Source organism: Hyaena hyaena, unplaced genomic scaffold (assembly GCF_003009895.1).
Source record: "Hyaena hyaena isolate Hyena2069 unplaced genomic scaffold, ASM300989v1 scaffold_876, whole genome shotgun sequence".
Classification (NCBI taxonomy): domain Eukaryota; kingdom Metazoa; phylum Chordata; class Mammalia; order Carnivora; family Hyaenidae; genus Hyaena; species Hyaena hyaena.
The window spans coordinates 655,469-727,557 of record NW_024081512.1 but is presented as its reverse complement, the minus strand read 5'-3'; the positions used below and the strand labels follow the sequence as shown (position 1 = coordinate 727,557).

At 43.4% G+C, this 72,089-nt stretch overlaps 1 protein-coding gene across 3 annotated transcripts; it reads left to right on the top strand.

The window, feature by feature from the left end:
- The first annotated feature begins 28,822 nt into the window (after positions 1-28,822).
- Positions 28,823-47,245, top strand: SDR16C5 (short chain dehydrogenase/reductase family 16C member 5). Of its 3 annotated transcripts, none has more exons than XM_039220302.1 (7): positions 28,823-28,899; positions 34,139-34,485; positions 39,561-39,692; positions 42,377-42,476; positions 44,249-44,393; positions 45,263-45,388; positions 46,932-47,245. In XM_039220302.1, exons 2-7 carry the CDS (start codon positions 34,153-34,155, stop codon positions 47,023-47,025), a joined length of 930 nt encoding a protein of 309 aa, XP_039076233.1. In that variant the 5' UTR covers positions 28,823-28,899; positions 34,139-34,152; the 3' UTR covers positions 47,026-47,245. The 3 variants fall into 3 exon arrangements, with proteins under 3 accessions (XP_039076233.1, XP_039076235.1, XP_039076234.1); XM_039220304.1 differs by lacking the exon at positions 46,932-47,245 and adding an exon at positions 46,513-46,618; XM_039220303.1 differs by lacking the exon at positions 28,823-28,899 and adding an exon at positions 30,196-30,260.
- The last annotated feature ends 24,844 nt before the right edge of the window (positions 47,246-72,089 follow it).

The following is a 72,089-nucleotide window of genomic DNA, read 5'->3' as shown; positions in this document are numbered from 1 at the left end:
ATACTTGTTCTCCTTTCTTCTTCCACGTTCTTTAAAACATAAAATTTATAAGGTAATAATTGCAACAATGTATTTTGGGGTTTATAACATATACAGACATAACATGTGTAATGATAATAGCACAAAAATGGAAGAGATAGTATAGCCATATAGGAATAAATTTGTGTATTTCACTGGAATTAAAGTAGCATAAATCTGTTAGCTTAAGACATTGTTTGTCCCAGAAAAACCTTGAAGAAAATGACTCAGGGGCGCCTGGGTGGTTCAGTCGATTAAGCGTCTGACTCTTGATTTCAGCTCAGGTCATGATCTCATGGTTAGTAAGTTCAAGTCCTGCACTGGAGCTCTGGGCAAAGAGCACAGAGCCTGCATGGGATTCCCTCTCTTCCCCTCTCAATCTGCCCCTTTCCCTGACTCACACTTGTGCTCTTTCTCTCTCTCTCAAAATAAATAAATAAACATTAAATATATGTTTAATATATAGTTTAAAAATCATTAAAGGAATCTCTTATGATTAAAAGGGCATGAAACACCAAAACACTATAAGTTGACTTAAGGGAAATAGCTGTAAATGACTAAATTTTAAAAAAAGAAGAAAAATCTTAAATGAATAATCTTTCACCCTAAGAAACTATAAAAAATAAGAGCATATTAAATTCAAAGCAAGCAGAAATGATTAAAACTGTAGCAGAAATAAGTGAAATAGAGATTAGGAAAAAAAAATCCATGAAATCAAAAGTTGGTTATTTAAAAAGATCAACAAAATAAAAGCTAGACTGACCAAGAAAAAGAGAGAGGACTCAAAGTACTAAAATCGGGAATAAGAGAAGAAACATTACTATAGACAGAAAGATGAAGGATAATAAGAAAATATTATGAACAAACACATATCAACAATTTAGATAACTTAGATGAAATAGACAAATTCTTAAACACATAAACTAACAAAACTTAAGAGGAAATAAGATAACTAAATAGACTGAAATAACATATTTAATTAGTGAGTGATCTAAAAAACTTCCCTCAAGGAAAATCCCAGGCCCAGATGGTTTCACTGCTAAGTCCTACTAAATATTTTTAGAGAGAGAGAGAGAAAGAGAATCTTAAGCAGGCTCCACACACAGTGCAGAGCCTGATGTGGGGATCGATCCCATGACCCTAGAATCATGCTGAATGCAAGAATCAGATGCATAACAGATTGAGCCATCCAGGTGCCCTGAGTTCTATTAAATATTTAAAGAGTACTTAATATCCATCTTTCAAAAAAACTCCTCCAAAAAATAAAAGAGAACTGAACACTTCCCAACTCACTTTATGAGCCTAGATTATCCTGACACCAAAACCAGACAAAGACACCACAAGAAAATAAAACTGAAGATCAATCCTTGTTATGAATCTAAACACAAAAATTCTCAATAAAATACTAGCAAGGACAAATAAATGCCCCATAATCATCTCAATAGACAGCAAAAGCATATGACAAAATCTAACATTCTTTCACAATAAAAAAAAAAAACCAAAGAACTAGGAATAGAAGGGAACTTCTAATAAGCAGCATCTATGAAAAACCTACGGCTAACTTTTCCTTTAATAGTCAAAGGTTGAATGCATTTACCCAAAGATCAAGACAAAGAAAAGGATGTCCACTGCACTGCTCTGATTCAATTTCTGTTCAACAGGACAATTATGCAAAAATATGAAACAAAGGTATTCAGATTGGCAAGGAAGAAGTAAACTTATCTTTACTCTCAGATAACATGACCTTGTATATATGGAAAACCATAAAGAATATATATACACATGTACAAATTATTAGAGTTAGGAAACAAATTAAGCAAGGTTATAGGATCAAAATACAAGATCAACATACAAAAAATTATTAGGTTTCTATACACTTGTAATGACAAGCCCTGAATTAAACAATTCCACTTACAATAGCATCAGAAATAATAAAAAATATAATACATTCAGGAATAAATTTAACAAGAGAAGGGCAAAACATACCCTGAAAGTTATAAAACATGTTTGAAAAAGAATTTTTTTAATGTTTTATTTCTTTCTAGGAGAGAGAGAGAGACAGCGTGAGCAGGGGAGGGTCAGAGAGAGAGGGAGTCACAGACTCTGAAACAGGCTCCAGGTTCTGAGCTGGCAGTCAGCACAGAGCCCGACGCGGGGCTCGAACCCACGAACCGCGAGATCATGACCTAAGCGAAAGTCGGACGCTCAACCGACTAAGCCACCCAGGCGCCCCGAAAAAGATTTTAAAAGACTTTAAATAAATGGAAAGACATTCCATGTTCATGGATTGGAAGACATACTATTGTTAAGATGCCAATACCCTCCAAACTGATCTACAGATTCAATGATATTCCTATTAGAATCCCAGTTGTGTTTTTTACATGTATTGGTGAGCTAATTATAAAATTTATATGGAAATTCCATGGATCCAGAAAACCAAAACGACCTTGAAAAAGAATAAAGTTGTAGTGAATCACACTTCCTAATATCAAAACTTACAACAAAGCTACACTAATCAAGACAGTGTGATCTTGGCAAAGACTAGACATAGAGATCACTGGAACAGAATTGAGAGTCCAGAAGTAAACCCTTAAAATTATCTTCAGGTGATGTTCAGTAGGTATTCCAAGACAATTTAATGAGGAAATAATAGTCTTTTCAACATATGGTGCTGGGGCAACTGGACCAGCCATAAGCAGAAGAATAAAGCTGGACCCTACCTCCCACCATATACAAAAATTATCTCAAAATGAATCAAAAGGGGCCTAAATGAAAAATATAAAGCCTTAAAATTCTTAGAAGAAATGATGTAAATACTTCTGACCTTGGATAAGACAAGGGTTTATTAGCTATGACCCCAAAATATAAGCAACAGTAGAAATTAAATAAATTTGACTTGTTCAATATTTAAAACTTTGTACTTCAAAGCATATGAAGAAAGCAAAAATACAACAATAAGGGACTTGTATCCATAATATATAAAGAAGTCTTTACAACTTAACAATAAGAAGATAAATAATGCAATTTAAAAATTGGCCAAAGGTCTGAGCAGACACTGTTTTAAAGAAGATGTATGAATGATCAATATGCACATAAGAATATTTGCATTAGAGGGGCGCCTGGGTGGCTTAGTCGGTTAAGCGTCCGACTTTCGCTTGGGTCATGATCTCGCGGTTCGTGGGTTCGAGCCCCGCGTCGGGCTCTGTGCTGACTGCCAGCTCAGAGCCTGGAGCCTGTTTCAGAGTCTGTGACTCCCTCTCTCTCTGACTCTCCCCCTGCTCATGCTGTCTCTCTCTCTCTCTCCTAGAAATAAATAAAACATTAAAAAAAATGTTAAAAAAAAAAAGAATATTTGCATTAGAGAAATGCAAATCAAAGCCACAATGAAAAACAACTTTATACCCACTAGAATGGCTATACTCAAATACACAGAGAAGTGCTGACGAGGATGTGGAGAAATTGGAACCCTCATACACTGTTGGTGAGATCATAAGGTGCAGCCACGTTGGAAGACAGTTTGACATTTTATTAAAAATATAGAGTTGCCGTATTTTTATCCCTAGATCTATATCCAAGAGAAATGAAACCATCTTCCACACAAAAACTTGTATACAAAAGTTCAGAGCAGCATTATTCAGAATATCAAAAAAAAAAAAAAGTGAGAACAACTCAACTGGTGAATTTCCATCAACTGATGAATAAAGAAATGTGGTATATTCATACAATGAAATATTATTCAGTCATAAAAAGGAAAGGAGTACTGATCCATGCTACCATATGTATGAACCTTGAAGACATAAACTACTTAGAAAAAACTAAACACAAAAGGCATGTGTGATATTATTCCATTTACATAAAATGTCCAGGATAGGCAAATATAGAGAGACAGAAAGTAAATCATTGGTTACCAGGGATTGGAGGAAGGATAAATGGAGGCTGGTTGCTAATATGTACAAAGTTTCTTCAGAGAAATTTCTTATTCAGGAATAAGGTAGTGATGAGTGACTTCCTGAATACACAAAAAAATCACTAAATTTTACATTTTGAAAGACTGAATTTTATGATATGAATTATATCTCAATAAAGTTATTATTAGGGATGCCTGGGTGGCTCAGTTGGTTAAGCATCCAACTCTTGCTTTTGGCTTAGGTCATGATCTCATGGTTCATGGGTTCAAGCCCCACATAAGGCTCTGCGCTGACAGTGCAATGCCTGCTTGAGATTCTTTCTCTCCCTCTTTTTCTGCCCCTCCCAGCTTGTGCGCTGGTGCACACATGCTCTCCCTGTCTTTCTCTCTCAAAATAATATAAACTTAAGAAAAATGAAGCTATGAATGGGTAGACATCTGAGTTGCCTCCATATCTTGGCTATTGTAAATAATGCTGTAAGAAACATAGGTGTGCACATATATTTTTGAATTCATGTTTAATGCTAAGTGAAATAAGTCAGAAAAAGGTAAATATCACATGCCTTCACTCATATGTGAAATTTAACAAACAAAACAAATGAGCCAAGGGAAAAAGAGACAAATAAAAAATGGGGCTCTTAAATATAGAGAACAAACCGCTGGTTGTCTGAAAGGAGGAAGGAGGGATACAGGTGAAATAGCCAAAAGGGGTTAAGAGGACATATATCTTGGTGAGCACTAAGAAATGTATAGAATTGTGGAGTCACTATATTGTACACCTGAAACTAATATAACGTTATATATTAATTGACTCCAATTAAAAATGAGATAACCCTTGACATCAACGAGGATGGCTATAATCAACAATGCAGACAATAACAAAGTTGGTGAAGATATGGAAAAATTAGAACCCTCACACATTGCTAGTGGGATTGTAAATTGGTGCTGCTGCTTTGTAAAATAGTTTGACAGTTCCTCAAAATGTTAAAATTGGAGTTGCCACATGGCCCAGCAATCTTACCGTTAGGTGTATACCCAGGAGAAATGACAACATAAATCTCCACGAAAACCACTGTATACAAATGTTCATACAGCATTATTCATGATAGCTAAAACAGTGAAAACAATCCAATATTTATAAACTAATGAGTGGATAGCCAAATGTTGCATAGCCATAGAGCAGAATATTATATGTGATACAATAATATGGGGGAAAAAAGCAATAAAAGTATTTTAGGAGAAGCAATTGACTATAGGGAATTTATAATATTTGATAAATCACATACAATACACGTTTATTATCAGTAAAATTTATAGTGAAATTTCTCTCTATATATATAAACATATACATTTCTGTGCATAGATATTTACACAGTGCAAGTTTATTTATACTTTTCTACGATCTGAGTTGTGCTAATTCCCTCATTTACGGAACTGCTGTGCCTTTGACTTAATATCTCTGTATCCACGTCTTTGACTCAGGAGGCCAATCGCTTAGAGCATTTATTGTATTATTGTTCATCCACTTCTCTCTTTTAACCATCACAATCGTTTCCAGATCTTGGCTGACTGCCTCTCCACTCAGGGTCGACATCTTTTACCATGAAACATGCAAAGCAATTAAACCTGAAGACCTGCCAGCACAGAGTCAAAGGACTTGCAGATTCGTCCGCCTCTCCAGGTCTCGCCACACAGCCTGTCTGAACTCTTCTTCATCAAGGACATTGGTGGTAACATGTGCTTGGCTCATCTTTGGCAGAGACTTAGGACTCAGACGGACACTACGACAGGCTGTCTTTTCCAGCCATCTGGAAATACACACCACTCCTCCCACCCACCTGGGATTTCCAAACTCAGTGTGTGCCCAAGTAGGTCAGAGAGTGAATTTTATGGCCCATTTTTGCACCCTCTTTTGACTAATCAGTAACATAAATACAACAAAATGACAATATTTTTCTTTTTTTTTAAGTTTTCTTTATTTATTTTGAGAGAGAGAGAGAGAGAGAGAGAGCATGCACAGGGGAGGGGCAGACAGAGGGAGAGAGAGAATCCCAAGCAGGCTCTGTGCTGTCAGCACGGAGCCCAATGCAAGGCTAGAACTCACAAACGGTGAGATCCTGTTCTGGGCCAAAATCAAGAGTCAGACTGAGCCACTCAGGTGCCCTGACAATATATTTCTCATAATTATTGAGTAGTCATGACTTCCCAGAGATTGGGCCGAGCACTTTCCAAGTGTCATCCCATTTAATTCTAAGGAGTAAGTACTAGTATCACCTCGCTTTTATGGGTGAGTGAACTGAGGCATGGAGCAATTCAGTAATTCACTCAAAGCCATATACCTTATAAGAGCTGGATTCCAGATTCTCACCCAGGCGTTCTGAATATATGGTCTGCAGACGCCTGGGTGGCTCAGTCAGTTGAGCACTGGACTCTTGATTTCAGCACATGTCATGATCCCAGGGTCGTGGGATTGAGCCTTGCCATGGGCTCCACACTGAATGTGGAGCCTGTTTACGATTCTCTCCCTCTCCCTCTGCCCCTTCCCCCATGTACACTCTTTCCCTCTCTTTAAAACTAAAAAAAATAAAAATTAAAAAAATTTTAATGAATATATAGTCTATACTCTTAAATACTGTACTAAATACATAATATGTTAAAAATAAAATGAAATAACAAATTGGAGGAAATATTTTTAATATATAGAACATAGAATTATCAGCCTTAGTATATAAAGAGATACAAAAAATAAGAAGAAGCAATTCATGACAGAATTATGAAAGCTAACAAACGTATTTAAAAACTCCATCTAAAGGAGTAAAGAGACTTTATATAAAGTGTATATACATATATATTTCTTTTTTACCAAGCATATTTGTGGATATATGTTTTTATTTCTCTCAGATCAATACCTCAGAAGGGAATTATTAGGTCATAGGGTAAGAAACAACCAGGACCTTCCCAAAGTTATTATATCATGTACATTCCCATGCTATATTCCAATTGCTCCCCAACTCTGTCAACATAGGTATTGGCAGCCTTTTAAATTTTAGTCCTTCTGATAAATGTGTACTGGTATAGAAGTAGATACTTTTAACATTTTTATACATTAAGAGACTTTTCTTATGCTGCTAAATATTGTTCAAAGGCATGATTTGTGTTGGCTACGTACTGTTACTAGTATGAATGAACTATAACTTATTTAATCACTTCCTCTCTTATCTTCTTGACAGATAAGTAGATAACCAAGTAAAACAGATAAGAAAGTATTCTGGTCTGTGATAACAGCCTTGAATGGGAGGAAGAGTTTTAAATGATGAAAGCAGAAGTAAGACTTTCACATTTGCTAAGAAATGTTTTCTGATACCGGAATATAATGTTATATATATATATATATATATATATATATATATATATATATAATATAATGCTAGCCTCTCCAGGATGGGGAAGACTAAAGCTATATTGTCAAGGTCACAGAACAAATGTGACCTGCCAAGAGAGGATTGCCTGGTAGCAAAAAAGGCAGTGATGTTAAATGCTGGCTTTGTAAACTTGGAGCGCTTATGTACATAAAAGCTGAAATCGAAGTCTCCAAGAAAAGAAAGATTAATAATCCTCCAAATGGTAGGGAAGGAAAGAAGCAATAATGAGTAGATTAATTTTTTTCCCAGCTTGATTAAAATATACTTGACATACAATTTTGTGTAAGTAATAAGATGTACCTTTTGGTACATCTGGGTGCCTCAGCCGGTTGAACGTCCGACCTTGGCTCAGGTCATGATCTTGCGGTTTGCGAGTTGGAGCCCCACGTGGGGCTCTGTGCTGACATGCCATCAGGGCAGAGCCTGCTTCGGGTGCTCTGTCCCCCCCACCCCCGCCCCTCCCTCGCTTGCGCTCTCCCAAAAATAAATTAAAAATTAAAAAATTAATTTTAAAAAAGCAATCTTTGCAAAGACTTCTTTTGACTCCTCTTCAAGGATTATGATACATTGTTTTGTCTTTGTTTCTCCAGAATGATGGCTCCAAACATGAAGACTAGCATTGCTGAGTACCTGAGAGTGGGTATATGTGTGGCTTCTTTCAGAGGGAGACAGAAGCAAATAAATTCAGCCTGAAACCTGAGACACTTACAGCTGAAGCCTCAAATGTGCTAATAAAATAAAGTGTTAATAACGACAGACTATCTAGAACTCTGCCCGACACTACAGAATTCCCCTTCCCCAACAGCTACTGAGGCTTTCCGTAGTGCCAACCGGATTCCCGGCACATGATTGCCACACTGAGGATTTTTCTAGCCATGCAAACTGCGGATGCAGCTTTTCCTATCATTGTTCCTATCACTGAGGACGTCCCAGCCATTAATTACAATGAACTCAGTGAATATGATGCATTTACAAAACCATTAATGCAAATTGACCCGAATTTAATTTTTAAATAGACAATAAAGGACACGGTTTTAAAAGGAGTGATTAGAAATAATGACCTTGTAAATCAGTGTTTTAGGCTGACAATTTTTCAACATCAGATTTAAAGAAACATATTAGTTTTGTAATGAAGAAAAATACTATTTACCTCACAAAGCAAAGATTATTTGGGTTGCCTATTAATTCCTACCAGAGTTGGATGATGATGTCAACATCCCTAGTGGGATTGAATCTGCTTATTGGATAAACTTGTAACTAAGCATGTTTGTTTGCATCTAAATGTGCTGAAAATGTTTTTTAATATTTTTTAATGTTTATTCTTGAGAGAGAATGAGAACAGGGGGAGGGGCAGAGAGAGAGAGAGGAAACACAGAATCTGAAACAGTCTCCAGGCTGTCAGCACAGAGCCTGATGCGGGGCTCGAACCCACAAACTGCGAGGTCATGACCTGAGCCCAAGCCAGACGATTAACCGACTGAGCCACCCAGACACCCCACTGTGCTGAAAAATTCTTAAGTTCTTTACTGCATAAGGGGAAAAAGGTGTACATTAGACATCTATATACTACTGGTTTGAGAAGGAAAATTATTTCATAATTAAGTCAATAAGACACTCTTAACATTGGGGCGCCTGGGTGGCTCAGTTGGTTAAGCATCTAACTTCAGCTCAGGTAATGATCTTGGGGTTTGTGAGCTTGGGCCCCATGTCAGGCTCTGTGCTGACAGCTCAGAGCCTGGAGTCTGCATCAGATTCTATGTCTACCTCTCTCTCTGTCCCTCCCCTGCCTGTGTTCTGTCTCACTCTGTCTCTCAAAAATAAATGTTAAAAAAACTTTGAATAAATTTTTTTAAAAATCATTCTTAACATTGATGTATTTGAATACATGATATAAATTCCCCTTTTAAGAAAGTCTATACGCACTTGAATGTGCAGTACCTATGCCAGCCATTTGGCCAACGTTCTTAACAATACCTTCTTGGCTTTGGAATGGTTCTTGAATCCTGATCGTTAAACATCGATCTATCTTTGCCTCTACCAAGTTCAAGAGCTAGTGAGTTATGTTAAAACCAAAACATGAACCTTCAAATAAAGTATATATTCTGTTAACCAAAGAGAGGGCATTCGGTAAAGAAGATTTATCCTATTAGAAGAGACATGATATTTCTACATTTATACAAAGAAAGCCATTTAACTTGATATGAACAAACTAGAGAAAAATTTTGGAATAAACAAAGGAAGAAAACATTCCCAAACACAATATTTTCAAGAAAATGAATTATCTTTTAACTATCTTTCAATTTATAATTATCTTTCAGTTATCTTTTAAACTCTTGACCCCTCTCTGCCTTGTTTTATTTTTTTAAATTTTTTAATGTTATTTATTTTTTGAAAGAGAGACAGAGCATGAGAGGGAGAGGATCAGAGAAAGAGGGAGACACAGAACCAAAGCAGGCTCCAGGCTCTGAGCTGTCAGCACAGAGCCCGACACGGGACTCAAACTCACGACACAAGATCATGACCTAATCTGAAGTTGGACATTTGACTGACTGAGCCACTCAGGCACCCCTATACCTCTCTGCCTTCTTAAAACAAGTATTCAAAGAATTACTTAACCTTTCCTTAATGCTTCAGGAGCATTCACATATTTTGTCTAACTAGATTGACACCCAGCAGTGGCTTTTGAAGGCCCACTTATCTCTAAGCGAATTGTCCACATCTCCTCACTCAGGTATCAGAAGGCCTGTTCTGTGTGCTTGGACTTCATTCAGCTGAGAATGAATCCTTCTAACTTGGGCCTATTCGCTTACACACTCATTCAACACATATTTCCTGTGTGTCTACATATATGATACTAGAAATAGTGGTGAATAAGATAGTCACTAAATATGACACAGGACTCTTGTGGCAGCTGTCAGCCACACAGAGGCTTTGGTTTGGTTGGGTTTTGCCTATTTCCTGGTTAATGTTGGAAGTTCACTTAGCTTCTTATCTGTTAGATTTATAATATTGAGAAGCTGTATAGTCTGCTCCTCGCTTACCTTTCATTTGTGATTATGTATCACAGGTGGAGGGTAAACAAAACCTTTGCTTTTCTACAAGAGAATTTTCTCTTAGGTTAACTTTCTAGCTCTGTTCCCCTCATAACCTGGTAAGAGTCAAATGTCAAATATGTTTTTAAGCAGCACTGCTTATGATAAAAAGAATCTCCAAATGGTAACTTGCATCGGAGCGAGAGGAGTTATAAAGGAATTATAAGTCCTTGATGGGCAAGGACGCCACACTTTTGGCTTTCTTGAACTAGGGGATTCTGGTAACTGGGTTTATGGAGCCTACGACCATGAAGTCATGGGCCCTATGGAGCATGAAGCTTTCATGCCTGGGCAGGTCCCACACTTGCCCTTTGTGTCTCCTTGTACTTGAACTTGCATCCGAGGAGAAGTTCCCTGGACAGGGGTGTTGAACGCTGTAAGGCCTACCCCCCAATCAAACCAGCACTGGGCAGGGACAGAGGAACATCTGTTCCTGACCAGTGGCTCCTGTGGCTCCTTCTCATAACTTCTGAGTAGACCCAAGGCTGTCTTCTGAGTCTGAATGTTGCCTTGAACCTAAATAGACTCCCTAGTGGGCATTGCACTTTTTCTTCCTATTTCAGTAACTTTGAACTTTCAGAACATATAATACCTGTCCACATAACTCTTCCAAATCTTGAAATCTGTCCCAGTAAAGCTACAAAACTGAACTGATCATGTCTAAAGAATTCTTTTTCTCCACCAAGTTAAAAAAAATCCTGGTTCCTATAACACTTTCTATGTGAGGTGTCACCTTGCTTAAAGCACTTCGTGGGCATGTCATTTGGGGGAAGTGAAGAGTCATTTGGGCCTGTCAGTTTTGGAAATGAAGACTGATTTTTGCAGCATAATACTATAATTGTAAGTTACCTTCCTCCTACAAAAGTGCTCCTAACCTAATGAAATAAAGAATAGTGAAAAATGTTAAACATTAGGGGCGTCTGGTTGGCTCAGTTGGTTAAGCATCTGACTTTGGCTCAGGTCATGACCTTGCAGTCTGTGGGTTCGAGCTCTGCATTGGGCTCTGTGCTGACAGCTCAGAGCCTGGAGCCTGCTTCGGATTCTGTGTCTCCCTCTCTCTCTGCCCCCTCCCTCTTTCTCACTCTGTCCCTGTCTCTCTCTGAATAAATGAATAAACATTAAAAAAAATTTTCATGTTAAACATTATAAAAATTTTGGAAAACAGTATGTAAATAATAAATTACCCATTTTTAAACCAAATGCTTGAAAAAAAATGTAAAGGCTGAGGAGATATGAGAAGTTTTTTGATGGCTCAGAAAAAGACGTCTAGAATCTTCCATGGGCTTTACAAAATAAGAGCACTTTCTCCTACAAAAGTTCATTTTCAAAAGTAAGTGTTTCCTTTCCTTGATACTGGAATAGACACAGATTTTGGCTTACTATAAGAAAGAACTTTCTAGTAGTCACAGTTTTCCTAGATCAAATGACTCCTGGTTTGACTCCTGAAAATGGACTTTCCTATTTCTGAAAATCAAATGTTAATGCCTAAATTATCTGGATTCCTTCCTATCCTTAAAATCCCCTATTTACGGTTCATTCCTGCAATAAATGTTTATTGAAAACCTAAGTGCAAAGTATAAATATTTTTAAATTAATGAATGCACTTTTTAACTCACAAACAGAGCTCAGCAAGAGAAAAAGGAAATAGGAGAGTCTGGGGTAACTTTGTAGAATTTGGAACAAAAACAATGAAGAGTAAATGGAAACACCAAGAAGAAAATGAAGAATATCTTTTCTTAGAAGAATTATACCTTCGGGTGGAACATGCTTTTTCTGGAAGGATTATTAGAAACTTCCTGGAATGAGAAATGAGAGCCGCTGAACAAAGAGGCAAGACGGAGAAAAAACAGGTTCTCTACTGGTCTTTGGGTCACTTGGGTTGCAAGTCCCAGCTGAGGCCAGAATCATCCAGGACATTGGTGTTCTTGAGAAATGATGTGGAAAAAGAAAACTATAATAAAATATTAGAGGGCAGAAGGACTTTCAGGGCGAGGACAAACTCCGGAAATGGGGAATTTTTATTGTGCTTCTCTTGTAAGTCATGTGATAACGATTATCTTTCTTGTCCATTCACACTGTTTCACTTAGCCCCCTGTGGAGCCCAATTATCTTAGGTGATGCTGCTCACATAAAATGCCTTCAAGTGCACTCAGGATGGAAGGTCAGCCCAGGAAAGGCTGGGTCTTTTTGTTGGGCCACATGAATGATAAGGAAAAAAATACAGGGGAAGAGTTAAGACCGCGGAGAAGTAGGGGGACGGGGATTTCCCTCCTCCCCCAAACACAGCTGCGCTGAGGTCAGAACGCTGGGAACAGCCAGGAACACAGGCTGCTTGGCGAGACAGACGTGCGTGTGTGCAAACTGGGAAAGGGAAAGCGGTGGGCAGCATGGACCTGGGGGGAAGGGGGCCCTTGTGTGGAGAGACAAACGGAAGAGAAAGAGAGGTGGTAGAAGTGCGGTGTTGTGTTTGGACAAGAAGAAAACATCTCCAGACCCAGGGCTGGGGAATGAAAAATAGAGTTTCTGCTTTGCAAATAGCCTTGGGAGTTGAAGGTGGGAGTTTCAGAGCTCAGCGACTTTCAACCCGGGCCACTGCCATGTGAGCGCACCTGGAGGAGGGGACCTGGCCGGGGAGCGGTAACGATCTCAGGGGTGCACTGGGAGGGCAGCCCCCTTCCTTGAGTACTCTGGGAAGAGGGTAAATGACCTCCCCAAGGACCAAAGACCCTGCAGGGCCAGTCTGAGGCCCTCTGTCGGCTGGCCAGAGTTGTGCTACCCCAGAATCCGGTCCACGCAGTGCAGGATTCTTTAAGACATCGGGATTTGGATCCCAGCCACGCACCTATGAGGCGACAAAGACTGTGGAGCAGGACAAGGTGACCGTCAGTGCTACACGGTGAGGGCTGCCTGGACAGTGCGGTTTGAGACCCCCCGGTCCCGGGAGGAGAGACTGGGGTCTCACTGTTTTCTCCCCATCACCAGCATGGTGGGGCTTCAGGGAGCGGGACAGCGGCCCCCAGTGGGGGCGGGACCCGCCAACACCAAGCCCCGCCCCTCCGGGCCTGGTCACTGCTTACCTACCGGAGTGATACTGACGCTGACGCACCAGGTGGCCTCTCCTCCAGACCAGGGCAGCCACCAGTGGTGGCACCAGCAGACACCTGTCCTGCGGTTTCCTTTGTTAGTCTATTTAGTTTTATTATTTTTGTTTTTTGCTTTTTATCCTCTATTCTTTTCTTCTCTTCTCTTTTCCCTTCTTTTTCTTTCTACCCTCTTCTTTTTTTCTTTTTTCTTTTTTTCCCTTTGGAATCAAGCTCATAGTTTCTGACTTGATTTTTGGTCAACTCTTACTAGATGTATATATTTTTTCTCTTTCTTTTCTCTGTTCTGGTTGTTTGTTTAATCAGGCATTTTTGCTCTATTCTTTTTACAACTTTTCTGTATCTCCTTCTTTTTTTCCCCTCTCTCTCTTTTTGAATTAAGGCTTATAGTTTCCTTGATTCTCTGCCTGGTCTTCTTTTTTTGCCCCTTTCATTTCTCTTTTTGTACAGGATGAGGTTCCCCTGCCCTTTCCCCCTTTTTTCCAGGGTTACTTCAAAGAACAAATCAAAGCACACCTGGTGGAAGGTCCAAACAACCCACCACTACAAGCAGGGAGATAAAGCAACCAGAGTCACAAGAGAAAGCACACAACGCACTCCAAAAACACTTCCTGAAGGGCCAGACCCTGGACAGTGTATGACCCCTTTTTAACATAATAGAACTCGGAGGTGCAGGACGCATAACAAGTTACTGAAACACATAAAAGACAGATCCTCGCCAAAATGATGAAACGGAAGAATTCTCCTCAAAAAAAGTTCCAGGAAGAAATGTCAGCCAGAGAGTTGCTCAAAACAGATACAAACAACATATCTGAACGAGAATTTAGAACAATAGTCGTAAGTCTGATAGCTGGACTTAAAAAAAGCATAGAAGACAGCAGAGAATTTATTGCCGCAGAGATAAAAGACCTAAGAAATAGTTACAACGAATTAATAAATGCTATAAATGAGGTGCAAAATAAACTAGATGCAGGAACAGTGAGGACGGAAGAGGCAGAGGAGAGAATAGGTGAAATAGAAGATAAAAATTATGAAGCTGAAGAAAAGAGGAAAAAGTAATTACTAGACCATGAGGGGAGAATTAGAGACATAAGTGATTCAATTCAATGAAATAATATTGTATCATAGGAGTTCCAGAAGAGGAAGAGAGAATGAAAGGGGAAAATGGTTTATTTGAAAAAATTATAGCTGAGAACTTGACTAATCTGGGGAAGGAAACAGATATTTGAGCCCAGAAGACACAGAGAACTTCCTTCAAAATCAACAAAAACAGGTCAACATCATGACATATAACTGTCAAAATACATAGAAAAGAATTCTGAAAGCAGCTAGGGACAAATAGGCCTTAACCTGCAAGGGTAGACACATAAGGATCATAGCAGATCTGTCCCCTGAGCTTGGCAGGCCAGAGGGGAGTGGCAGGAAATATTCAATGTGCTGAATAGGAAAAACACAAAGCCAAGAATCCTTTATCCAGCAAAGCTGTCATGCAGAATAGAAGGAGAGATAATGGCTTTCCCAGACAAACAAAAACTAAAGGAGCTCATGACCACTAAAACAGCCCTGCAAGGAAACCTAAGGGGGACTCTGTGAGTGGAAAGCAGCAAAGACTACAAAGGACCAGAGACATCACCACAAGCATGAAACCTACAGATAATACAATGCCACTAAGTCCATTATCTTTCAATAATCACTCTGAATATAAATGGACTAAATTCCCCAATCAAAAGACATAGGGTATCAGAATGGATAAAAAAAAAAAAAATGAGCCTTCTATATGCTGCCTACAAGAGACTCATTTTAGACCTGAGGACATCTGCAGATTGAAAGTGAGGGGATGGTGAACCAACTATCATGGCAGTGGATGTCAAAGGAAAGATGAACTAGCCATACTTATATCAGACAACTAGATTTTAAAACAAAGACAGTAACAAAAGATGAAGAAGGGCACTGTATCCTAATGAAGGGGTCTATCCAGCAAGAAGAGATGACAATTATAAATGTTTATGTGAAAACACAAATATATAAATCAATTAATCACAAACATAAACAAATGTATAGATCATAATACTGTAATTGTAGGGGAATTTAATATCCCACTTACAGCAATAGACAGATGGTCTAGGCAGAAAATCAATAAGGAAACAATGGCTCTGAATGACATATTGGACCAGATGGATGTAACAGATATATTCAGAACTTTTCATCGAAAAGAAGCACAATACACATTCTTCTTGAGTGCACATAGAACATTTTCCAAAATAGATCACATATTCGGTCACAAAACAGTCCTCAACAAGTATAAAAGGATGGAGATCAAACCATGCATATTTTCAGATCACAACACTATGAAACTTGAAATCAACCACAGAAAAAATTTGGAAAGCCCCCAAATACATGGAGGTTAAAGAGCATCCTACTAAAGAATGAATGGGTCAACAGGGAAATTAAAGAAGAAATTTAAAAATATATGGAAGCAAATGAAAAGGAAAACACGACAGTACCCTTTAGGATGCAGCAAAGGCAGTCCTAAGAGGAAAATACTTTGGAATCCAGGCCTATTTGAAGAAGCAAGAAAGGTCCCAAATATACAACCTAACCTTACACCTAAAGGAGGTAGAAAGACAGCAGCAAAGAAAGCCCAAAGCCAGCAGAAGAAAAGAAATAATAAAGATTAGAGCAGAAATAAACAATATAGAACTAAAAAAAAAAAAAAATAGAACAGATCAATGAATCTAAATGCTGTTTTTTTTTAAATAAACAAAATTGATAACCCCCCTAGCCAGAGGTCTCTAGCCAGAAAAGAGGACCCTAGTAGATAAAATCACAATCAACATGACGGAAATACAAACAATTATTAGAGAATACTATGCAAAATTATATGCCAACAAACTGGAGAATCTGGAAGAAATGGACAAATTCCTAGACACCCACACACTACCAAAACTCAAATCGGAAGAAATTGAAAATTTGAACAGACCCATAACTAGTGAAGAAATTGATTCACTTACAAAAAATCTCCCAACAAATAAGAGTCCTGGGCCAGATAGCTTCCCAGGAGAATTATACCGGACATTTAAAGCAGAGCTAATACCTATTCTCAAGCTGTTCCAAAAAAAACAGAAACAGAAGTAAAGCTTGTAGACAAATTCTATGAAGCCAGCATTACCTTGATTCCCAAACCACGCAAAGACCTCACTAAAAAGGAGAATTATAGGCCAATATCCTAGATAAACATGTATGCAAAACTTCTCAACAAGATACTAGTCAATTGAGTTCAACAGTATATTAAAGAATTATTCACCATGATCAAGCATGATTCATACTTGGGCTACAAGGCTGGTTCAATATTCACAAATCCATCAATATGATAGATCACATTAACGGAAGAAAGGATAACAACTATATGATCCTGTCAATAGATACAGAAAAAGCATTTGACAAAATACAGCATCATTTCTTAATAAAAACCCTCAAGAAAATGAGGATAGAAGGAATATACTTTAACAACACAAAAGTAATATATAAAGGCCCACAACTAATATCATTCTCAATGGGAAATAATTGAGAGCTTTTTCCCTGAGATCAGATACACGACAGAGATGTCCACTCTCACCACTGTTATTTAACATAGTGTTGGAAGTCCTAGCCTCAGCAATCAGACAACAAAATGAAATAAAAGTCATCCAAACCAGCAAAGTTAAGAAGTCCAATTTTCACTCTTCACAGATGACGTGATACTCTACATGGAAAACCCAAAAGACTCCACCAAAAAACTTCTAGAACTGACACATGAATTCAGCAAAGTTGCAGGACACAAAATCAATGTACAGAAATCGGTTTCATTTCTATACAATAATAATGAAGCAAAAGAAAGAGATATCAAGGAATCAGTCCCATTTACAATTGCACTAAGAACCAAAAGATACTTATGAATAAACCTAATCAAAGAGGTAAAAGAACTGTATGCTGAAAAGTATAGAAAGCTTATGAAGGAAATTGAAGAAGATGCAAAGAAATGGAAAAACATCCTCATGGATTGGAAGAACAAATATTGTTAGAATGTTGATACTACCCAAAGCAATCTACACATTCAATGCAATCCCAATCAAAATAACACCAGCATTCTTCACAGAGCTAGAACAAACAATACTAAAATTTGTATGGAACCACAAAAGACCCCAAATAACCAACGTAATGTTGAAAAAGAAAACCAAAGCAGGAGGCATCAGAGACTTGGACTCAAGCCTATATTACAAAGCTGTAATCATCATGACAGTACTGGCACAAAAAACAGACACATAGACCAATGGAGTAAAATAGAGAACCCAGAAATGGACCAACAAATATATGGCCAGCTAATCTTTAACAAAGCAGGAAAGAGTATCCAATTGAAGAAAGTACCCAATGGAAGTATCCATTTGTCTCTTCAGCAAGTAGCCCTGGGAGAACTGGACAGGAACATGCAGAAGAATGAAGCTGGACCAATTTCTCACACCTTACACAAAAATAAACTCAACATGGATGAACAATCTAAATGTGAGACAGGAAACCATCAAAATCCTACAGGAGAAAACAGGCAGCAACCTTTTTGACCTCAGTCACAGCAACTTCTTACTTGACACATCTCTAAAGGCAAGGGAAATACAAGCAAAAATGAACTCTTGGGACCTCATCAAGATAGAAAGCTTCTGCACTGCAAAGGAAACAATCAACAAAACTAAAAGTCAACCAACAGAGTGGGAGAAGACATTTGCAAATGACATATCAGATAAAGGGTCAATATCAAAAATCTATAAGGAACTTACCAAACTCAACACCTGAAAAACAAATAATTCAGTGAAGAAATGGGTGGAAGACATGAACAGACACATTCTCAAAGACATCCAGACAGCAACATGAAAAGATGCTCAACATTATTCATCATCAGGGAAATACAAATCAAAACTACATTGAGATACCACCTCACACGGGTCAGGGTGGCTAAAATTAACAACTTAGGAAACAACAGATGTTGGCAAGGATGTGGAGAAAGGGGACCCCTCTTGCACTATTGATGGGAATGCAAATTGGTGTAGCCAATCTGGAAAACAGTGTGGAGGTCCCTAAAAAAAATTAAAAATACGGGCACCGGGGGGCTCAGTCAGTTGAGCATCCAACTTCAGCTCAGATCATGATCTCCCAGTTGGTGAGCTTGAGCCTCACATTGGGCTACCTGCTGTCAGCTCAGAGCCCAGTTTAGATCCTCTGTCTCCCTCTCTTTGCCCCTGCCCCACTTGTGCTCTTTCTTTCAGAAATAAATAGATATTTTTAAAAATTAAAAATAGAACTACCCTACTACCCAGCAATTGCACTACTAGGAATTTATCCAAAGAATACAAGGGTGCTGATTCTCTGGGGCATATGTACCTCAATGTTTATAACAGTGAAAAAGAATAAATGAAACAATGAAACAATGAAATAAACAATGAAAAAGAATAAAATCTTGCCATTTGCAACAACGTGGATGGAACCAAAAGTATTATGCTAAGTGAAATAAGTCAGTCAGAGAAAGACAGAAATATGATTTCACTCATATGTAGATTTTGAGAAACTTAACCGAAGACCATAGGGGAAGGGAAGGAAAAATTAGATACAAACAGAGGGGGAGGCAAACCATAAGAGACTCTTCAATACAGAGAACATATTGAGGGTTGATGGGAGTGGGGGTTTGGGGGGATGGGGAAAATGGGCATTGAGGAAGGCACGTGTTGGGATGCGCACTGGTTGTTGTATGTAAGTGACGAGTCACGGGAATCTACTCCTGAAGCCAAGAGCACACTGTATGTTAGCCAACGTCATAGTAAATTTAAAAAATAATAAGAAAAAAAGAAAAGAAAAGCACACACATATGTATATATAAAGCGAATCAAAGAAAACAGTGAGGAAATACACAATTCTCTCTTAAAATAAAAAGATGTCCCCGGCAATTACCCCAGGCTCAGGAGTAGGAGGTAGGCTCTTGGCCGCTATGTTCCCAATAGCTTCAAGCTGCTTAATTGAAGGGGGGCCCAAGGAAGGAGGAGAACAGCCCTGTAAAACTGGAACAGAAGATGCAAGGCTCAGTGCAAAATAAAAAGGTCAGGCCCTCTATTCAAAACACGGGGGAAAATGATAATTCTGATACATGTACAAACTTACAAATTAAACAAACTTTGTTTCAGAAGGTATATAATACAATAAATAATACTTCATGAGATGAATACTTTAAAGTATGATAAATAATATTTTATCAACTATAAGATTTTCCTGGCTCACTTTGTTGCAAATTCACTTCTTCAGTCATCAAAATCCATACTTCTAGCAACATCATTGTCAATCAGTATAATTGAAAATGACATCTGTTCCTGTAGGTAAATAAAAGACTACAGATAATAATATCTTTAACTTTGAAAAGGAACTTTCTGTGGATGCAATTGGGGCTGGAGCTTTTAAGAGTATATTATAGACTATGACATGAGTGCATGGGTAGTTCAGTCAATTAAGTGTCCAGGTCAGGTCATGATCTCACGGTTCGTGAGTTTGATCCCCGAGTCAGGCTCTGTGTTGATAGCACGGAGCCTGCTTGGGATTCTTTCTCTCCGTCTCTCTCTGCCCCTCCCCTTCTCGTGCTCTAAATTAATTAATTAATTAAACATTTTTTAAGAAGTATATTAGACTATAACAATACTAGAATACATCTTTTTTGCTTTCATCAGGATACATTTCTGAAAAATTATTTCCAAACACAATTTTTAGTATATCTACAGCTCATAAACCTCCTGGAACAATTTTTCTAAAAACATTAGCTCCTGATACAATCCAGATGCACGTAGGTCTATATTTCATTTTAAGTGCAAATGTGTACAATGGCATTTTAAGGTTTTCTCTGACATTTCCAGTAACTGGTAGAGGTTGTATGAGGAACCAAAGTGTCCTTCACAATTTGTTCATAATTCAGAATGCCTGCCGATGCATTCTGTCACCATCTTCAATTACAAGGGGCAAATTAATTTTTAAGTTGTTTTCCTCACTAATAATTGTTCACATGAAACTGCAACATGGTTTTTCCATCCAGTGCAAAGATATTTCATTTTTTTTTTAAATGCTTATTTTATTTCAAGAGAGAGAGAAAATAAGAGAGAGGGAGCGCGAGAGGGACAGAGAGAGACAGACAGAGGATCCCAACCGGGCTCTGTGCTGACAGCAGAGAACCCAATGTGAGGTTCGAACTCACAAACTGCAAGATAATGACCTGAGCTGAAGTCAGACACTTCCCCAACTAAGCCACCCAGGCGCCTCCCCACCCCCGCCCTGCTATCCAGTGCAACAATCTTGAAACTTAATTTCTAGTTCTAAGCCTGTGACTGTTGGCTTTGGAACACAGCACCAACTTTCATAGTGAGAAATTCTCAGTCTTTGTGGAATTCTCAGAACTCTTTGATGTGCTTGATTGCAATGGTCATGTGCACTTTGATTTTGTAATGATTTACTGGCAAAGTTTACCGCCTGAGAAGCGGCCGTGTCTGCCAGTTGCCTCATGGCGCAGCCACTGAGTAAGACTGCCTTGCACCCCTGGTCTTGACACTGCCCATGCCTGGGACTCTCTGTCTCCTGCAGCCGCCACCGATGCCAACTCCACATCCGTTGCTGCTGTCACTAATCTGGGTGCGGCTTCAGGTCTAGCCACATCCTTGGAGCTTTGTGGGACCCCAAACGGCCCCAGGGTGTGCCCACGCGTCCAGAGCCAACTGCTCTATGCGCCCTGCCCGCTCTGGATTCGGGCAGCTGCTGGACCACAGCCGTAGGTGCACACTGACCACCAGCTCACTGGCTGTACGCGCACACATGCAATGTGCTATCAAACAGCCCACACAAGCCAATTTCAAACATAAATGGTAAGAAGTTTTAAAAGGGCCACGTCAGACACTATACTGAATACAAGGCCCCTCCTGAGTACAAGACCTTGAGCTAGCTGCCTTATATGTGGAAGGTTCTTGAAGCGGGCCGGTCGCTAAGTGTCACACACTGTGCCGGATCTCCTGCAAGAGACCACGTGACATCTGGCTCAAATTCAATTCCCGATTTACCAACGACCAGACCTTCCCCCAGCGTTGCCCAGCCATGGTTTTCTGACTTGTAAAATGAAAGTAGTAACATGCCACAAGGCAGAGAAGCGAGGACATAGATGGATGTAGGATGGGGCGGGGGGGAATTACAATAATCCATGCAAAGCTCTTAGCACAGGGCCTGCCATAGAATAAATGCTTGATGAATGATAGCTGTCGATATTTTATTGCCCATAATGAGAAGTCACAGAGTGCTGTGGTCAAGTGCATGGTGGCCGCAGTTAGAATCCAGCCCTAATGCCACCAACTGCCTGTGACTCTGGGCGAGTCAGCCTCTCTGTACTTTGGGCTTCTCATCTGTAATGAACTCATTGATTACTACAGGTAAAGGACTTAGAAAAGTACCAGGCACACTGCACACTGCAAGTACTCAGTGCTGGGTATTCATATTTTTCACTGTCTTTGTCAATTTCGCGTACCAACCAGAACAGATGTGTGTTATGATGCTTCCGTTGCGGATTAAAAAACGGAAGCTCTGGGGCACCTGGGTGGCTCAGTCGGTTGGGCATTTGACTCTCAGCTCATTTCATGATCTCACGGTCTGTGGGTTCGAGGCCCGCATCGGGCTCTGTGCTAACAGCTCAGGGCCTGGAGCCTGCTTCAGGGGATTGACTGGGAACCATCCATGTGAGCCCAGAATCCCAGGAAGTTCACCCTGCTGAGGGGGTTGGCCTGGGAAGAGAGGGGGCGCCCTAGAAACAGTGTGTTGGGGCCAGAATTTATATCATCTGTGTTACCTCCACTGTCCAATAAATCTAAGCCAAACAGTGGGTTTAAGATGCTCCTAACAGGGGCGCCTGGGTGGCTCAGTCAGTTAAGCATCTGACTTCAACTCAGGTCATGATTTCACAGTCTGTGAGTTCGAGACCTGCCGACAGCCTGGAGCCTGCTTTCTGGATTCAGATTCTGGAGACAGACCTACCGACAGCCTGGATTCTGATTCTGTGTCTCCTTCTCTCTCTCTGTCCCTCCTCTGCTCAAGCTCTGTCTCTCTCTCTCATAAATAAAATAAAAACATTTTAAAAAAAGGATGCTCCTAACAGAATACATTGGGATGATGGGATGCACCTTAATAATGCAGAACTATATAAATTTACTAAAGTTAAACTGTACACTTAAAATAAGTGAGCTTTCTTGCATGCAAACTGCACCTCAATAAAACTTTATACGACTGGCCTACCTTCTTCCTCATCCCAATCACAGACTCAGCATCAGCGACTTTTTCTAGAGCCAATTCAGGCAATTGATGCCCTTTGCTACTAGTATTCACACTGATCAAAAGGAGAATCAAAAGGGAAAAGAAATGCAAGAAGAGAAAGGCAAAATAAGAAAAGGAGAGAATTTACGTGCTCCATGAGATGCCGGCTGTGTTTGAATCGCCTTCCAATGTGCTTAAGCAACCGAGGCAGAACAAACCAGGTCAAACCTGTGTAAATTCATTACCATAAATTCATGATTGCTCAGATTTTTTTTTTTAAGCTCTTCAGAGGTGATGATGATCTTGGAATAAATAGAGGAGCGAAAATAAACCCATGACACGGCTTCTTTTTTGTGTTTTTCCAGGAAGGGCAGAATGGCTGTGTGCCGGGCCCTCCAGGGAAATGTCATACACAATGAGCAATCATGTGTACACGGTATCATATATGATGGCAATCATATACGATGGCAATCTAGCATTGTCGCTGTCTTCCCAGAGCCGGACCCTTCTGAAACTTCTCAGCTTCCTTGAAATATGGTTACTTCCCCCAAGAAGGTGGTGGTACAAATGCCCTCTGCCTCTTTCAACTCTTGGATTAATTATTCTCCCTTTTTTTTTTTGATGCCTTATTCTTGTGTGTTGCTCTTTACTCTTTCACCTGAGTCACATGTACCTGTTTCCTACTTCTGGACCGGCTTACACGGCTTCCTTCCATCATGGGAAAAACAAATCTACCTTTAAGCTAGGTCTGTGCTTTTCTGCAAATGTTATAATCTCCCTCCACCAAAATCAAGACAGCATTCTTGATTTTGGCAAAATTACTATATTCTGAATGCGTCATCGGGTGACTAGATTTCTTCCACTATTTCGCAAAGGAATCCCCAAAGACAGTATGTTCTTAGAATGAGTCCTTTTTAAACAGAAAATATGTACTTTTGTTTTTCATTTGAGAGAGAGAGAGAGAATGCAGGTGGTGGAGAGGGGCAGAGGGAGACAAAGATCTTAAACAAGCTCCAAGCTCAGTGCAGACCCCAGCATGAGGCTCAAGTTCATGATCCTGGGATCATGACTTGAGCTGAAATCAAGAGTCAGATGTTCAACCGACTGAGCCACCCAGGCATCCTGAAAGTGGGTACATTCTAACCATTATTTTGGTTTTTGATATTATAAAATAATGCATGACATTTATGAAAAGTCTAATAATACAGAAACAGATATAACATGATAAGCTTCCCTATGTGACTCTCACTCAATTCTGTTCTCCTCTGTGGTAACCACTGGGAACAGTTCCATCTATTTACACATACACATGCGTGCACACACACACACACTCACAATGTACTTCAATTGTGCAGAATGTACACAATTTAACTTCAATGCAGTAATTCTGTACTCTTTGTTCACTTACCACACCCTGGTGATCTTTTCCAGCCAGTAAAGAGAGTTCTAACTTCATTTTTTGGGTCCACTTCCCGAACTCTATAATGTGACTATACCATGATTAAGGGACTGGATGGGCATTTCAGTAGTTTCTAATTTTTTGCTATTGCAAACAAACTTCAATGACTCTTAGACTTGAAAGAGAAGCATTACAGGGCATGACTCTTACTGCCAGCTGCCTTCCCTAAAGGACGAGCCAATGCAGGAGAATGCCCGTGTTTTCACGTGAGCACCATTCCTGGATTTTAAGCTAACTTTTAAATGTCATGGCATTGAGGGATGAATAAAAACAATATTCCTATTCAATTTGCATTTTCCTGAATATCAGGAAAAGTTAGCACGTTTTCAGAAGTTTGCGGTCATTTGTGTTTATTGGTCTATGAATTGCCTGTGCATTTCTTTTTAAGCTTTTAGTGTAATTCTGGTTAGTTAACATACAGTGTTATCTGAATTTCAGGTGTACAATAGAGGGATTCAACAATTCCGTACATCACTCAGTGCTCATCACAACAAGTGCGCTCCTTAATTCCAATCCGTACTTAACCCGTGTCCCCACCCCCCTCCCCTCCAGTGGCCATCAGTTCGTGTTCTATAGTTAAGAGTCTGTTTCTTGGTTTGTCTCTCCCTCTCTTTTTATCCCCCTTGCTCATTTGTTTGGTCTCTTAAATTCCCCTTTTGAGTGAAATCATGTGGTATCTGTCTTTCTTTGACTCATTTCACTTAACACTATACTCTGCAGATCCATCCGTGTGGTTGCAAATGGCTAGATTTCATTCCTTTTTATGACTGAATAATATTCCATTGTACAGATTGCCTCTGCATTTCTCTACCCATTCTTCCTACCGCCTTACTCAAATTGGTTTGGAGAAATGCTATCAAGTAAGGCTGATTATCAACTCTGTATGTGAAAATATTTTCTCCTACTCTATTGTGTGTCATTTTACTTTGCTTATGATATTTCGTTGCTGTACAAACTTACGTTATTTATGTAGTCAAAGGAACGAATGATGGTGTTTCCTTGTCTCGCCCCAAATTACGAAATGATTGTCCTATATTTGATTTCAAGTCATTGTTTTGTTTATACATCAAGACTCTTATTCCATCTGGATGCCCCATGTCCTATTTCCATTGTCTGGGTTTGTTTACTGAATTGGAGCCACACAGGATTTCCACTGAGCAGAATGACCCCTCTGCAATGCCTTCCCCAGGTGCGTTTTAGGCTAAGGCGTCTTTTGCTGCGGTTTCCAGAAATGGAATCCATCTGCTTACCAAGCTCTAGTTAGTCCTCACCACCAGTCCCTTCCTTTTTTTAAGTACTATTATGTTCCTATTCACATTTTTATGTCTTCCCTTTCATTTCAATGGAATCTTGGAAGAAAATAGGCTGTAAGTGCATCTACTGAGTGCGCCATCTTGAGTGGAAATGCCTGTATATATATGCTCTAAGCAACATGTTTATTGGGAAACACAAATACGTTCATAATGGAAAATCTGGTAAATACAACAAGACACAAAGAAAAAATTCACTGTTTAAAATTACACTATGCTTTTTAAACTAATATTGTGCACAGTATTTTCCTATATGCTTAAAAAACATGATTTTATTTTAAAAATGGCTGTGAGTGCTCCGTTTGTGCATATTTGTTAGAAACGAAATGAGCAGTTTGCTTTTTATTGACATACTTATTTCCAGGAAGGGTAATACATGATTCAATATAGTCAAATGTCTCCTTTCCAACCCAAGACTCCCTTCCTGGAGTTAACAAATGATACTTGATTATTTTGGAAATATAAAGTCCCATTGGTGGAATTGGGTGAGAAGCTATTTACCTTTCTAGCTCTTGAAACATATTGGATCTCCAGCAATGTATAAATTATATCACCCACTTATGAAGACTGGCTCTTTTTCCTAATATTTGTTATTTTGGGGAGTTTGGGGCTTTTTTAAAGTTTATTTATGTATTTTGAGAGAGAGAGAAAGAAGGGAAGGGGCAGAGAGGGAGAGCCAGAATCACAAGCAGGCTCCATGCCATCAGCAAAGGAGCCCGATGCAGGGCTCGAACTCATGAACTGTGAGATCATGACCTGAGCCGACATCAAGAGTCAGATGCCTAACTAACTGAGCCCCCCAGGTGTCCCTGATATTTGTAATTTTGAAAGGCAAGGAACATTTTAATATTCATTTCACAAAGGATGAAATTAGAGCATGTTCTCATATATTCATCAGCCTAGTCTACATCTTTCATCATTAAACAGGCTTTTCCTAGCCTTTGCCACAAAGGACCTTTTAAAAATACTTTCTCACCTTTCAGGATGATAGTCAGTGCAGTGAGTTTCTCCCCACATCAAGTAACACTGGGGTCTTCTCCAAACACAAGGTCCTCCACTTCCTTTAATTAAGACACCATAAGTGAAACCGCCCATGGCTTTACACTCATATTTTGTTTTAATGAGATTTCTAATAATGCTCGAGATTTCTTTCCTGAGGTTTACTTGGAACTTTCACCAGAAAGAAGAGCGACAGCCCAGAATTTTGCCCGGAGAAAACATGAAGAGTACGTAGGTGGGTGTCTTCCACTGGCTGCCCATCTGATTTCCCACGGGCAGGAGTTGCGAGCTGTCGGGGTCAGAGTCCACTGCCACTTCCTGGTGTCGCTCACCTCCGCGTTCGCCCAGTCTTTCCCCGAAACCTGGAAGGCCCTTCCAGCTACCTCTCCTCTTCCAGGCTGGACCCTATTATACACACGCCAGGCACAAGGTGTGTATATCTATTGTTAGAATACAAAAAAAAAAAAAAAAAACCATCAGCCTTGAAAATTCCCTGAGCAGACAAAGCCAGTGTCATTGCACAAGCAAAATCTTATTTCAGCTTATGTTGTAAGACTAACTTGACCTGGGTTATTTCCTGCCTACACCTCTGACAAAACTGTTTCCCAAGGTTGGTGTGTGGTAACCACTGACCCATTTTCCTAACATTTAAGATTCCAGTTTTCTAATCAATCACAGGGAGGAATGAAGTCACTGCGTTCTCACTTATATAAGCTGCTTTAATAGGAGGCTCATTCCACGTTTTGGTCTGAGTGCTCCCAGTGTGCAAACTTCCCGGTGTGTGCACAATAAACTTTGACTAAGTCTTAGTTCACTGATTCGCTGGTTTTATGCCTGTTATTTCTGAACTTTTGACACTATCATCCGTACACGCATGGTTCATGAGTGAGTCTCCTCATCGCTCCCAAAAGCTCTGCCGTTCTCCAGAGCCCGACCCGGAGCCCTGCACAGCACATACCCTCCTGCAACGATTGCTGAGATGAAACCCTGCCCCACTCACTCTCAGGCAGCACAGCTATGCAAACACTTTGCACAGCTCACCACAGCCTACAGGACACAAGTAACCTCCTGAGCACTGAAATGACATTCAAGGCTTTTCCCTGCACCTGTTTTTTCAGGCTTCTACAACCTAGCGTTCCGTCTCACAGCCACGCAAGGAAAACTGTGCAGTTCTTCCCGTGCCCAATTGGCTAAACCTGCTCTCTCCTTTGAGCCTTCACCTCTTCTGTGTGTCCTGCCCAAGCCTGGGTGAACTCCAAATGCAGGCTTACCCTGACTCCCCTGTTCTCCTTCAACGCCCCATAATTTATTATTTCAGCTTTTTATGCTACCCAACAAACTCCACCCTCTACAGTAAAACAGCAGTGATTTGGGCTTAGAGCAGCTATATTTGCGCTATATTAGATACATTATCTAATGTTAACTGAACATCTTTTTTTCCTCCACGCTGGTAACATTGCTATATCTTCTAGACCTGTGTACACAGAGGCGTTCAATAAAGAATGCTTGGGCCAGAGTACACTGTCGACTGTTTTCTCAACGTCATCTCCTTAGAACAAACTTCGCCCTCTGCTAGTACCTGGCCTCTGGCCAGCGCCGCACCCACTCCTTCCAAGGGACTCTCCCACACCCATACTCCTTAGAGCCACAGGTCCGGAGAAGCTGTTGGCCCTGATGCAGGAGTCAGATTCTGGGGGAGAACTCCGCATCTGCGCCCCGTTCTGCGAGGTGCAGAGACCTTACCTGGCTCCCTGCGGGCAAACCGTCCCCCGTCCAAGGGCTGACTTCTGCACCCCCCTCCTTTCGGTTCTTTACTGCAAGGGTTCCCACCCTCGGGGCTGTTCTTTGGAAACACTTGGGGAATTTTTTCTGTGCTGATACCTGGGCCCCTTCCAACCCAGGGATTCGGACTTAATAACGCAGGCTGCAGCCTGGATATGGGAATATTTCAACAGTCAGGGATGATTCTTCGAAATCCCGGCGCGCGCGTCCAGCCCCAGCGACTAAATGGCTAAACTTGGCCGCTAGGGAGGGAAGAAGGCCGGCAGGCAGGCAGGCGCGCGGGCCCACGTGGCCTGCGGGGCCCCGGGCGGCTCCACCCAGCGCGCGGGTGGCGGACGTGGCCTTTGCCTCCCGCCAGCTGCGGGAATAAACCCCGGCGCCTCCGCGGCCACCAGCCAGTGGGGCGGCGCGCGTAGCAGAGGGCGGACGGCTTCTCGGCGCACAGCGACGGCGGCGTGTCCCGGGTGAGTTGCCCAAGTCCCGACCCGGGCCGCGCCGGACCTCCACGGGACGTGGCTCCGCGCTCGCCCGCCCACCCGCGGTGGGGGGGGGGGGGAGGGTGGTCTGGTGCGGGTGGGGGTGGGGGAAGGGCGCGTGGGCAGGTGAGCGGGGCCAGGCTGCCGGGGGTGAGCCGGAGAGGGTGTTGCTCTGTCCCCGAAGCCCAGACTCGCACTAAGTCGCGAGGTCCAGAAGGATGGGCTGCTAGCACCCCCTCCCCGTCCAGGAGCAGAGCTGCGATCCCTGCCTGGTCCCCTCTTCTGTCCCTGCTACCTGGGTGCGGCTACCTCCCCCTCCCCACCGCCCGCCCCCCATTCATCCCATACCTCCTACCCGGGCAGTTTGCTGCGCCCTGGTTGGGAAGAGGAAGACACCTGTTTACATCCTCCGAAGTCATGAAGCTGGCTTTTGTTGTTGCTGTTGTTTTTAATTTAAATAAGCTCTATATACCCAACCCGGGACTTGAACCGAGGACTCTGAGATCAAGAGTCCCGGGCTCTAACCAACCGAGCCAAACTGGCTCAGCGTTTGAACTAAGGAGTGCGGCCATAGAATGGCGACACCAACTATAACCCGGTTAAATTGAATATGCTCTGTAACTACGGAAGGCAGTCTTCACACTAAACCGGAACCTTACATTTCCTTTTGTTTGTCAGGACGCTTGCTACAACCGTCTGTTGGTGTCCTGACCAGGGATTGTCATTCACAGGCCGGCAGAAACATTGATCATAACTGCAGCCAACGCACATTGTGCTGCTGTTGGGTGCCTGGCCCTGTTCTAACAAAGCCTCCACATTCTGGGCATTAGGAGTGGAGGTGGGGATGATGAATAACCTGGCAGGTGCTGAAATGCAGCCCAATCCCTTGTCTCATCCCCACCCTCGCCCTGGGCATCCCGGAGGCCAGCTGTGTGCAGGCAATGAGGACCTTTTTTTCTTTCCAGGTTGCTCAGAAATTTCATAAGGGATCATAGTGGCCGTGTTACACACCTTATCGCTTTACCTGTCTTGCGTCTTTTAACTTCCACCGCTCCCCCATGGATGCATACCGTGGAATTCCCTTATTTAGAAGAGGAAACTGAGGCACAAGAGTTAAAGTAACTTTTACCAAGGTTGCAGAGAAGTCAGTGGCAGATCGAGAATTCCAACGCAAACTTTAATCTCTGCATCTCCCTACCTGTGCCATGCTCTTAAGGACCTAGTGGGCATCTACCGGGGCAGCAGTAAGCGGTAAGACCTCGCTCTAGGTCTTACGTCATGCCCACATTGAGACAGTACAGCGTTGAAGTCTAGAGCTGTGGCATTGAGAACCTTCCCCCAGGTCAACGGTGAGTCTTCCTCTGCCCTTCTGCATGGGTTTACACAGTGGTGTGCCTGAGGGGGCATGGATAAGCTGGCGTGAGTTTTCTCACGGACGAAGTGTTGATAGTGCTTGGGCTGCAGCCAGGGGAGGGTGCCCAGGGTGCCCCATTACCGCGGGGGAGTCTGACCCTCATCGTTGCAGGTCTCCAGGCACGCGCCCCGCGAGTGAGCTTAAAAGGAGAGTGTGGAGACCACTGTTTGCCCTTCAGGGCGCCTTCCTTTCAAATTCCGCAGGGCTCGAGAAGCCCAGTCAGTCATCCAAAAGAGACTATGTGAAAAGAAATCTGAACAAGGGTGGCAGAGAGTTTGAGGGCCATTTCATCCCAAGTAGGGGGAAACCAGTGCTCGGCAACAGAGAACTCTCTGTCCAGGACATCCATGCCCCCTCTGGGCAGCGTTCCAGATCTCTGGTCAGTGTTAGACACAGGCCCAACCTACCTCAAGCCTCAACTCTTCCTTCCCTCTGTTGGTCAAGCTACTCCCAGACCTCTATACCCCTAACCATTCATCATTTGACCACTTGCTCAGATGTCACCTTCCAGCAAATCTCTCCTGTTGCTGCTTCCACAGTACCCAGGCTAAATCAGATCCCCGGTCTACTCTCTATAATAGCAACCGGGAGTTCTTCATGTGTTTGTTCAATGTCTGTTTCTTCAACTAGTCCCTTGGCTCATGATGGCACAGATCGTGGGAGGCTGCCCACCCCCTCAGCCCCGTTGTCCAGCACAACATCAGTGCTCATTACTGAATAAAAAATGCACTCAGCTGGCCCCGTACTGACCAGCACTGGGGCCTTGGGTAAAACCACATACCTCTTCTTTCTGACCTTTAGCCCTATCTGTGCAATGAGGCAAGAAACAGCATTGTAGGTCATAACAGTTTCCTAAGGGTCTCCCCATGCTCCAGGCCCTGCTGTTGATGAATCTATCCACCCATCGTTCTGAGTCGTGACTAGTCTATCCTCCACCAAACTGCAAAGTAGGTGAAAACCTGCTGTTCATTAATGCCCTCTGTCCTCTGTGCCCCTTCTGTGCTTCTCAATTGGACACCCCATTCCGGGAATCTTCCCCCCCACACTGGGCACAGTATGCGTCTGCTAAACATGTCTTCTCATACTACAGGAGAGTTTCATAAAGCATCTTAGAAACTCATTCTCACTAAAGTGTGAGTGACTGATCACAGGATGTAAGCTGTAGCCCCGTACAAGTAAGAGGGCAGACCTTTTCTTCATTCAGCAAAACTATGGGGTGACTTCCTGGTGAAGTCTGCACTTCTGAACCTGAGAAACACGGCGACATTCTCAGAGCACATACTGTGAGCTAGCATTGCAGTCAGGCACACAATAGGCATTCTTATTTCATCGGCAAAACCACCCTGGGCCAAGGTGTTGCGGACGAAATGACACAAAGAACAAGACACACACAAAAGACAGACACAGACACAACTCCGGCTGGAGGAACAATTCTACGCAAGCGCCTCTTGAGGTTTATTTTATACCCCGGTAACTGGATACAAACTGAAATCTACAAGATGCATTCCTTTACCAATTAAGGGCAAGTAGCCAAACACATTTCAAGGACAGCGGGGAGCAAAGGGAGGAAGCGACCACAACATGTTTACTAAGAGGCCTGCCCACAACTCCAGCCTTCTCCTTACTTCTGAGGACGGCATGTTCCCTCGTTTGCGAGTGGAACATTAACCTTGGATATTGTGTGCAGGCCTCCTGGCAGAGCATCCTGTTTGCAGGCATGATCTGCCCAGGCAGGGAGCCCCGTGTGCAGGCACATCCCCGCGTCCCTAACCACGCTTTCTTGTGGTCACTGTCAGGCTCCCACACAAGGGACCTGTAGAAATGTGGAGACGGAGGCTCAATAGTCTGCACCCCGTTTCACAGGGAGGCAGGGGCAGGGCAGGGTGGGATGGCGAGCAGGTCTGCCTCTCACCTACATCCTGTAGTCCTGGCGCTGAGTGGTGAGTAAGGTGGAGGACTCGGGGTCTAGAGAAGGGGTGGCTCATGCTCCCCGTGACTCTGATAGAAAAGGTCTAGAAGAACATCAATTATTGCTTCTCAAGTATGTTCTGAAATGGGGTTTTATTTTTTTGCTTGAATCTCAGATTCTTTTTAATTCTTATACTTGAGCATAGTGGACACACAGTTACACTGTCAGGTGTGCCAGATGGGGGTGGGACGGGTCTGTATGTTAATGCTGTGCTCACCACGCCTGTAGCTACCGTGTGTCACCAGACACCGCCGTCACATTATTGTTGACTGCGTTCCCTGTGCTGTGCCTCCATGACTTCTTTATGCCATAACCGGAAGCCTGTGTCTCCCTCTCCCAGTTACTGTTTTCCCCATCCACCGACGCCCCTCCCTGCTGGCAACCACCAGGGTGTTCTCTGTATTTGTAGGTCTTCTTCTGTTTGTTCACTCTTTCCTTTTAGATCCCATGTATGTGGTGATATCACATGATATTTGTCCTTCTCCGTTTGACTCTTTTCACTTTGCATCACACCCTCTGGGTCCATCCATGTTGTCGCAAATGGCACACTCTCATACTTCGTTAAGGTTGCATCATTTTCCTCAGCGTGTGTATGCATGTGTGTGCGTGTGTGTGCGTGTGTGCGTGTGTGTGTGCCCCACATCTTCTTATCCACAGAATGTCAGATGTCATTTATTTTTTATTATAGTTTATTGTCAAGTTTGTTTCCATATAACACCCAGTGCTCATCCCCACCAGCGCCCTCCCCCATGCCCTTCACCCCCTTCCCCTCTCTCCACCCCCATCAGCCCTCAGTTTGTGCTCAGTACTTAAGAGTCTCTCATGGTTTGCCTCCCTCCCTCCCCCAGGGCCCTCTGTTAAGTTTCTCCTGTTCCACATATGAGTGAAATCATGGTATCTGTCCTCCTCTGCCTGAGAGTGTCCGACTTTACATAGTGACACAGAGTTAAAGAATTGAACCAATTAAAAAAACACAAGCCCGATTTGAACATGAAAAAAACCAACAGGGCATTTGTGATTATTACGAAGAGAGGCTAACTACCAAAATAATGACTTCTCATTCGGATTAAATGTTGATGGGGTCACAGTGCCTGCATACTGGGTATTTCTGTCCCATACTACACTCAGATGGGTGCCCGGCTTGGTGCTGTGAATGCAGGCTGGCCAAGGCAGGGGCTCCTGGGTGGCCCAGCCAGTTAAGCGTCAGACTTTGGCACAGGTCCTGATCTCACGGTTTGGGAGTTTGAGCCCCGCGTCGGGCTCTGTGCTGACAGCTCAGAGCCTGGAGCCTGTTTCAGATTCTGTGTGTGTGTCTCTCTCTCCCTGACCCCCCCCCACTTGTGATCTCTCTCTCTCTCTCTCTTTCTCTCTCTCTCTCAAAAATAAATAAACATGAAAGAAAGAAAGAAAGAAAGAAAGAAAGAAAGAAAGAAAGAAAGAAAGAAAGAGAAAGAAAGAAAGAAAAGAAAGAAAGAAAGAAAGAAAGAAAGAAAGAAAGAAAGAAAGAAAGAAAGAAAGAAAGAAAGAAAGAAAGAAAGAGAAAGAAAGAAAGAAAAGAAAGAAAGAAAGAAAGAAAGAAAGAAAGAAAGAAAGAAAGAAAGAAAGAAAGAAAGAAAGAGAAAGAAAGAAAGGAAGAAAGAAAGAAAAAGAAAGTTGGCCAAGACACAGTCCCCGTGGGCCCCCTGCCCTTTCTAAGCTCAGACTCGGGCTACCAAGAATGAAGCTTACATCACACCTCCCGGGCTCTGGCGCTGTCCCGGAAAGCTCACGCTCTGCACAGATTGCACACGAAGAGCGAATGGTCACCGAGGTCCTCATGTGGGTCTCTCTCTCTCTCTCTGTAGGTCTCAGCCACAACATGTCTTCCAACCTGAAGTTCACCAAGGAATTGGTCACTTTCATAGGCAAGTCACTGATTGCTCTTCTGGAGACCCTGATTTTCACCTTCATCCCCAGACCGCGGAAGAACGTGGCTGGGGAAATTGTGCTCATCACTGGGGCCGGGAGCGGAATCGGAAGGCTCTTGGCCCTCAGATTTGCCCGCCTGGGGTCGGTGCTGGTTCTCTGGGACATCAACAAGCAAGGGAATGAGGAGACACTCAGGATGGCTCGGGAAGCCGGAGCCGTGAGAGTCTATGCCTACACCTGCGACTGCAGCCGAAGGGAAGAAATATACAGAGTGGGCGAGCAGGTAGATCTTTGCGTCTCTCTCCTGTGGGTAGGAAGCGCTCGGCACAAATACACTCAGGCGCCTCCGTTTCTTTGTCTCTACCCCTTGCTCAGTGCAGCTTTGCCTTTAATTTAAGAAGTTTTGGGGAGTGGGAAGTAGGACTTTTGAGTGGCCGCCGCGTACGATATACCAGACTAAGCGCCCCGTCTATATTCTATAGTAATCTTACAAAGTGAGGCGCATTATCACCTTCATTTCACAAATAAGGAAACCGAGGCTGAGGGAGGTGAGTAGTTCACGGAAGAAAGTAGCAAAGATCGAGCTTGGCCTTGAGCGTGCGCACCAGGCAGTACCGGCTATGCTGGCGTCTGTTGCGGTGTAAGAGGTAGGGGCGGCCCCTTCTTGAAGGGAAGAGGGGGTGCAGATGTGTTGAAAATCTGCCCAGGGTCCCAGGGCTAGCACGTGAGTGACTGAGCCAGGACGGGAACCCGTTTCCGGTCAGGGTTTAGGTCCAGCTGTCTCCACCACACCGCAGTGCCTCCCATTTGAATGAATATTTCTCTTAAATAGTCGTGAGAAAAACAGGGTCCCAGAGACTCTGAACCACGGTTGTTCCCTTGGTGATGGAACAAACTTCTTTCTTGCCCGCGTAAAGAAGGTGGGCAGGACATCACACCTCCAACATGCGGTGGTAAGGGCTTCCTGAGCCCGTTGGGGCTCATCCTCGCGTGGTGGCTGCCTCGTCCCCCCCCACTCCGAGGATTTCTCTCCCCTCACATCGGCATGAGCACCCCACGCCTCACTCTCCTGGGCTCCTGGTGTGGCAACCTCCAGAATCCCCCACCTTAGTGAAAAGGAAGGAGCTGCCACATTGGAATGTTCTGGCACAATTTCCAGGCCCTGCGTCAAATCCCCTTGCTACTTCCCACCTCACTTCCTACTGGTAAGGTCGTCAGGTCACTGGCAGGTGAGTGTGCAGCCACTGTCGTCTGCAGTCTCCATCACAGGGGGCCCCGGGACAGTCCGCAGACCCAAACCTGATGAGCTAGCACCTCCCTCAGAGCGCCGGTGTGGCTCTGCTGCTGCTGAGCTCACGGGTTCGTCTCTGTGTGCTTAAAGCACTGAGTGCCAGCACGTTCACTCATGCTGGCCACAAACAACGCAAACAACTTCTCTCAGCAGTCTTAGTGTTTATTTCTGAGAGAGAGAGAGAGAGAGAGAGAGAGCGCAAGGGAGGAGCAGAGAGAGAGGGAGACACAGAATCCGAAGCAGGCTCCAGGCTCTGAGCTGTCAGCACAGAGCCATACGTGGGGATCAAACCCACATACCGTGAGATCATGACCTGGGCCGAAGTCGGATGCTTCACCGACTGAGCCAACCAGGCGCCCCTTCTCTCGGGACTCTTAAGCAATAATTGGTTCATATTCAAATGCTAAAGACCTTCCCATATTGAGCAAGCTAGTATGAGGCACTCCATAAATAAATAATTCCCTCTTCCCCATATCTGTGATTTAATTCTGGCCAAGATGCTTAGCTCGGAAATGGTCAGACATCGCCTATGATCAAGGTATTATTCAGCTTTTCTTACTGATGGGGCTTGAAAAGAATGAATTATATGCTCTCCTGAATTCAGGGGAAGCAAATTGCCCTCAATTCATAAACCAACTGTGTGCACTTCTTATTCTGGATGGAGGAAAGGTAGCAGAGGATTTTTTTTTTCCTAAGTATTCCAGATGGCAGTGATCAAGGTGGAAGATTCTTAGAGTGGTATGACACTGTGTCATCTCCACATACCCCAGTAACTTTGAAAGTGTGTGTCCCCAGATCATAATTTAGCCCTAGGTTCAGAAAGCCTCGCCTTGCCACTTGGCATGCTAGGTAAGTGGTTGTTTTGAATACTAAACCCAAGACCAGACCAGAGCTCGGTTGTCCCTTACCTGCGATATGTCATGTGGCAGTGTCCTGACTACATTTAACTACTGATCTCATAGACAAGCCAAATCAGAATCAGTTTGACTTGGCATACCTCCAAGGGACCGGATTGGTTCAACAGCAAAAAAAAAAAAAAAAAAAAAGACAAACAAAACAAAACAAAACAAAAAAACCCAAAAACACACACACAAAAAACAGCTTTATTTGTGGCATCTATGAGAACTCCTTAAGGCTTATTACTGACTTCTGATGTTCAAGGTCAAATGTCAGGATGATTTCATCTTTTAAATCACACGGTCACTGGGAGAAGCAGACCTTTCTCTATTGCCCACCCACACTAATAAGCAGGGGTTGGGAAGTTCAAATCAGACATCTTGTACAGTTTAAAGCCAAGGGCGCCTGGGTGGCTCAGTCAGTTAAGCGTCCAACTTCAGCTCAAGTCATGATCTCACGGTTCGTGGGTTTGAGCCCCGCGTTGGGCTCTGTGCTGACAGCTAGCTCAGAGCCTGGAGCCTGCTTCAGATTCTGTGTCTCCCTCTCCCTCTCCTCCCTCCTCATGCTATCTCTCTCTCTCTCAGAAATACATAAAAAACATTTTTTAAATAAATAAAAATAAAGTTAGCCGCCGACGTGCATGGCCTTCCTGCTTTTCTCATAGCGTGGCTGTTGGTGGAGAAATCTGGGGCAGGCAGGTGCAACTTGTGTGGGATGTCACCAGACCTGTCACCCAGGGTCTGTTGCCCCGTTCTTACCATGAGGAGCACGGTGAATCCATAAGAAAACTGGTGAAAAACTAGAGTCTGTGGCATTTCCCTTAGATGCTACCCTGTGTCGCTTGTAAAAAACAACAAGCTACTAACAAGCCCACCCTCACTCCGTGGGTGAGCATTTTATTATGCTATCATTGGTCAGTAACGGTTACATATGTTAAGTCACGTGCAGTTAAACCTGATAGCTTTTGCTCTACTGAGGCGCGTGCTAAATACCCGCGATGCCTTTCCAAGCTCAACTTAAAGGGAGAAAGCAGACTGTGGAACAAGAGAATCCTTTAAAAAAGAAAAGATAAAGATCAACCTATATGCGAAATAGATGCATCAATAGGAAAGAGTGTTCACATGGAGAATCTTATCACACATGCTTAGCCCTGTACATTTAAAGTCTGATTCATAGAGCTATCATTTTCATATACTGCAAAGATACAAGCCTAGATGCCATTTTTTTTTTAAACATTCATTTATTTTTGAGAGACAGAGCACAAGTGGGGAAGGGCAGAGAGAGAAGGAGACACACAATTTGAAACAGGCTCCAGGTTCTGAGCTGTCAGCACCGAGCCTGACGCGGGGCTCGAACTCAGGTCATGACCTGAGCCGAAGTAGGAGGCTCAAATGACTGAGCCCCTCAGGCGCCCTCAGATACCATTTTGAAATTAAAGTCTGATGTTTGTTTTGTCAGGTATTTGATAACATGCCTTATTCTCATGAGTGGCAACGGTGACTATCCACGCACCTGTTTGTTTCCCTCAGATGTCACTTCTAGCTCCGCTCTCCCCGACTCTGAGCCTCTAACGCTAGTCGCGTCTTCCGGCCCACGGCCCCGCCCCGCTTTCCCGTTTTGCAGTCCCGTCTTCCGGTCCACGGCCCCGCCCCGCTTTCCCGTTTTGCTTTGCTTTGCTTTATTTGAGCGTAGCTGACAGGCGGTGCCGCGTTGGCTCAGGCGTCGGGGCTGGTGGCCGAGTGCCGCACGCGCGATGCCGAGCCCGCCACAGGCGTGGGGCCACCGAGCCGCGCTACCACGTGCCGCGGGCCACCTTCCTCGTGCTGTGGCTCTTAGTCCTGTGGCGGGTTCGCTCCGTACCTGGAAGCCTGTACCTGCCTCGGGCTCCGGTGGGGCGACTTGTCGCTGCTCCTGCCTGCCTTCAGCTTGGATGGGACGGCGTATTGTAGCTGCTCTCCAAAGGAAACTTTTAAGTCCCACTGTTTTGAGTGCTTTTATCTGAAAAGTCTGCCACCAAGGGTGAGGTTTGCTTAGTCTGTATTTCATCTGAGGTTTTTCCCTCAGCTACCCGTCTGCTTGGCTAACAAGCAAATACCCAGCACATCAGCCTCGTTGCAAGGACCCAGGCCTTCCACAACCTCAGATGAGAGAGGTGACGGCTTCCACCTGGTGTCACTAATGTGTCCCCCGCTGTGCGATTGCACCAGCCATACAGGCAGGTGCACACACGCACAGCACACACACACACGCACGCATGCACACACACAGCTAGAGATGTAACAGACTGCACCAGCCATTCAAGCAGGTGCACACACACCCACACTCCCAGATAGAGATGTAGGGAGTCATCTCTACATCTTCCTGTTATGCAAAGGGCACCTGCAGCTGGCGGTTCTCTGTGATCTGGGGACAGAGCCCCTACTGTGTGCTACAATTACAGCAACGAACTTCAGAACACAGAAGGGGGCAGGGGGCCCCTCCATCTCCCATCGCCAGTCCTGAAAAATCCCGTGCTCACTTCTGCTGAGATGCTCAGCTCACTTGAGGTGAGATGACACGCTGACGATTTCCTGTAAGCGAAAGGTCCCAAGGTCACACCCAGAAAATTTATTTCTGAAAGAAATGTTACCGAGTACCTATTCTGGCCCGTGTTAGAGCAGCCGGTCTTAACGCCTAGAAGCCTGTGTCAGAGACAGGAAAAACCAGCCCATTCGCACAAGCAGGACGGACAGGTTCTGCACTGTGCCATGGGTGTGAAACACATTTGGGAATTTTGTACCTGCTCCAACCCGTCTCAGTGTGCACTCAGTCTTAATTTAGATGTCACGGCTGTAATGTCTTAGGTCCTCTCACAATGAGGGAAATAACCTAGCGGCCTGCAACGGAGTGACTGATCGCTAAGTATAAGAATAGCTCTAACTGCTAGCCCTGCAGTGTGGGACTGTCCTAGGAAGCGGGTGGGGGGTGAGAAATGAGAAGGAAAGCAGAGACTTGGATCGCTGGTGCTCTGCAAACACAGCAAAGGAAATAAAACCTGCTTTGTTTGCAGAGGACGTAAACCCCGTCTGTGGTAACAAGGATAAGAAGCATGTAAATAGTATGGGAAAATCAAACTCAGATCGTGTAAGTAATGACTCTGTTGGGGGTGTTGCTTTCGTTACCTGATTCAGGTTAAAAAAGAAGTTGGCGATGTCTCCATCCTTATCAACAATGCCGGAGTCGTGACAGGCAACGATTTCCTCAACTGCCCGGATGAGCTGATAGAAAAGTCTTTAGATGTGAATTTCAAAGCACACTTATGGGTAATTATTTTTTCCTCTCGTAACGGATATACAGTTACTCGGAATTTGGAAGTACTTCCTCCTGGTCTCTTACTGTTGTATTCACCTGTTCGTAAAGCACCGACTTCTCAGTTTCAGACTTGTCCGGAGTCATACTCTCCTGATCCAACTTAACTTGTACTTGCCTGAACTCAGGAGTCTGGCCAAGACACAACTTTGCCCATGGTTTTACTATCTTGATCACCAGCCTCCTAGGAGATGCTAGGTGCTCTCCTAGGCACCTCCTATGTAATCCTTGATACAGCTCAATGAAATAAGGGATCAGAGGATTTAAAAGATCTGCTCAAGGTGACACAGAAATGACAGCCCGTAGATGACCATAGTAGCCTTATCATTTGCCTATGTTGGAACTCTTTTGAAAGTGGAAGAGCTAAAAAAAAAAAAAAGTAGGTAACAATAAAAATAAGGTGGAAGAGGGCATTATTATTAAACTGGCATTAATTCGGTCTATTTTGGGCAAACCAAGATGTATCATCACCTGACTCAGTATCTAATCAGGAAAAAGAAAGTTTCTTCCTGTAGCCTCAGTGACATCTAAAGGCACAGGACAGGGGCACCTGGGTGGCATGGCCGGTTAAGCATCTGACTTCAGCCCAGGTCACCATCTCGCTGTTCCCGAGTTCAGACCCTGTGTTGGGCTCTGTGCTGACAGCTCAGAGCCTGGAGCCTGTTTCAGATTCTCCCTCTCTCTCCCTCCCTCTTTCTCTCCCTCTTTCTCCCTCTCTCTCTCTCTCCCTTGCCCCTCAAAAATAAATAGATAAACATTTAAAAAAATTAAAACAGGGCACAGGACAGGTACCATGGACATTAAGGGGCACAGCTTCTGATCTCCAAAGGTGACGTGCCTCCTTGGAGATGTTGCATTTTCCTGGCCTTCGCCGAAGCCTGTGTTGCCGTGCCTCCCCACCCCCACACTTGCCCTGGCTTGCCTCTCCCTGCTCCTGTTGCCCTGAGCAGCCTCTCTGCTGGGAGGGAGTATTTGCTGGAGACTTCTGAGCTCCCCTCCATTCTCCTCACACTTTCCCACCCGACTTGCCACCCACCTCCCACTTGGTGGCCTTCAAATGTTATTTGGACTTTGTAGGTTTCTGTCCCCTCGTTTCACCAAAAGCACCCTTGCGTGGTGGTATTTTTGGCATTCTGTATCATCTCCAGAAGAAAGGTGGAAAGATTCAGAACTAAGTGGCCGCCATGTTTCTTCAGGAGCTACTGCAAGTGATTTATGTTGTTTGGTCTCAACAAATGTCCCTCCCCTTCTTTAGAATGAAATTAGATTATTTGGCCAGAATGAAGTTACAGCCATAATCTCATGTTGGGTTCTTTTTCCTCCGTTCTGTTGTCCTTGTTCTCTTCATTCTCTCTCTCTCTTCTTCTAGTTGTCTCCAAAACGCTGGTGTTTCCCCGCCCCCCATTATCCTCTGGACACTCTTTCTGGGCAAGTCCACATATGTTCTTTGAGCCTCTGCAGGGAGTGGGCACTTAATTGCTAGAGGTCAGAGGGCTCATGTGACCATGCTCCCAAGGGATGCATCCCCAAGAAGAAGTAAAGTGACTCGCCTCAGACCATCAGAACTCGGGGGGCTTTTTATTATGCTCCACTGTTTGCTCATTTTGATTTTCCACATCTCTCTACATGTTAGTTCCTCTCTGAAGCTCACTGTGATGCATGCAAAGGTTCTTTGACTTTTATGAGAAATCCCTTTTCGCATATTTATTCCTATTATTCACATCTGAAAATAAATATGAAATATAAATCCATGTAAATATGCAATTATTCCTGCTTAATGAATCTTCTATCAAAGCTCATTTCTCTCTCCTTTACCTTCTTTTTTTCCAGGTCTCATATCAAAAGTGAAGGTGTCCTATAATACTGAGACACGGCATATGTATTCTTTTCCTAACACATTAATGACATGGAATACAAATAAGAAACTATTATTCAAAGAAGGAGAGATGAATTGCAAAGCAAAGTGATATTTTTATTTATTTTTCTAAGTTTATTTGATTTAAGAGAGAGAGCACGCATACACACACTCAGACACACCCGTGTGTGAGCAGGGAGGGGCAGAGAGAGAGGATCCCAAGCAGGCTCCATTCTATCAGCACAGAGCCTGACTTGGGGCTCGATCCCATGAGTCGTGAGATCACAACCTGAGCCAATATCACTTAACCAACTGAACCACCCAGGTGCCCCCAAGTGATATTTTTAAACCGAAGCCAACAGCAGTGTGCCTTATGAACAATGTTCAGAAACATTTAAAATTCAAACGTGACTTGAAGGGGGAAGAAAAGGTAATATCAAGCTAAAGAGTCACATCTCCAAATACTCTTACTGGTTTGTGGATTGTGCCCACCATGGTTAAGATTTTCCTGTTCTGCCTCAGTTACTGTCTAAATAGTGTGTTTTTAGAAGTCAGGAACAAAATGTAGTCTGAATCAATTAGTTTTAATAATATTAGAACTGCCGTCAAAAAAATATTGAGTTAAAGGTTAGACAAGTTGAGAAGCTTACTTTGCAGATGTTTAAAGTTTCAGATCCCAGTGCTTTCCAGTGTTTTTATGAACTTAAAAGACTTTTTTCATCATATAGAAACATCTGAAAAAAAAAGTACAAAAGGTTAACAGTTCTTCTCTTCCTTTCTCAGACTTATAAATGTTTCCTGCCTGCCATGATAGCCAATGATCATGGCCATTTGGTTTGCATTTCAAGTTCAGCTGGATTAGCTGGGATAAATAAACTGTCAGGTAAGAGAAATGTAATACTTAGCACTTGCAAACTCGTTCATGACTTTGTCTCACTTAGCTCTGAATAATCAACATTGACCTCGTGCACTAATGATAAAGGGTCATAAATCAAGAGACACATTCCACAACGTAAGTGGTGGGGAACGCTGTGCCACAGAACCACCCATCAGATATGCTTACACAAAGTTGAACTACGCACTTTGGAGTCATTGGGTCTATGCAATCCCCTGGGATGAAAAAAAGAGAGAGAAAGAGGGGCGCCTGGGTGACTCAGTCGGTGAAGCATCCGACTCTTGATTTCAACTCAGGTCATGATCTCATAGTTCATGAGACCCAGCCCTGGGTTGGGCTCTGTGCTGATAGCATTGAGCCTGCTTGAGGTTCCCTCTCCCTCTCTCTCTCTCTCTCTGCCCCCCTCCCCCCCAGCTTGTGATCTCTCTCTCTCAAAATAAACATTTAAAAAAAGAGAGACAGAAAGAGAGACAGCTGACTGGTAAACAAGTTGTTAGTGTAGTCACCGTCACCCCGAATTCCCCTGGTACTGTTATCAGGTTGGTGAGGAGGAACTCTCTGCCTTCTGAAGTTTCCATCAAGTGGTCCCCAGTTCTCAGCTCTATGAACGGGTTTTCAGAACCACTCGTCACCCCAAGCGCTCCCTGTCTAGAGTGCTCCCTGTACGCAGGACTTCCCTTCCTCCAGCCACATTTTATGATTACCTCACGGGTCTTTGAGCTTACACGGGGCTATTTGTAGCTCTGTGAATCCTTTCCCTGGCACAATATCTCTGTCTTAAGTTACAAGACACCCCCGCGCCCTGTTTGCCTTAGAAACATGTGTGAGATTTCTGTAATTGCCACCGTGTGGCAGAATCACCGGGCGTGCTGTTTAGAATGCAGAGTCCTGGGCCATTTCTGCTCATCTGAACCTCAGAGATCGAGGGGCTCAGTGAACCAACTGCATTTATACCAAATGACTCAGGATTTTGGCAGCTGCTCAGGACTCCTCCTCCACCCCTCACTCTCTCCGCCGTCTAACCCGCCACAATCTAGGGACCTGACTCTTGCTGGTCGTGATAGGGGCTGTCCCACCAGAACAAGGATGAACATGCTTGCCTCTTCTGATCTCATGAGCAAAAGGGAAGTCAGAGTCTACCGACATGACTTTTCTTCTCCAAACGTTCCCATTCCTCGAGTTCAGTATCCAGGTGTCTACTTGAAGTAAGTGTGATTATACACAGAGAGCTCAAAAGGGACATAAATTCTGCTTCCCGTTCGCCCTGCGTTTCCAAGATGCCGAAGAGATGGAGATTGATGGTCTCAAGTCTGTTTTCCTCCAGGAATGGGAGAAAGAGTCATAGTTAGGAAAAAACTTGATCTGAGTATCACGACCCACGTTGATCTCTTCAGCTTGGACTCTACACCCTTATTGTTTTATGTATTCTTTTGTGCGTCTCCCTACCCTGATGGGGTTGGAATTCTTTGGGACAGGGACTCGATGCACATGCTGTGCCCTGTGTAACAGCTCGGAAAGGGTGTGACCCCCGGCAAGGTGGAAGTGGAAGTGAAGTCCAGCAGTGGGACTCGCAGGAGGCACCCCCAAGCCCTGCTTGGGGTGTTCCTTCCCACTTGCTCCTCACTTCCTCCAGTGGGCACAGACCAAGACTGTGCAAAGTAACTCTGAAATTGTTGTCCCGTCCTCTGCTGGCATTCTTGTTATGAGGACACTTTGATGGATTGCCACTTAAAAACTCTAGTGTTGTTTGTCTTTTTCAGATTACTGCGCAAGTAAATTTGCAGCCATTGGACTTGCTGAATCTGTATATATGGAATCAATAGCCCAGAAACTAAAGGGGATCAAAATGACTATTGTGTGCCCATTTTTTATAAACACTGGGATGTTTGAAGGTTGTTCTACTAAGTAAGTATGTCCTTTGATTTTAAAAAGAAAAGAAAAGAAACCTACATTTTAGGGGCCCGTGGGTGGCTCAGTCTCTTGATCGTCTGACTTTGACTCAGGTCATGCTCTCACAGTTTGTGGGCTCGGGCCCCGCATCGGGGTCTGTGCTGACAGCTCAGAGCCTGGAGCCTGCTTTGGATGCCATGTCTCCCTCTTTCTCTCCCCCTCCCCTGTTTGTGCTCTGTCTCTCTCTCTCTCTCTCTCTCTCTCAAAAATAAACATTAAAAATTTCTTAAAAACGAAACTACGTTTTTAAAAATGATTGGCCACCTATTATATTTTATTCTATTTTTTAATGTTGTGTAAAAACGTTTTGAGATTCAATCCAATTTTTATCATTGGCTTCAGAATCTTTTCTTTCTTCAAGTGTGCTTGTGTTTAAGATCCTGAATTTAACGTGGATGATTTATCAAGGCTGGGGCCAGCACCTACCATGCCCAGAACTAGACCTGCTCCCCCCCTTACTCTCTGTCTGCCACCAAACTCCATCCTGCCCCCCTTCCCTGACTCCATGGAAAGACTGAGAATCACTGATGGGGCACAAATGCCCAAGTCTGCATCTCACGGAGCTGACAGGCAGCTGTTTCATATGGTTTCACATACACGCATATTGTGGCAGGAGTATATTTATTAAAATTCCCATTGCCATTTCAAATTAAAGTTGTTATTACCATGCTGATAATACAGGAGGACATCGAGAAATAGATCCAATCTGGAAGGGAAAGAAGCAAAAAAGTAATAATGTCTTATAATCTTTTTTATCACTACTTTCTGAGATGTATTTTTATTAATTTGTTAACGTGGGTTTATTTGTTTGTTTCATTCCCTAGCCGTCCTGTTCTGTTACCGATTCTAGAACCAGAATATGTGGTTGCAAAGATAGTAGATGCTATCTTGCAAGAGAAAGTGTACCTATATGTGCCAAGGATTATATACCTCCTAATGGTTCTTAAAAGGTAATAATATCACCTTCCTATTGCTTCTCTAATGAGCCAGTCAGCAATTTACTTCCCTACCAGGAGAAGCCACTGAAAACCTATCTGTTAAATGCACGAATGTTGAGCCCTTTATCGTGCCTGTTTCCTGACAAGACCTCAAAGTCGCATCATTACAGTACTTCCCATGAGTCTGGAAAATGGAGTCGAAATATTCCCGCCATCTTGGTATTGCAGTATTGTCAAAAAGAAGTGGATTTCCTGAATGATCTGTGGACAGACTGAAGGGATTTGTTTTCTTAAGAGAGATGGTCTTTTCCTTTTGGGCATCATAGAATAATCATGTTGGGACAGATACTGTGTCCTTGGCTCCTGAGTACAGAGTCCCAAGGTTAAGGCCGGACAGTAAGCCAAACATTTCAGGAATCCGTGGTCTGGGGGAAGCTGACAATTGGAGGATGAATTTGTAGTATAAGGTGGTTAAAAAAAAAAAATTGGGGAGGAAACCTGAGAAGGTAATGACCTCTCTCGGAAGCACAAGACAGCATCTTTGCTTTTCCTCTCTGCTCCCCATTGGGTTTCAGTGCTGAGACCCGTCAGCAGCAGTTTGTGGACAAGAGGCCCAGTTACCGGAATCGTGATGCCGTGTTGCTGCATCAACTGCCGATTCCCATTATCTCAGTTCATTTTCTGGACTGTCAGGTCGTCTAATTATACTGCCCACCCCACCCCACCCCACCCCGTCCCCGGGAAGGAAGCATATTCCATCATTGAACCACTCCCTTCTATGGCATCAAAATCCGTGTTGTTTTAATGTTCCCTGAGTCTAGCTTTGCCATCTAGCACGAAGAGTGATTTCATTCCTCCTGACAGCAGTCCTTCATTAGATGAACGTAGATATTATGGCTAGCAGCACACACTGATATCATTCCTACATCCTTTTGCTTGCCGGGCCTCACCTAGCACAAGAGTGATACTGTGCTTACGCTAGTTAGTGTCCTCCCCGAGCTCTGCGGTATGAATGTCATGGCTGACAGGGTCTGTGTTCTGTCTGCTAGGAAGGGGGAGCAGGGATGGAAAAGATGAGCAGTCCTAAGTCGGGTATTGCCAGAGTTCTGGGGACCTAGTGCATCTAATCCTCACAGGAGTCCCAGAGAGAAAGATTGGTGACTGGTGACACAGCTGGAGAAACAGCCTCAAGGGCTCAGTAACGTGCCTGAGCTGGCATTATAAGGGACAGAGCCGGGATTCAAGGCCGGCTCGTCCAACTTCAGAAGACTCTCACTGCTTCCCAGCGATCCTTACATAGTTCAGTGGAGCTTTGGAAACTGACATGAGGAGCGAGGCAAGTAAGTGTAAATAAGGCAAGAAGAGGTATAGAGACTCCGGGCAAGCGTCCCCCCACATAGGTGACAAGCCCTGGGTGACCCTGAAGCATGCACACTAATGTGTGCCTATGCCAGTGGCTTCACTGGCAACGAGTCAGTGACACTGCGTGTCAACTGAATTGGCAAAGGTGCTTTCACGGTAATAACCAACAAAACTTCTCTTGTGTTCTCTTTAGCATCTTTCCTACCAAGATGGCCATCCTTCTGGCTGACTTTATGGGCATCTTTAATTTAATGGATGGCTTCGTTTGCAAGAACAAGAAAAACTAAAGGCCGATCCACAGCTGACACCATCTGACACCCAGTGTTTCATAATGCTCATTTCAATGATGAAAAGCATTTTTGTCCAATAGCATAGATCTGGAAACTACAGGTTCCAGTCCTTTTCTGCTATCTAAACCAGTATTTTCAACTGATCCTTTGAAAATAATGTTGCTATCTGCTTTTTGGCTAGGTTTTTTTTTTTTTAATAAAAAAGAAATAGGCCATTTTTTTTCTGTCTGCTTGCAACAGATGTGTAAGAAAAAGAATCCTCTCTCTCATGAACTGCCCTCCACCTTGGCCATTGGGGGAGTTGGCTCAAATGGAGCAGGTGGCTTTGCTTGAAGCCGTGGCTGGGAACTGGAAGGAGAGGAGAGGAGCTGAGTGAATACAGCAAAAGCTTGGATTGCAAGTAACTTGCTCTGCAAGTGTTCCGCAAGATGAGCAAACACTTTTAATAAGGTTCAACCAGATAAATGAGCAATGTCTTGTGATACGAGTAGTTCGTGATGCCGAACGTCACATGATCACAACTGAGCCAATGGTTCTTGAAATTCGCTTTGATGTGCAAGTGCTTTGGATTACAAGCATGTTTCCGGAACAAATTATCCTTGCAAACCAAGGTTTTACTGTATTTTGCTAGAATGCCCACTTTATGGAGGACACGGGGCTCTGGATTCCTTATCACCACGCTCTCAGCCTTGGCCTCTCTGAACCCATGCCACCCAGTATAGGACAGGCCAGCCTCCCGTGTCCTTCCCGAAGCAGTCGCACAAATGCTTACTACTCCATGCCCTGCGTACTCACAGACTGAGTGCCAGTGCTGCTGAGTGTGCGTCAGGTGCCTCTGTGTCAGGAAGCCTTCCTGCACGTTCCCCAAATGAACTTAGTAGACAGTGATTCTAGACCAAAGTCTACACAGGAGCACATTTTCTTCCTAGAAGAGATCAAAGAATGGTGCTTCTGACTCTGAAAATGACATTTCTACTGAGCTAGATTAATACTGCCTGTTAGTCCAGAAAGCATACCCGTGTGGTTAATTTAGTACTGTGGGTTGGGATTCGTGTTGCATTTTTCCACACAATGGACAGTTTTATGCACTGGTATTCATCGATGCCGCCTTCATGTCAGATCTGTAGTATTCTTACAGCTTAATGATGTGGCCAACTGTTTTCATGATTTGGATATTAACTATAAAAGCGAGGTTAAGAAAAATGTGTTAATGACCATGTCCCTGGAACTCCTTCCCAGGCTGGGAGGGGCACCTGCCTCGGGAGAAAACGGCAGCCTTTGTCTCTTACCTTCTTTTGTGTGGGGAGCAGGAAAGGATGGGAAGAGTTTGGAAGATGCTGTGGGAGTCAAAATAAACAAGTCATGAACATCTAGGGATAAGATGCTCTTAGAAAGGCAGCAGCCTTAGGGAATGTGGGATCTAAAGTCCACTGTGGACTGATTTATCTCAAGCTGCCTGCATAATTCTGACAGCTCTGCCCCTGTATTTCTGCTTCATTCAGAAAGGCTTAAAAAAAAGAGGGGGGAGGAAAAAGCCCTTGTTTTATAATAACACAAGCAATAGCTAAGATTTTACTGTGCCTGACACAAAGCTATGCACTTTACACACGTTATTTCGCCAAACGAGCATGCCACACCGTTACTGAAAAGAATAATAAAGGTATTTGGTGTCTGCCAAAGAATTAGAGGCATTTTATTTCACAAGAGTGATATCCTACTCAACTGCAGATGTGTACGGAGAGACTCAAAAGGCCCTCTTAGCCTAACCAGCTAATGTTCCAAATCCTTGGTTAACAAGGTTAATTAAGAGAGAGGCATAATATTGCTCCTATATTACAATTCTAAAAGCGTCTATTCTAGGGGCCTGTCTATTTAGCTGAAGAATAAAGAAGAGACTCAAGGGATTTCGGGGAACAAAGGTCTGGGGTGAAGTGGACAGCCACCACATCGTAACAGCATTAACAGCAATTATTTCTAATTGGAATGCATCTTGGCTGGACCGCTACAAAGGCCTGAAATTCAACTGTGGTTTTACAGTACCCATAAAATTGTCTAAACAAATTCAGATCTACCTGAAGAGCTCCTGTGAGAAGAGAACACATGTAAATTAGAGGGTTCTAGAGGGTGGTGGACAACAAGGGGACTTGATACAGCAGGCAGCCAGTGTGCCCTTGGCCCGGGGTTTCCTACCAGATTCCGTTTGAAATGGAGTCCTAACAAATCCATGGTCAAGAGCCCGACATTAGCAAAGACTTGAGAAAAGGAAGGGCTCGAGGATAAGAGCTGTACCCCAGGACTGGGCACTGTGCCCCCCCCCCCAGGAGGGCATCCCCCACCATCCCACAGTCCCTGGGCTGCTCAAGGACTAAGAACTCTTGGTATTTGGTGTTTGGCCAGGGGTGTGACCATGTCCTTTTTATTTTTTTTTTCCCGGTCACTTGGTGACGCTGCATCAGTCAGCTCGGGCTACCACACAAAATGCCACAGATTGGGTGGCTTCGACCATGGAAATTCATTCTCTCACGCTTTTCGAGGCTGGGAAGTCCAAAGTCAGGACACCAGCTAATATTGTTTCCGGTGAGAACTGTCTTCCTCGCTTGCAGACCACCTCTTCTCACGGGGTCTTCGCACAGCCCTTCCTCCGTGTGCGGGCACAGAGAGAGAAGCCTCACTCTTCCTCTCCCTATAAGGCTACTCACTCACTACTCCTGTCACCGGGGCCCCAGTGCGCGACAGGAGCTATCCTTCATTGCCCCGCCGCCAAGGCTCCATCTCCAAACACCACCACGCTGCGGGTTTCGGGCTTCGATACATGAGTTCAGAGAGAGGAAGAAAAAAGTCCATGCAGATGCCAAGCTAGAAAAGGAAATCCAGGCCATAAGTGATCTCTATGCTCCTCCGTGTCCTAATGCTGAGGGGGAGTCACGGTTTGTCAAATGAAACCAGTTAGAATCTTGGAGGTAGGGTGAATTGGAGATACTTGAAAAACCAAACCAAGCCAATCCCAAGCTCTGAGAGTCAGCACTCGAGAGAGAAATGTGGCCAAGAATTTGGGCCAGCCAACAAAAACCCATGTGATGCGAGACCTTCATTTCCAGGATAGTGGCCTGTTTGGGGGTTATCCAAGCACCCCCGGCGCCTCCCCCGCCACGAGCTGTTAAATAGTGCCCCTTTGCCGTCAGTGAGCAGGCCACAGCTGGGCCACTGAGGAGAGTCCTGGTTGTGGCCCTGATTCCTACTTTTCCCTCTCTTACGTTTGCTGTCAGGTGGAAACCAAACCAGTAGTAATGAGTTCACCGGTCATTGTTGCTCAGCCCTTGGGGAGGCCGCCTGGAGGGTGGTAACAGCGGAGGGCTCCCGTCCCCTCACCGTGCAGTGCTGAGCACCCAGACCCCCTTCCTGTGGGCCAGCACTAGCCAAGGCAGCGGTGGCAGAGGTAAGGCTCCTCAGCTCCGCATCCTCGGGTACTTCTTCAAGGCCCGGGCTTCACTGCATCGCCTCACATTGTCTAGCCTTGATTCCACCTGCGGCCTCTGTTCGCAGCCAAGTAGACCTGCCCCCTTGGCTCCTTCTCCTCTCCCCCATGGGGGCCTTTCTGTGCTCCTCTCCCCTCAGGTCCACCACAGCCCCCTCACTCACTCTTCCCCAAGGGTAACCTCTCCTACCTCACCAAGAAAACTGAAGCTGACAAGCACCAACTCCCTCAGCACCCAAACCAATACCTTCTGAGGCATTTCCTTCTGCCTCCACTTCCCTTCTTTTCCTCAGCCTCCGAGGAAGCAGTGAACTGGGTGGGGCTGACCCTGCGGCCCGCGCCCTCCACTCAGAGCTTTCCAGGGGTTTTTAGAGCCACCTCTTGCACACCCTCAACCTCTCCACCAAGAGTTGCTCCCCGCATCCTGTAAGTACACTGAATACCATGCAAAACTTAAAAATAATAAAAGTAAACTTTACAAAAACCCCATCTCACTGTGGCAGCAGCTCCCTCTCCTCTCCATTGGTAGCATCAGTTAAAATGCAGCCCAGGGGAATTTGTCCATCTCCTCTCCTCGCATTGGTTCCTAACCTATCACGCTTCCGCATCCCACAGAGCATGGCGGTTCCTATGAAAAGATCCCTGGAGATTTCACTCCTCATCTTATTTTACGTCTCATGATGATATTACGAACCTCTCTGGCCTGGCTCTTTGTACCGCAAGCCTACTGGCCTCTTCCACTGCCCAGTCTTTAAATTATTAGTTTCCTTCAGTTTCTGCCCTTGGATTCCTCACGGTGTAGATCCCCTGGGGGCTTCGAGGCACGCCCATTGCTCCTCCTCCAGGCTCTGTCTCAGCCGACCGCACCAGAAACCCGGGTGCAATATCCTACTTCCATTGGACTTCATCTCTCACTTGCCCATCCATTAGTAATCAGATCCAGGCTACTCTGCCTCTCCACCGTATCAGCGGTTTTTCCTCTCGGTCCCCAGTGCTACCACCTGAGTTCACGCTCTTACCACTTCCACCCACATCGAGGTCTGCTCACTCTGTTAGTAAGGGTTGCATTCAGCTGGGGTAACTGAAAACCCAAAGTCAGGAGGACTGAAAGAAAGTGGCAGCGTATTTCTCTCTGATATTCAAGGTAGCTGTTCGGGTTAGTAGGGTGCTCCATGTATCAGGGACCCAAGGCTCCTTGGGCGCATTTGCGACGCATGGCTCACAGCCCAAACGTCGTTAATGAGCAGAGTCTACAGTGACCGCTAAAACCTCAGACACTATGCCCCATTTCCAACCTGCAAGCATCCAGAGAAAGCAGAAAGCACCTCTACCTCTTTTAAACAACAATCCACGGACATTGTGCGCCTCACAAAACCACATCCTATTACCCAGACTTAGTCACATGGCTAGACCCACCTGTGAAGGGTGCTGAGTATGGTCCCTATTTTGCACCACTGTGAGCCAGCCAAAGACCAGGGGTTCTATTATTTTTTTAAAAGATAAGAACAGAGATTGTGACATCTTATGGTGTCAACTTAGAGTTTCCCCCATAGTCGACTTCCCCAAATATCAGTGTGCCCTCTTCTAATTAGACAGAACCCACAGACCAGGCCCACCTCAAAGTCCTCCCCAGCCACTGCATGCCTCACAAAGTCTAGAATTTCTGGTGCCAGGCTGCACTCTCAACCAAATCCAGATATGCCTCTGCTTGGCCTGATGACCAAGAAAGTAAAGGAAAAGCCATTTACCCTCATCACACTCAATATACTGGGATGCATGAGAAGCGGGATGGCCACGATTAGGAAAAGAGGAAGAGAAAAGAAACAAAATGAAAGAAAAAAAGAGAAAAAGAAAAGTATCTCCCACTCAACACCAGTGGGGAGCAGAGGAATCACAGGGGTGGTCCACAGTGATGGATTCCTGTTGAGCAGGAATCACCAGGACTTCCTTTTTCAGGTGGTGTTCCCTGGTTCTGCTCTGTGACATGTCTCCTTGTCCTTGCCCTGCACGGCCCTGGACGGCTCTTTGTTTATTTTTCCAAGGCCACACCTGAGGGAAGCCTTAAAGACTCTGTCTTTCCTCAAAACTGCATAGATTATGTAGCCTCAGACTAGAGGTGTGAAGAATTACAAACCGTTTCAAGCCCAGCCTCTGTTTGCTTTGACAATACCGTTCGCTCATTCAATAACTCAGTAGGCTTCTGGTATATTTATCTCATCCAACTCATTGGGCGTTTGAATCATTGCCAACAATCTTGCCAGGGTAAAGCTTTTTTTTTTTTAATGTTTATTTTTGACAGAGACAGACAGAATGAGCAGAGGAGGGGCAGAGAGAGAAGGAGACACAGAATCTGAAGCAGGCTCCAGGCTCTGAGCTGTCAGCACAGAGCCCGATGTGGGGCTGGACCTTGAACTCATGAACTGCGAGATCATAACCTGAACTGCAGTCGGACGTTTAACTGACTGAGCCACCCAGGTGTCCCTCCTAAAGCTTAAAGACTGAAGACTGTGCTCTGTTACTGGTATCTGTGCTCTTCCCATGCCATCTTTTTTCTCTTCCTCCTTCTCCATTTAGGGGAGACTTTCCTGGGGCCATCTGAAACAATGTTTTAGCGGATAGGCTGTACCCATCATTTGATATTTCCTGATGTTCTGGATCCCATGTCTGGCAGACAACCCTTAATGGAAAGGGCAAGAAAAAGGTTTGGGACCACAGTCATACTTCTGCTAAAGCCACTGCCATGAACCCACACTGCCAAGGGCTTCTTATCACAGAGGTATTGGCTGTTCCAAACATCCGAGGCTCCGATCGCCACCCTCTCAGATCAAGCTTGCAGATGGAGAGGACGTCTTAACACTTCTGCTTGCACATGGTGCTCTCCAGCTTGAGTTCAGATCCGTGAGACTCTGCTTACAACAGCAGATACATTCAAGCCACAGCAGCACTCAGGGTTGGTCTTACCTTTTCCCCTCATGCTACAATCTTCTTCAGGAGGTGATACCGTTTTTAAGATACAAGTAAGGTCACTTAAACCAAATGGTCCCGCTGCCAAACAGATATTACCAGATTTCTAGTCTGTAAGATTCTGAGCACCTGACACTTCCCACCCAAGAACTTCAACGTGGTTAAACTATATTTTTGTTTCTGCCATGGGCAACACTCCTCTGCAAGGTACTGAGTTCTGTATTAGTTTTAAAATGAGATTCAGGGAGACAGTCTCTCCTTTGCTGTCCTCCTCCCCACCCCCCCGCACCGCTCCCTTAATTAATTAATACTTTTTAAAAAATGAGATTCAGCTATGACAATGATCCTAAATAACAGTGATTTAAGAACTATAAATGTGTGCTGCCTCTTGTGTGGAAGTCGGCGGTAGGTGAGCCATGTCTTCTGTGTTGCTTCTGCTCTATGAAGTGCCAGGACCTGGGCCACTGACAGCCCTCACCCTCCCGCTCCAGGAGCATGGCCGCCATTATCATCAGCAAGATGGCCGCCATCACAGCCACTTTCCAGGCAGCAGATGTAGGAACAGATAAAGACAAAAGAAACAAAAGCACCACTTTGCCTTTAAAGAATATTGCGAGAAGCAGCCACACAACACTCTCTTCCAACATTATGAGTCACATGCAAGTGAGACTGGGGACTGTAGTTTTTCCTACAGCAGCTGTGACTCCATCTAATAACTTCAAAAATTTCTGAATTGGGAAAATGGCCATTTCAGACACAGCCAAGGATTCAAATCAGTTTTTCAACTTAGATCAAGTGATTTGAACTTTCTGAAACCCTTTTTCAATTCTGCAAATGACTGTAATCCCTCATTCGACTGTTGTAGGGATTAAGTGAGTTGGGAGTTATAAAATGCCTAAAGTAGGGTTTGGCATAACTCGACAAACACCTGTCAAAACTATGTCCCCTAACTAAACTCTGACCTGGAACTTCCACTTCATGGCAATGTGTCTGGCACTACTTGAAATCTCTTTAAATTACATTTATTACAGATGTACATATATTACATCACTTACATGTAAGAGATTACTTGCATATGTCTTTATATACATGTATGTATAATGCATGTATAATAATGTATATTATACATACATGTATGTAATATATGTAATAATACCTTACACTATATACATATATACATATATATGTAATAATACCTTACACTATATACATTTATGTATATTATGTTTATTATGTATGTATATATGTATATATTTATGTATATTATATATACATAAATTATATAATACAATGTATTATTTAATATAATTTTTTAAAATTTAATTTAATTTAAATATAATTAAATAATTAATTTAATTTAATTTAACTATAATTTTAAAAAATATTTTTAACATACATTTTTAACCTGTGTGTGAAAGGTATTTTAGTATTTCACTGTGTGAAGTGGAATTATTCAGGACTATGGATTTTTATAGAATATATATTCTTTTAATTCTTTGTAATCAAAAAGCACCTACCTGTCTTTGAGAGTATAGCAAAAAAAAAAAAGAGAAAATACAATGTTCTACTTTAGGTTTCTACTTATGTTATTATTCAGTGGACTCTAAGGAGACCAGTTACATCAATATAATTTTGGATAAACTTTGGATCTTGACTCTTTCTCCTTATGGTTCTTATTTGTTCTCGCTTTCCTCCTCATTTTCTCCTTTCTAGCTTCTCTGTCTCTCTCTTTCTCTCTATTCCTTTCTTCCTTTCAAAAATATTACCTGAATGTCCTTTATGTTTTGTGTGCCTGGCTGGCTCAGTTGGTAGAGCATGCAACTCTTAATCTCAGGGCTGTGAGCTCAAGTCCCACATTGGTCATGGAGCCTACTTTAAAAATACACATCCTTTATGTTCCAGTATTTTGCAAAGTATTATGTACTAGGTATGCAAATATATGTTATAAGCTGTTAAATGAACCATTTTCCTGATGTGTTGATGTTTTGAATTTTTTTGCTGAAGCCAAAAGCTGATAACATGGGTGGTAAGTACTTTTATGTCCTGAAAAAAGAGGGGGGTGTTAGATATATCCACACAGGGCTAGTTCATGGACAGCAGCTTTAGGTTTGGGGTTTCATCTTCCAAACTTCAGCTTTCATCTCTGACCTGGAACGCATCATTCCCATGTCTAACAACAAGAATCTAGATCAAGAGTAAATAAATTACTTTTCTTCGACTGTCAGAAACTCGAGAGAAACCTGTGACCTGGAAATCTGGAGACACGAAATCTTTCAGAGAGACACAGCCAAGACCTGCTCACCTGAAGCAAAACCACTGGAGATGTACCCTTCCAGGTCACTTCCATAGTAATTTTGACAAAATGCTGGAGGCTGAGCATGAATTAGCACGGCAGTCAGAAACTCTTGGGGCTCAAAGTCCTTGGAGGCCTCCCACACTTAAGTGGGCTTAACCTCCAGGAATCCTAATAGGTTCTCACAGTGAAGCTCTGAGAAAGATCCCCTCCTGGGATCTGGGCAAGAAGCCCAGAATTCTCTCTATAATAAGGCCTACTCTCCGGAAAAGGACCTTGCCATAGCCCTAGTCCAACATGAAAAAGGACATTCCTCCTCACTCCAGCCTTAATGTCCCACCTAAGGAGAAAAAGTAGTCAACACAGGCCAGGGCTTCAAGGATGTAGATGAGAACGCTGCGGCCAGGGAAGGAAGGGGCGCAAGGAGAAGGTCCACCCCTGGACAAACATTTGTGAAAGGTACAACTTGGAGAAACAGATAGACTAGAAGGCTGAGATCTAATCAGTAGCTTCTGGAATGCTACCCTTCTCCCTGCTCCATACCACACACCAATAGAGCTCCGGCATAATAGCAGATTACAGCTGAAAACACTGCAAGACACAGGCTCTCTCTCTCTCTCTCTCTCTCTCTCTCTCTCTCTCTCTCTCTCAGGGAAACCCAAAGATTACAGAGAAGAGAGAAACAATGGCCCTAGAGAGATCTGAAGCCTTGGCACTTATGGCTACAGCAAACATTGGACACAGCCCATTTATCCCAGTTTCTATGACCCAATAAAACATGCTCAGCTTTCAACAAAATTGTATACAGCATACCAAAGATCAAGAAAAAACACAATCTGAAGAGACAAAGTACCTTCAGACGGAGGCTCACCTATGACAGAGATGGTCACATTATCAGGCAGAGAACTGAAAATAACTGATTCCTCCCCATACTCAGGGCTCTAATGGAAAAAGTAGATAACATGCTTGTGATCCATCTAATAAGCCTCTTCCCCTTTCTCCCACACCTGATTTATGTTAATAGGGGACTTGTGGAAAGTCCCTAAGGATGGGGGCTGGTTGCCAGGGGAACCAACCTTGACTAGAGTGTTGGAACTTTCAGACCTACTTCCCAACCTCCAGTGAATGAATTGCCAATGGCCAGTGATGTAATCAGTCAGGCTTATGTAATAAAGTCTCCATTAAAATACAAGAGGATGGGGAGCCTGGGTGGCTCAGTTGGTTGGGCGTCCAACTTTGGCTCAGCTCATGATCTCATGGTTCGTGGGTTTGAGCCCTGCATCGGGCTCTGTGCTGACAGCCAGCTCAGAGCCTGGAGCCTGTCTCAGATTCTGTGTCACCCTCTCTCTCTGACCCTCCCTTTCTCATACTGTCTCTCTCTCTCTCAGAAATAAATAAAACATTTTTTTAAAAAATAAAAAAAAAAACACAAGAGGACAGGGATGCCTGGATGGCTCAATCGGTTAAGTGTCCAACTTCAGCTGGGCCATGATCTCATGGTTTGTGGGTTCGAGCCCCACGTCGACCTCTGTGCTGACAACTCAGAGCCTGCAGCCTGCTTCAGATTCCATATCTCCTTCTCTCTCTGACCCTCCCCCACTCATACTCTGTGTCTCTCTCTCCTTCAAAAACAAAAAAATAAACATAAAACACACACACACAAGAGGACAGGCCTCAGAGGTTTTCCATGTTGGTGAATGTCTCCATGTGCCTGGACAATGGTGCACTCCATGCCCATGGGGACAGAAGCTTCTGTACTTGGGACCCTCCTGGGTTTTACGTACCTCTTCATCCAGCTAGTTATCTATATCCTTTATAATATCCTTTTTAATAAACTGGAAAACACGAGTAAATGTTTCCTGAGTTCTTTGAGGCATTCTAGCATGTTAATTGAAGTGGAAGAAAGGTTCTGGGGAACCTCCAATATATAGCCAGTGGCTCAGAAGCATAAGTAACAACCTGGACTTGAAACTGCCTTCTCAAGTAGGGCAAGTCTTCTGGGACAAAGGCCTGTCAACCTTTAAAGCAAAACAGCCAGTTATTTTACCAACAAATAAGTTTATTGAGAAATAGCAGAGAAATTACAATTCAGGACACACAAGCTATGGCAACCCATAACAAAGTTGAAAAATCAAAGGAAAGAAAGGTTACTTTATAGAGAAGAGGAAGAAGTTGGGAGGGGCTGCTTTGAGTGAAATCCATTGGAGGAAAATGAGCGTTCAGGGTAGTGATGGTTTCTCATTGGCTGAGTTGTGGTATTTTTTTATTGGCTGAGCTTGTTGCTGGGCAAGGAGAAATTCTCCCTTCCTCTTTCTGAAGTAGTAAAGTAGGCTTCTTCCTGCTGGCAACGCAAGGTACATCTCTTCCTGCTGGGGTCTGCGTTGGACAAATGGTAGGACATGGGCGGTCCCCCTTCTGGCTTCCTGACTCCCTTTTCAATGAGGTTTCCTCTATTCAGTTTCACATTTCCCTCTTTTGATCAAGATCTTTCTTTAAAAGCAGCATTGATTGGAGCCAGGTTTTCCATACTGAGTGGTTTTGCCCCTCTGTGACAGGAACGACACTTCCTTGTTGTCAGGTCCTTTTCAGAGAGAAAGTACATAGCAATTGGGAAACATGTAAGGCCACATTGAGTAACAGAGAAGGTTAGGAAGGAGAACTTTCAGATACTTACCTAAAGTCTGTATCTCACCAAGACTGTAAGTGTTAGAGATCATCTCAAAGCACTGAGCTAGCATCACCCTATCAGATATATCAGTTCTACAAAGGTTTTTTTTTTTAATTTTTTTTTTAAATTTATTTCTAGGAGAGAGAGACAGACAGACAGCGTGAGCAGGGGAGGGTCAGAGAGAGAGGGAAACACAGACTCTGAAACAGGCTCCAGGCTCTGAGCTGGCAGTCAGCACAGAGCCTGACGCAAGGCTCGAACCCACGAACCGCGAGATCATGACCCAAGCGAAAGTCGGACGTTTAACCAACTAAGCCACCCAGGCGCCCCTATTCTACAAAGGTTTGACAAGCAACAGGTTCAAGACCTTGATTATGTAAAGCAAAATTAAAAAAAGAATTGACTAATACAGCTTGCATCATAGTTCTATCCAGGAGCCCAAACCTGAAGGTAACTCGGTAAATAGGTTAAAAGACCAGGCATCACCAGATGAAATTTTTGTAACCAATGGGTTTGTTCCCTGATCTTGTGTAACTGAATTTCTACCTCTCCAGAGGCATTTATCCATGTGCAACAGGTGGGATTTGCTACTACACAAACACCTTATAATTTAGCAAGTAGGAATCAAGGGCTATCCAGTTGTCTAAGACTAGCTTAGCCAATGAGTCAAGTGATCATTTCTGGGCCGTCATTGCTTTGGCTGTGGAATCATCCAGCTCTCTTAATGTTAGGGAGGGATTTCTGATTATCTTTCATCAGCATTACGCCCACCTAGGGGAAAAAGGCTCTCCCCATGCAGGCAAACTCACAGTCACGTAAGCTTCCTGAAAGTTCCTGTTTAAAGCAGCTATGAAGTTTAATAATGGAAACCAACAAGAGTTTTCTGATTTATTATGGATATTGACAAGGACAGTGAAACATCCCAATAAATATTGACCTTCAATTCACCAGCTATCTAAACATTCCCACGCCCATGGGTAATAGTGTCTACCACAGACGAAAACGGAAGCCAGGCAGAGTGCAAAGGACTCCAGCTAAGGTCTGGTTCTTGATAGACCCATCAGTTGGAGTTTCCTAATTGACCTTTTCAAGCCAGGGATCAGAGGCATTTGTATGGTATTCTCTGAGGTACCATCACATCCTAAAGAGGCCTTTTTGAAAAGCCTTGTGATGAGAAGTTAATCCTTTTGTATTTCCTGTGAGTGCAGGGAAACCAATCGTAGGAGACATTGGTTACAGGTACAGCCAAGGGATCTTTGACAGCATAAACAGATCAGGGTTTCTGCTGACAAATCCAACAGTCAGATAGTTTCTCCCAACACGCATACTTAGCAATGGCCTGAGAGATATAGATGATGGTATTCTCTTCCCAGGCCAATGCCAGAGTAAAGGACATAAAGAAAAGAATAAAGTATAATAAGTTAAAGTAGAAAGTCCTAATCCTTCAAATTTGGAGAAAGCAGATGTCAGACCATCGGACTCCTGGTCAATTTGATTTGGAGGACTCCAGCACTTGCACAGGACAGGATGTCAGGCAGAGCCTTCTTCAGATGTGAGATGGGCAATCAAGGCTCAAGGCCCTGAAGGGTGGCTACCATCTTGGTAATGAGAAAGACTTCTTATGGTCCCTTTCAAGGAGATTTAGGAGCAGTCTTTGTTCTTTAGTGATTCCAAATCAGATGAGTGAGAGAAAATTGGAAATGTTTGTTTGGAGAGTTGTAGCCAGATATGTGAGGAAACTAGGAGAATTCAGGATCCGCTCTAGTTTACAGGTGTATAGCAAAATCTCAAAGACAATTAACAGGGCTAGAATCTAACATCGACAAAGGTGTGAACATATTTTTTCTCTCTATGTGCCCCATCTTTCTACAAATATCCCCATTTTCTTACTAAAGATAATCACAGTAAAACTAATTTGTTCGTATTAATCTTGGCCTATTACTCACAGACATGTGACAGAAATAATGTCAGTTCTTTTTAAGACTGATTTGCTGGAACTTTTCATAAGGAGTCTCAGACTGAACTATCATCGCCTCTGAGGCTAGGAAGCCAAGCCAAGGACTGGCCATCAGATTTATCTGAAATACCATATCAGTCACAGCCTTGGGAATATAGCCAGTGTCTGCAGTTGTGTCCTGTTACAAAGAGAAGAGATTTTTAATAAACGTATGCAAATAACTATAATGTCATGAAAAGAACACTCAAGAGTTTCCAAATTCCAGAGGGATCAGGTAGGGAGAAAAAAAATAAATGTTTTCATCTTTGTTTACAAAGGCGTACATAACCAAATTGCTATAAGTCATAGATAGCTTGAGAAAAAGGCTTTTTTAAATCCAAAGAAACCAAAGCATCAAGGGACGAGCAGTATTTCAAAGAGTCATAATCATTATAATCACCCTCCTTAGTTCATTTAGATCCATGTAATTACTACTCTTTCTGCTTGAATCTAGTCTGTCCACTAGAAACTCTTATCTAGTTTGGTTTTGTGATCTCATAGTTATCATCAACCTCTATTTGCTGAAAGTCCTCTCCCTGAATCTCATCGAAGATTGGGTACTTTTGCGGGAGCATTTGTAAAAACTTCAGAGTAAAACAATAGCCACCCACAAAAAGACTTAAAGAAGCTTATTTTCAAATTTCTGAGGAGATTTCATTATAATGGAATTGACAAGGAAATTTGGTTATTTCTATAATAGGCCACATTTGAAGATAATAATTAGAATTATGACTGATAACATTATAGTAGGACATATCAGGTTTCCAAGAATTTCACACAATTCCTGGAACACTTATGACATATACCTATGCAAATAAAACATAGAGAAGGCTTAGTATTACTTCTTTTTTTCATTTGAGAGAGAGAGAGAGCGCGCGCGTGCAAGGGGGAGATGGGCAGGTGGAAAGAGAGAGAATCCCTAGCAGGTTCCTCACTCAGTGCAGAGCCCAATGCGGGGCTTGATCGCACGCCCCTGGGATCATGACCTGAGCCAAAATCAAGAGTCAGATGCTCAATTGATTGAGCCACCCAGGTGCCCCCTCAGTATTACTTCTTATTTGATAATGCTCCCATATAATTTAACATAGCAAATTAGCCTAATTAGTTTAACATCCCCCTTTTTATAAGAGAGAACAAATCTTTCGAGATCTTCCAGAGACCCTGTAGAAAATCTAAACATTAGGTTGACTAGAAAAGACTGTATTTCAGATTTGATCTGGAGGGACATTTGTCAAAAACATCAAAAGGTTTTAAAACACTTTCAAATCAGATCATAGGTGGGGCGCCTGGGTGTAAGTGTTCAACTTCAGCTCAGGTCATGATCTCACAGTCCGTGGGTTCAAGCCCCGCATTAGACTCTGTGCTGACAGCTCAGAGCCTGGAGCCTGCTTCAGATTCTGTGTCTCCTTCTCTCTCTGCCCCTACCCTGCTCCCTCTCTGTCTCTGTCTCTCAAAATAAAATAAAGACATTAACGTTTTTTTTAATCAGATCATAGGTCACCATGAAATAATACTTAGTTATCCATTTAACCATAGCAACAAGTAAAGACTTCCTAGGCAAATATAGAAGATTACAAGGTTCTGAGTGAAATTTAGCTCTTTTAATATTGTGTATTCTTCTAGATTTAAGTAATCAAAGACAATAAACACAGGAAACTCTTTTGATAAAAAGATCACTTGAAAGTAAAGGAAACCCTATGTTTACAATCTCTTATTAAAAGGAGATCAAGAAAACTTGTAGTATAAAAGAATATTAAGGCTTGGTTTTACATAAGCACACTATTGATATCAAAGGTGGATTTTTTTTTAGTCTTTAAATTCTAAAATTTAGAATTTATTTACCTTAAACTCTAAAATTTAGCTTGACCACACGTAAAATTTCTTTCTCATGATTCCTTTCCACAAGCCTTCTACAAGTTGTTTGTTTGTTTGTTTTTGCTTTCAGATTTTGTCCTATGTTTCTCTTCTCTAAATGGTCTTACTGTTAGAACAAAATTCCTTACTGTTAGAACAAAATTCCTTTCTTTCCCTTCAACAGAAATGCATCGCTATTCTTCATACCTCTTCTTATGGAAAACACACATCCTGCAAGGATCTTCTTATGGAAAACACACATCCTGCTTTCCTTGCATAAGGAGATGTTTCCCTTATTATGCCCAGTAGTCTTACTTGGATTTCCTGGAATACAGATGTTCTTTGCACCTCACAGGTACATATATTCATGCCAGCAAGGAAACAGCATGTTTACAGGTGTATAGCAATGCTCCACAGTCCCATCTAACAGAGCTCGCAGAGATGTATAGCCAGCCTGACATTCGATCTGATGTAAAGCTGGTTCATGGTGACCACGAGCAGGTGCAGGACTCAAAGTTTTCAAAACTCTATTTTTATCAGCATTCCTGATTTCATAAATGATGAAGCCCACCAACCCCATTCCTACCCAAATCTCCTGGTAAATTTGGGTGTAATAGGGCTTCATGGGGACCCAAACATTTTTAAAAATAGTTTATTGTCAAGTTGGTTTCCATACAACACCCAGTGCTCATCCCCACAAGTGCCCTCCTCCATGCACATCAACCCTCTTCCCTCCCCCCCATACTGATCAGTCCTCAGTTTGTTCTCAACATTCAAGAGTCTCTCATGGTTTGCCTCCCTCCCTCTCCCCCCCCCATTTCCCCCCTTCTGTCCTCCGTTAAGTTCCTCCTAATCCTCCTATACGTGCAAACATATGGTAGCTGTCCTTCTCTGTATAATGGAATACTACATGGCAATGAGAAAGAATGAAATCTGGCCATGTGTAGCAACATGGATGGAACTTGAGGGTGTTATGCTGAGTCAAACATTTTTAACAAAGCACTGAAGCATCTCGGTGCAGGATACTCAGCTCAGGCTGCCCCACCCAGCACCGCCAACAACCAGGAAAGGTGACCACTGAGTGCATGTCATATATTAGCATTCTTAACCATTTGAACCAACCTTAATTTCCAGTGAAAACCAAGCGGTAAGCAATGGTGAACTTCCTGTTACATCAGCTTTCTTTAGATTTGCAAATTTATTAAAATAGGATAAAAGGTTATGCATATGCCTTTTTCAGTGTAGCACTAACACAACCAAATATGTTTTAGTTTCTCTGTCCTAAGAAGCCAGAGTACATAAAACTGTGTTCATAATTAATGTGTCAGTATTTTATCTTATTTGGAAATGATCTAGATCTTTAATAACTATCCATCATTTAATTTAACTTAGCAAAACTCTAAGTCTTTAAGTTACAAAAAAAATTAGGGTAAACTATTTAAGTAGACATGAATATTGCTGAAAAGTTCATTTATAAACTATTATCTTACATCTATTCATAATAGATTTTCTAATAATTATGTTTAGATTAGTCATGAAAATTATATGAGATTAAACAACTAACCATCACCTTAAATTATCTTTTTGCTGACAAATTACTAAGAGACAACACAAATTCATTTGACCTGAGTAGAATTGAAAGCATTATATTTAATGCTGAAAACTCTAAAAACATGACTGTTTTCATTAAACCAATAAGATTTAAGTGGCTTTAATACTGAATTTCTTCCCTAAATCACATGAACCTGAAATTCATTCGGATTAAGTTTCTATTATATTTCTGAGAATTTATTTAAGTGTTTAGTGTTCTTTAAGCCAATTAAATAGATCTCTTTTAAAAATTAATTTTAGGGGCGCCTGGGTGGCTTAGTCGGTTAAGCGTCCGACTTTCGCTTAGGTCATGATCTCGCGGTTCGTGGGTTCGAGCCCCGCGTCGGGCTCTGTGCTGACTGCCAGCTCGGAGCCTGGAGCCTGTTTCAGTCTGTGACTCCCTCTCTCTCTGACCCTCCCCTGCTCGCGCTGTCTCTCTCTCTCTCCTAGAAATAAATAAAAACATTTAAAAAAAAAAAAAAAATAAAAAAAAATAAAAATTAATTTTGGCAACACCATCTGGAGGTAAAAAATACTACACATCTGCACCTCCACATAGACACACATGAACAGACAGACAGATGTGAACAGAGACGTTCTAACTCCCATTTTAAAATTACTGCCATGAATTAGGTACAATAATACAAAACTAATTATAAAAGGAATTGGATCTACTCAAATGCCTTTCCTTCTTTACTTTTCTTCTGATAAAAGAGATGGTCCAGGTAAGAGCTCTGGAAAACTGGAGTTCTGGAGAAGACCCTGGGTAGAATCTTGATCCCACGAGGCACCTGGGGAAAAAAATTCATGATTTTGATTCCCTCGGCCCAATACATACAAGACTTTGGGATGAATAGGAGAGGCTTGGGGTTTGGTAAATAGGATTGGTGGACTTGAAATGGTTTCTGGAGCCACACTTCTGGTCCTGCAAAGATTAAATTTGTACAAAGATAGCCATTTTTAATTCATGGAAGAATTCAGTTGCCACTTAAATGATATCAAAGGACTGGCACAGCCATCCACCGTTCACCTGTTAGAACATTTTCCCTTCCCTCCAAGTACATTTAGATTAGAGAACAAGGCCCAGCAACAAAATTCTATTGGACCCTGAATATCAGCTTCCAATTTGGCCAAATTTCTGATCGCAAAGTTACTAAATCCTTTCAAATGTCTGTCTTGTCAGATTTTACCCGGGGCAGACAGTACATATTTCTGGCAGCATTAAATAATTCCATAGACCCAAGAGACATCTTTAAGGAGGGTATAAAACGTATTCTCTTTGCAAGATCTAAAGTCACCCCCAAAAAGAGCCAAAAGGACTGACAAACTGCATGTCCCAGGCAGACAGAAAGCCAAGCCAAGTTTGTAAAGTGAGGCAAGCAAGAAGGCAATAGCTATCTCCAGGAGAGAAAGTATCAATAAGAATCAATCTGGATTTGGAAAGGAAGGAACAATGGGAAGTCTTATTTTCCTTTCTGGATTGGCCTTAAAAGTTAATCTGTTTACAAAAGTTTTCAAGGATCCTCCCTGATTTAAGAAATTCTTTAACTATGGCTCCCAGTTTGGCCTTTGACCGAGGAGTGAATAATACCTGAAAAGGATCACGCACAGCGTTGGGTGGTCTTATTTCAGAAGGTAGCTGTTTAAGAGTCTCTTCAGAATGGAAAGGTGATTTTAGACAACACTCAATATTGGACTGAGTACTCAAATAAAGAAGGTAAAAGGGAATTACATCAGTCTTTTAGGTCAGTCCTATAATCTTTTGTGTGTGCCTTTAGCCCTTTAATTTTTCATTGGCCTTTTGCAATGAATCTTTTAATGAAACTATTCTCAAAATTTGAAATCATCTGGAGGCTCCTGCATAATAATTAAGGCAGGTCTCCTAGTCTCTTTGTTTTTCAATTTTGGAGATGCATCTTTCCAATTTAGCATTGAGAAAAACAGGTTTGGCAAGACAGAAAGTACATTGAAAATTCAAATTATCTTTAGTTAAGCAGGACCATATAGTCCAGCATTTAAGAATGCGCATGAGGAGGGACCATAGTTTTTAAACATTAAAACCAACTGGGACCTCTGAAGGGGGGAGTCTCCTCAAAGTATTTAGAGGTTTGGGATCCTATTACTGAAAACCAGAGGTTCACAAACACAAAAAAGTACTCACCAGAAAGGACAAAGCCTTTGAACAGATCCCTAAATAAAGCCTAGAGAGCTTAAAGCACAAGGAGAGTAGAGCTTGGATATGAGAGAAACATACCCCACACTACACTACAGGGTCAGTAACAAAGCAGTGAGCTCACTGGCCTCCATGGGTATTGACAAGTGTCTGCTCACTAGCCTTGGAGCTATTGACATCTTTTCTGGATCCTATTTCTATGACACCAAGCAATGTCAACCTTAAAAGTAGAACAGCCAGTTACTTTACCAGCAAAATGGGTTTATTTGGGAATAGCAAAATAACTGCAACCCAGGACATACAAGCTATGGCAAACCGGTGGCAAGTCTGGAGACCAAAGAAGATGAGAGAGGGGTGCCTGGGTGGCTCAGTCAGTTAAGCGTCCAACTTCAGCTCGGGTCATGATCTCATGGTTTGTGAGTTCAAGCCCGGGGTCAGGCTCTGTGCTGACAGCTCAGAGCCTGGAGCCTGCTTCAGATTCTGTGTCTCCATCTCTCTCTCTAACCCTTCCCTGCTCTCTCTCTCTCTCTCTCTCAAAAATAAAATAAAACATTAAAGTATTTTCTTAAAAAGAAAAGGAGAGAAAGGAAGAGAGTTGGAAGGGGCTATATGCCACATAAAACTGTGTAGTGTTATTTAAGAGTGCACTCACATTAATCAAAACTATATATTCTAGGGGCGCCTGGGTGGCTTAGTCGGTTAAGCGTCTGACTTTCGCTTAGGTTATGATCTCGCGGTTTGTGGGTTCGTGCCCCTCGTCGGGCTCTGTGTTGACTGCCAGCTCAGAGCCTGGAGCCTGTTTCAGTCTGTGACTCCCTCTCTCTCTGACCCTCCCCTGCTCACGCTGTCTCTCTCTCTCCTAGAAGTAAATAAAACATTTTTAAAAAACTATATATTCTAAACTCTAGAGCAACCATTAAAAATTTTTAAGAAGTATAATTGACCCCCTATGAAGAGACTTGAGGAAGACCTGAAATTCAGAAAGGGGGTGTAAGATTTAGAGATCAGGATCGTAGAGGTTGTTATCATGCAAATGTATTACATAATGTGTCAAACGATAATGTCAGCTGAAGCCTCTGAGTTTCAGAACAACATTCTGTCTCTACTCCCAAATCTCACAAAACTTAGTCCAAACATTACCAACAGAAAGGTATCACTCATTGCTGATCTTTTTAAATTTAAATTCAAGTTAGTTAACATACAGTGTCATCTTGGTTTCAAGAGTAGAAACCAGTGATTTTCTCTTATATATGATACATGAAGTCAGCAAAGTCGCAGGATACAAAATCAATGCACAGAAATCAGTTGCACTTCTTTACACCAATAATGAAACAGCAGAAAGAGATAGCAAGGAATTGATTCTTGTTTACAACTGTACCAAAACCCATAAAATACCTAGGAATAAACCTAACCAAAGAGGTCAAAGATATGTATGCTGAAAACTCTAGAAAGAATTGAAGAAGACACAAAGAAATGGAAAAACATTCCATGGTCATGGACTGGAAGAACCCACTGCTCATGCCGAAATTCTGTCTGAAGAAAATGAGCCAATCTTTAAATGTCAGGTTTTATATGCACATGAACATACATGCACACAATTCTGGATTTTAGCTAAAGTAACCAGAAGCTATTGCATGGCAACGTGCTTTTGCAATATTCCCCAGTGGGCATGTACCTTTTTTCTTTCCTGCTGCTCATCTGTCTGTGTTATCTGCCATCTTATGTAAACAAATTTTTGGATCCCACTGTTCTAGTGTCTGTGAATATGGTCTCTTTGCAGTCATTATGGACTCATCACCCGAGACTGTAAGGCTATCTGTGTACACACCCACCATGTCCCCCCTTTTATGCACCCACCAATGCACCATCTGCATCCTCTGTTCACACCTGATCAGTGACGGTTATCAACCTGGATACTTACAACAAGCACTGTCCAGACCTTCAGCTTTGAAAATGTCATATGAAATCTGCGCTTGATACTTGCTCTTAAATTCAACTTTTCATTGTAGCAAGAATTGTTTAAATGTATTGCATTAAAGAGTACATTTCTAGTGGTGCCTGGGTGGCTCAATCGGTTAAGTGTCTGACACCTGAGTTTGGCTCAGGTCATGATCTCACAGTTGGTGAGATCGAGCCCCAAGTCGGGCTCCATGCTGGGTGTGAAGCCTGCCTAAGATTCTCTCTCTCTCCCTCTTTCCACTGCCCCTCCCCTGTTTGCACTTGCATTCTCTCTCTCTCTCTCTCAAAAAAAAATTGTTTCTAAGACTCATGATGACAAGTGAGAAGTGCTTCTAACGACTGATACAAGGCTTTAAGAAATAGTATAACAAATTGTGTACAATCCAAACTGTATAAAATAAATTGTAAATCAGTTCAAAATCATTTGGAGAAGACCTTATAGACACGTACTGAAAATACCTTAGGTGTTGCCTCAACAGGTAATGTGACTTGAGGGTGATTTATTTTTTTGTTCTTGACTTCTCTTTCCTCTGTCTTTTGAATTGTAATGAGAATGTCATAGACACTGCTGGTGCCCCGTCGGATCTCTCTCAGCGCCCCCCCCCCATACCCCCCGCAGCGGCTGCAAGTGATTGCTAACAGCGGGGCTCCTGTGACCTTCTCCCCCGACTCCTCCTTACCTGACTGGATGTAGCCAATCACCCGCCTCAGGACCTGTGTTTGTTTGATTTGGAAGTCAAGGAAGACAACGCAGTGTTACAGTTTAAGCTCCAGAGTGCCTCTGCCAAAATGGACCCAGGCCAGGGAGCGTTACTCACCCACAGCCTCACTTAGCTCCTTCCCTTCCCTATAAAGCTTCCCTCACTGCCTTGCAGGGTCATATCACCCAACCCATTCACTGACTTCTATGCGAGGCTGGGCATTTTAAGGGACGCAGAGTGAAGGAAGGGCTTGGGCACAGAGCTTAATAAGCTGTGCTGTTAGCTGGCCATTTGGACACATGAGTGAGTTCTTCCCAAATTCACACGTTGAAATCTTAACCCCCAGTGTAACAGTGTTCAGAGGTGGGGCCTCTGGAAGGTAAGTAGGTCTTGAGGGTAGAGCTGCCATGATGGGATTGGTGTCCTTATAATAAGAGGAAGAGAGCTCTCTCCCCGCTCCCTCTTTTCCCTCCCTCAGTCTCCCCCTCCCTCTCCCTCTCTCCCCTTCCTTCTCTCCCAGTGTCCCCACCTCTCTCTCCCGGAGTCCTTCCCTCCCTCTCTCTCTCTCTCTTTCTGCCACAGAAGGATAAAACAAGAACCAGGAGAGGGTTCCTCATGAGACAAGACACAGGATCTGCCGGGCCCTTGATCTTGGACTCTCCAGCCCCCAGAACTGTGAGAAATACATTCTGTTGTTGAATCACCAGCCTCTGGTACGTGTGCCATAGCATGCCAAGCTGACTGAGACATTTACCCACCAGGGTGCCTCATCCCCGATGCCTTAAGGTTCAAGATCGCATTCTGAGACAGGCTGCTGTCCCTGGCTCACGTGTACATCTTTGGTGCCTGCTTCAACAGGTTCCTGCCATTCTCTCATCCCATATTCCTTTATGATACTATCATCAGTGACCTTCTTTTCTTTTCAGTCTCTTACCGATGACTGACCTCCTGTTAAGAACTCCCTTCCACTTCACTCAAGTTTCACTTTGTCCTTCTTCACACCTTTCTTCACCACCTCTGAGACACAGTGACCCCCAGGGATTTGTCCCTGTACAACTCGGTCTTCACTCTTGGTACCTTCCTTGGTTAGATAGACAAGTCTAGTTCATAAAATAAATATAATCATCCCCTCTTATTTGTTTAGCAACCGCAAATATGCCCATGGCTTCCAAATGGGCATCTAAGGTCCAACTCTTGCCCTGAAACTTACATATCCGAAAGCCTGGTGGGTGTCTACACTAATGTCTCCCTGCAAATACAGAAGACCTTCTTCCCCATAGGACCTTCCTCCCCTGATATTCTGTGGGCCTGTTGGTGGGACCACCCTGGAATTAACCTCTATTCTCCTTCAGTCGTACTGAATTTCCCAGTAATCAGATCTATTATGCGTTCAAGTTATCAACAATGGAGGGAAACCAGAAAAAAAAAAAAAAAACATTTGGAAAGAATTCAGTATTTGTTTTTAAGGTTTATTTGTTTATTTATTTATTTATTTTGAAAGCGAAAGAGTATGCAAGCAGGGAAGGGGCAGAGAGAGAATCCCACACAGGCTCCACGCTCACAGCGCTGAGCTCAGTGCAGGGCTCGAACTCACCAATGAGGAGATCATGACCTGAGCTGAAACCAAGACTCAGAAGCTTAACAGACTGAGCCCCCCAGGAGCCCCAAGAATCCAATATTTGAAATTGCACAAGACAAAAATTCCTTACTACAGGAAAAATTTTAAAGCTGAATTTTGCAGAGTTTTCTTATGCTCGTTATCTGTTTATTATGGATTTTTTAAAAATTCTGTCCAGTGAGACAACATAATCATTTTGAACACTTCCTCTCCTAAAGAGCTTAATCCAGCCCTGTCCTTCTCGTTTCGCCCCAGCTAATCTCCACACCCGGACAGCTGGGCGTTCTGCGTGCCCCTGACACCCTCACGGTTCCCCGCACTACCCGGGCCCTCCTCCTTAGCTGCACCACCCTCCGTCAGGCTCCCATCCGCTCACCTGCAGTTGTACGAGAACGTTCTCAGTGATCTCCTCTTCCTACAGGACCCCTGGGCTGGCTCCTCTCAAAAGCAATTTCAAGCCCATCTCAGTCGCCACCAATAAACAAACACATAAGCAAAGAGAACGAAGCAAAACGAAATCGCACTTGATTAGTGGCACCACACGGACAAAGGACAAACACCTTCACGTGACTCTCAAAGTTGCTCTGCGTGTCCTGGTGTTTCTCAGCTGTGACCTCCTGACCAGTGGTATCGCATACGTTCTGGACACTTGAATTTTCTGGAAGGGGGCCCAGGATTCACCTGTTTATCAGGCTTCCCAAGAGGAAAATATGAACCCTTCCACCTCCCACCCCAAGCTCATTTCTCATTAGTCACTCACTTACCAGCAGAAATGGTGGTTGCCAACCTCGGATGCTCATTCGAATCATCTAGGGCATTTTTCCTTTAACAGTGTACCCAGGTATCTCCAGACGAATAGAAGAAAACTATCTGGGAATGACGTCCAGAAACAGGTCTTTGGAAAACCCCAAGTGAATCTGGCGGGCACCCTGGACGGTGGGCTGCAGGCCATATTTAAGGCTGAGCAGCTCTGAAAAGTAACGACACTTCTGTAATGCACTGCACCTCCATTCCTTTTGCTCATAACTCCCTACCTGGACCGTACTCCGCCCTGCTATTCGCTGAGCGAATATAATGTCAACAACCCCAGGGACCTGGCCCACACTCCCACCCACAGACAGGGTTCGGTCCACTTTCTCTGGGGTTCGATAATGCCAAGGGCATTTCTCTAACACTGTAATATATATAATTGTGGGAGCACCCGGGTGGCTCAGCCGGCTAAGCATCCGACTTCTGCTCAGGTCATGAGCTCACAGTTCATGAGTTGGAGCCCCGCATCGGGGTCTGTGCTGACAGCTCAGAGCCTGGAGCCTGCTTCTCTGTCTCTGTCTCTCTCTGCTCTTCCCCCACTCGCACTCTGTCTCTGTCACTCAAACATAAAAATAAACATCAGGGGCACCTGGGTGGCTTAGTCGGTTAAGCGTCCGACTTTCGCTTAGGTCATGATCTCGAGGTTCGTGGGTCCGAGCCCCGCGTGGGGCTCTGTGCTGACTGCCAGCTCGGAGCCTGGAGCCTATTTCAGACTCTGTATCTCCCTCTCTCTCTGACCCTCCCCTGCTCACGCTGTCTCTCTCTCCTAGAAATAAATAAAAATATTTTTAAAAAAATAAACATTAAAAAATATTTTTTAAAAAGTATAGTTGTGTACACAATCTAATTGCTTCTGTCTCCTCCAAATAAGTTTGAGGTCTTTAAAGGCGAAGACCATAATCCATGCATCTTTTTGGCATCCTTTGAGCTTAGTGGTCTCTGGCATGAAGAAATAATTGT

Bases quoted from the DNA above. Each gene is read 5' to 3' on its own strand.
- SDR16C5 (XM_039220302.1), top strand. From the start codon at position 34,153: ATGTCTTCCAACCTGAAGTTCACCAAGGAATTGGTCACTTTCATAGGC. The intron at 42,477-44,248 runs GTAAGAGAAATG...TGTCTTTTTCAG, and splicing joins TGGGATAAATAAACTGTCAG to ATTACTGCGCAAGTAAATTT. The intron at 44,394-45,262 runs GTAAGTATGTCC...TTCATTCCCTAG, and splicing joins TTTGAAGGTTGTTCTACTAA to CCGTCCTGTTCTGTTACCGA.